Source organism: Lathyrus oleraceus, chromosome 2 (assembly GCF_024323335.1).
Source record: "Lathyrus oleraceus cultivar Zhongwan6 chromosome 2, CAAS_Psat_ZW6_1.0, whole genome shotgun sequence".
Lineage (NCBI taxonomy): Eukaryota > Viridiplantae > Streptophyta > Magnoliopsida > Fabales > Fabaceae > Lathyrus > Lathyrus oleraceus.
Genome location: NC_066580.1, coordinates 406,713,870 through 406,785,958, shown reverse-complemented (window position 1 = coordinate 406,785,958; position 72,089 = coordinate 406,713,870).

Sequence of the window (72,089 nt, the reverse complement as noted above, 5' to 3'; positions counted from 1 at the left end):
TTAGGAAGTACAAACTCCGTCTGAATCCTAACAAGTGTACATTTGGAGTCTGTTCTGGCAAGTTATTGGGATTTATTATCAGTGAAAGAGGTATTGAAGTTGATCCTGCCAAGGTCAAAGCAATACAAGAGATGCTTGCGCCCAAAACTGAGAAGCAAGTCCGAGGTTTTCTTGTCCGCTTGAATTATATTTCCAGATTTATATCCCACATGACTGCCACATGTGCACCCATATTCAAGCTCCTCCGGAAAGATCAGCATCATGATTGGACCGAGGATTGCCAAAAGGCCTTTGACAGTATCAAAGAGTATCTGTCGGAGCCTCCGATTCTGTCTTCGCCTGTGGAAGGGAGACCCTTGATTATGTACTTGACAGTGCTTGATGACTTCATGGATTGTGTATTGGGTCAGCAAGATGAATCAAGGAAGAAAGAGTATGCTATATACTATCTGAGTAAGAAGTTCACTGATTGCGAGTCTCGATACTCAATGCTTGAGAAGACATGTTGTGCTTTGGCTTGGGATGCTAAGCGCTTACGCCAGTATATGTTGAATCATACGACTTTGTTGATATCCAAAATGGATCCAATCAAGTATATATTTGAGAAGCCTGCTTTAACTGGGAGGATTTCCCGTTGGCAGATGCTGTTGTCTGAGTATGATATTGAGTATCGAGCTCAGAAAGCTATTAAAGGTAGTATCTTGGCTGACCACTCGACACATCAACCAATTAAGGATTATCAGTCTGTTCAGTACGACTTCCCAGATGAGGAGATTCTATATTTGAAAATGAAAGATTGTGATGAGCCTACGCTCGATGAAGGGCCAGAGCCTCGTTCCCGAGGGAGCACGGTGTTTGATGGCGCTGTTAATCAATATGGAAATGGTATTGGGGAAGTGATTATTACTCCTCAGGGCACACATTTTCCTTTTACAGCAAGGCTAACTTTCAAATGCACGAATAATATGGCGGAGTATGAGGCCTGTATTATGGGTTTGGAAGAATGTATCGATCTTAGGATCAAACATCTTGATGTTTATGGTGATTCGGCCCTTGTTGTTAATCAGATTAAGGGTGAATGGGATACGAATCAGCCTGGCCTCATCCCATACAGATATTACGTGAGGAGGATTTCAACTTTCTTTACTGAGGTTGATTTCCATCATATTCCTCGAGATGAGAATCGGATGGCAGATGCTCTTACTATGCTTGCTTCGATGATTGTGGTGAAATTCTGGAATGAAGTTCCCAATATCACTGTGATGCGCTTGGATAGACCAACTCATGTATTTGCAGTTGAAGAAGTGAAAGATGATAAGCCTTGGTATTATGATATCAAATGCTTTCTTCAGAGTCAGATTTACCTGCCTGGGGCATCTGTTAAAGATAAGAAGACTTTGAGGAGATTATCTGGCAGTTTCTACCTCAATGGCGATGTGCTTTATAAGAGGAACTTTGACATGGTTTTGCTCATATGCGTGGATAGACACGAAGCAGACCTGTTGATGACTAAAGTCCATGAAGGTTCATTTGGTACTCATTCCAATGGACATGCCATGGCAAAGAAGATGTTGAGAGCAGGCTACTATTGGCTGACAATGGAGTCTAACTGCTGCAAATATGTGAAGAAATGCCACAAATGTCAGATTTATGCAGATAAGATTCATATTCCCCCAACACTTCTGAATGTGATTTCATCACCATGGCCTTTCTCTATGTGGGGAATTGACATGATTGGCATGATAGAGCCAAAGGCGTCGAACGATCACCGTTTTATTCTCGTAGCAATTGATTACTTCACCAAATGGGTTGAAGCTGCATCGTTTGCAAATGTGACCAGGCAGGTGGTTGTGAAATTTATCAAGAATCAACTCATATGCCGCTATGGTGTGCCAGACAAGATCATTACTGATAACGGATCTAACTTAAACAATAAGATGATGAAAGAGCTGTGTAGCAAGTTCAAGATTGCACATCATAACTCTTCTCCCTACAGACCCAAGATGAATGGGGTTGTTGAAGTTGCTAATAAGAACATCTAGAAGATTATTCAGAAGATGGTTGTTACGTACAAAGATTGGCATGAGATGCTGCCGTTTTCCTTGCACGACTATCGTACATCTGTCCGCACTTCAACAAGGGCAACCTCTTTCTCTCTTGTGTATGGCATGGAGGTTGTGCTCCCCGTGGAGGTTGAGATCCCATTAATGAGAGTCTTGATGGAAACCAAGTTGACTGATGCTGAATGGGTTCAAAGTCGCTATGACCAACTGAATTTGATAGAAGAGAAGAGATCAACTTCCATGTGCCATGGTCAGTTATATCTGCAAAGGATGAAGAAAGCCTTTGACAAGAAGGTCAAGCCTCGCATGTTCCGAGAAGGTGACCTCGTGCTCAAAAAAGTTGTCTTTCGCGCCCGATTCCATGGGCAAGTGGACTCCAAACTATGAAGGTCCATATGTTGTTAAGAGAGCCTTTTCAGGTGGTGCTTTGATACTTACAACTATGTATGGGGAGGATTTCACTCGTCCTGTGAATTCAGATGCAGTCAAGAAATACTTCGCCTAAAATAAAAACAGAATAGCTCGCTAAGTTGAAAACCCGAAAGGGCGACTTAGGCAAAAGTGAGCGTCTCGGTGGATTGAAAACCCGAAAGGGCGATCCAGGCAAAAGTTATAGACATATAAAAATGAATATATATATATATATACATATATATATATATATATATATATATATATATATATATATATATATATATATATATATATATATATATATATATATATATATATATATATATATATATCCCGCTAGATTGAGTACCTCACCTTGGGGCAATCTAGGCAAAAATTAGGGATTTGGCAAGTAACTGCATCTTGATAAGAGTTTGTTCTACAACTGTCATCTGTCAAAGATTCTCGCTCAATCATCGTCAACTGAAGCTTCAAATACATTGGATTCAGAGTTGGTGGAGAAATGGTCATTATGTTTAATGTAGCCCTTTTTCCAATATATATCACCAATTTCAAATTTGTAAAGATCCATGGAGTCTCGCCATTTGTAGACTACCATTCCATCAAATAAATTTGCGCCTTTATCCAATTCTTTGCACTCGTATTTGTTTCTGTTTAACAAATATTTGCATGTCTTAATTGATAAGTATCATTGTTTTAAACAAAAGAATTTTATAAATTGTTTTTAAACAAAGTGAACATTCACAATGATTGAAAGGATAAATGGAATGTCTTCAGTGCTCTCCCAAGGATAGTATGACCTCCAAAAGGGTAAGACATTTGTTCATATTCCTAGCATATTTGTATCCTCTTCATCATCTTTCAGGTTGTCTCCTCAGTGAGCCCAGAGGAAGGTGACACGCCATCAAGTCCCCCAAGGAATTCGGAATTTTGGCCTTGATCTTTTGGAGATGTATATACCTCCATCCTCAGATCCTCAGGGAGTCTGAGTTTAGCATCAGTGTTTTATCAATTATATGGTTGTCATCCCTTGTGTGGATTGACCTAAAATCCCTTATAGATTGATAAAAATTGATATGCTATCTTTTCGAGGAAGTTGGTCTTCCCTCATTGTGAATGGAAACCTCCCGCAGATTGAGCAGGAATTCCCAGCATGAGTGGAAATTCTCATCAGGTTGGCTTGCAGTTTCTCCCCAGCAAGTTTGCTTACCACTCATCCCCAGTAGGGTTGCTCACGTTAGCGTTCTTCCAGTTGGTTCTCCAGTAGATTATCCCCAGTATGATCGCCTTCAGTCCTTCCCTAGTGGAGTTGCCTGATCAGAGCCTTATATTTGCTTTTCCTCCCTATTGGATAGTTCCCTCATAGCAGAGCTGGTGTTGAAGATGTTTATTTCCTTCCCCAGCGGAGCAGTGTTTCTCTCACCCTAGCAGAGATGGTTTCTCCAGCAGATATGAGGAAATTTGTTAATTTTTGGAACTTCTGTTTGGTGGTTATTCCCCACAGAGTTTCATATGTTTCCTTGATAAGTTCCCCAGTAGAGTTTCTTCTATGTTGGATCTTTTGCCTAGTCAGCAGCAAGTCCCTAGCGGTGACTCTGTTAGCTTCCCCAGCTGAGACGTTTTCTGATCCCAGTCTGATATTGGAAAATATGTTGTTTCTCTCCTCCAGAAGATTGATTTGTTTCTTTTTCTCCACAGCAGAGATGTTCCTTCAGTGGTTAGAAGTGAATGCTTGATTGATGTGTTTCTGTTTGGTGGTTGTTCCCCACAGAATTTCACATCACCCTCTGATAAGATCCCCAGTAGAGTTCTTCTATGACTGATCTTATCCACATCTCTGCGAGTTCCCGTGTACTGTTGGAAGATCCCCAACATTTGGTAACCGTGATCCTTTGGATGATCCCTCAACAACGGTCTCTGATCCCCAGCAACCCTGCTTGTTTCCCTAGTAGTAGTCTTTGTCCACGGCAGCGACTCTGTTTGATCCTCAGCGGTGATTGGTGTTTCCTGGTATTTGTTGCTCCCCACCAGATTGGATTTTCTCCTATGGGCATGGCTTTTCTCTTTTGAGATGTTGTACTGGATGTCTGTCCATTGATTCTTGGACCTGTTTGTGTTAGATATGTCTGTTTGTCAGCATTAATCATACATAAATCATGCATATACATGCATATTTATAGCATTCAGATATTAATGTTGCCTTCTTTGCCATATATCTTTGCTTGATATCTCCTGCTATTGGTGAAATATTCTTCCCAAGCAGATGTTTATGTCTGATCTCTCAATATAGAGTCAGCCCTATAGGCAGAAAGTGTCTATCTTTCCTTCATCATTCCCCACTGAGTTATGTCCTCGTGGATGATTATTGTTTCAGTTTCCTCCCTAAATATGTACTGGGATAGATTTACTCCCCTGAGTTATATCCTCATCGGGTTGAGTCTTGTTTCATTGTGTCTCTCTAGTTTGTTCCTAAATTGACTCCTTTCTTGTTTTTCCCTGCAGTTCCCCGTGGTTTAGGTGATCAATTTCTCAGTAACAGTAATTGTTCATCTTCTCCCCGATGGAGTTCGTGGCCTTCTACCCAGTAACCGGTAGTTGTAAGTCCTACTTCTGTTGTTTTCTACCTAGTAACCGGTAGTTGTAAACCCCATTTTGTCCCCTTGCAGAGTTAATCCTTGATATTGTTCATCCTAACCGATGACGGGTACTCTCACCCTTGGTTTTCTACCCAGTATCCGGTAGATGTAATCCCCTATTTGTTGGTTATCTTTATCCAATATTCGGTATTGATATTCCTTCATTTTTGAGTATACCACCCAGTAACCGGTGATATATCTCTTGGATAATTGTTCTAATCAAGAAATTTATCCCGGGCGAGTCATCTTTCATCTACCCTTGTTTGGTAATGATTGCTTCTCCCCTTGATTGGTCATCATTTTGTACCCAGTACCTGGTATCCCGATGTCCTTTCTTTTCGGTCGATTTATCCTTTATTAACCCAGTAACTGGTTGTGGATAATCTTCCATGCGAGTATGTTATCTACGTTCTGACGGTAATAGATAATATATCTCATGCGCTCTTCAGTCAAAATCTTCTTCTTCGCCAGTCGAGCAAGATTCGTATGTCCTTATGGAACCGAATGTCCATCCTGTAATCGAGTCTGCTTTTTCAGCCCTCCTTTCGGATGATGAGTGTCTTGGAAATATTCCCCAACTCACGCCTGGTTAGTCACCTATTATAAGCCCAGTAACCGGTATCCCTGGTGTTCCTTCCTTCTGCTCCCTATTATGACTTCTTCCTCAGATGTTTTGGATGATTGATATCTCTCACCCTTATACCAGTCTTAGATATTCTTTCTCCCTGAGCATGTTGTTCTTTCACCCTTGTACCGGTGTTTTGGATCACATGTCTCTTTGAGCTTATTACCCAGTAACCAGTAATACCTCATTTGTTGCTTCCTCAGCTGAGTCCTTTGTGGATTTCCCTGCCTGAGTCCGGATTTTTATCCGAAGTGTCCCTTGTGGATAGTTTTGTTGTATTCACATATTCCCCAATACAGGCATCTTTGCGTCAGCTCGAGTCTTTCCATCAATTTATTTTCGTGGAATCCCTTCGTGTCTCCCAGCAAGTTTTCAAAGTCGTGACATGCTCACGCATTTTTACCCTTATTTCTCCCCCAGAGTCTTTGTCTCCCTAGTGAGTGTATTACTCCTTTGGATTTTCAGTCTCTCCTAATTTTCTTTTTCTTTGTGGACACATATCCCCACAGAGTATTTTACTTTTGCATGCGTACATTTGCATCATGAGGTCTCTTAGGGACCAAAATTCGTCTCTTTGATATTATTTATCCCCATTATACCTCGTCGAGATGAAGATTTTAACCTTCATATCTCCGGCTAGAATGACCTTAAATAGGGGCATCTGTAAGACCCTAATTTTGACCCTAAGATCCTCCATGGCATCATAACATTGCTCATTGCATTTGCCTCAAGGATCATAGCATCTTGGCTCCTTTACCATAGGGTTGGGACTTGTGTGAGTTGGTTTGAGACCACCAAGCATGCTTGAATTGTATATTATTGCCTTTCTTATTTTGTTTACTAACCAAAAGCACAAAAATATGTCACTAACTTGTTTTGTTTTGAAGCTCAAGCAGTCATGTGATCCAAGGCTCCTAGGAGACCCCTATACTCAAAGAAATGGCCAGATGAAGATAAAAGCAAGCATGAAAATGGTTAACAAAGCTCTCAATCATCATATATGTCTCCCAAGTATCTCATTTTATCAATTTGATCAAGATAAACTAAAGGGCTTGAGGATTGCTTCCTAAGGAAACCCTAATTCAACTATGCAATAACTGTGCCTTGCTCATGAAGCAGCCTCAACCTATGATCAAATTCAATCAATAGAAGTTCTTTCATTCATAATTTTATGCATATATGAGCTTATGTGAGTATCCTCAATCATTCATTCATCAAGATTTGAAGTTTGGCTTTGAGAAGTTGATCAGTCAAATCATCTGACTATTTTGAAATCCACTAAGACCTAACTTTTGATGTGTTTGTCAAATAAAGATGACCCCAAGAGAAAAAATGTTATTAAGAACCATATGAACAACTTTAATGTTCATCAAAATTTAATTTGAAACTTGTAAGGTCATCATTCATTTCAAAACATTATAGGTCATTTTGACTGAAACCCTAATTTTGGGTCAACTTCCCAAGAACCTAACTCCTTCATTTTTTATGATTTTGAGGTGAGACCAAGTGCATTGGAAATTTTAATATGTCTACTTAAATTGTTATGTTGGACAAAATTTCATAATCCTAAAGGAAACACATGTGATAATACAAAACATTATAGGTCACTTTGGACCAAAGCCATTGAATCTTTAAAAAGTCCAACTTCAAGTTCCCATAACTTTCTCATAAAAAACCCAAATGAATCACAATTTAAGTCCAAATTGATTATATTGAAAATATCTACAACTTTGATGTTGAAGGTTTTTCCATTTGAGGCTTGTATCATTGAAACAGAAGGGCTTGAAGTTGGTCATTTTTGGCAAATTTTTCAAATACATGTTTTGTACCTTGAATTTCATGGCCAGTTTTCACAAATTTCTAATCTCCAAATGAATTTTTGTTCAACATAGATTTTTTTTCCTTATGTCAAGACCTTTCCAACCATTACTCACATGCCTATGTTTGAATTTTCCAAATGGGACTTTCAAAGAGATGAATATTTGTGATCATTTATGGAATCCAAGCAAAATCTCCATGCACAATCCAAAACCATGAAATTTGCACGTCCAATTTAACTTGGTTGATGTTCAACATTCATTTGCAATTGGTTTTGAGCCTCACATGCGCCTGTACAGGCCCATGCATGGAGGACCCAAGTTCATGCACACGAGTTTGCTCACATTTACCTTGCAGCTATGGCTATAAATAAAATGAATTACGTCACTCAAATCTCAACATGAAGGCGCCTGAATCTCTGCTGAATTCATTCCCCAACCTCTCACCAAAGGAATTTGAATTTTCACTTTCATTTTTCAAGTTTGATTTTCAACAACATCAGTTGAATTTCAATACTAATTCCTAAGCCTAGCTCTCATACCAAACATCGGGGTCAAGCTACAAGCACATGATTGGTTGGATCAAGCTCACAAAAGCTACACTTCAAAGGTTTACACCATAACTGTTTTGCTTCGAATCTCACTAAATATTGTGCATTGCTTGTGTTGGTTTGGTTTTCTGAAGTCCTCATGTAAGAGGCAAGCCAATGGTGGCTTTAATTTTGTGAATTGTTGAACTTTAGATTGAACACCTAGTTTTCAACCTCAGATTCTTCTTCCATAAGGATCTTGAGTGAAAACTAAGGTTACAGGGGTGATGTACATCACCCCAGCTTTAATTTGGTGCATGGATCGCGTGTTTTAGTTGAGGTTTCAAAACCTGCAGCTGGTGGCTGGATTGTGCCTTCTCACCAGAGAAGACGGTGGTTTCCACCACCGTCTCCACGCGTTTGATTCATGGCCGTTGGATGATGGTTACCAGATCTAATTTGTGCCTTGCATTGTTATGACTTTTTTAAATGCTTCATACCACACGTTTGACTAAGGAACATCATGAGCACGCGCCTAGGAGCCTTCTGATCAGCCACGTCAATTAATGAGCGCTGATCCAAGCGCTGTGGTTTTTTCTAATTTCTTATTTTCTGTTTTATTTTCTTTTAATCCATTAATTTTCAAAAATTCATAACTTCTTTATTTGGAATCACAAAAGTATGAGACCAATTGCAAAAAATTTCTCTTAAATTCTAGTTTCATAAAATGATTTTTAATTATTTTTGTGATTCCATTTAATATTTTTTGTGAATTATTTCATTTCTGTTTGTTTTTAATTCATTTAAAATACCATTTGATACTCAAAAATGCCAAAAATATTTTCCTAACATCTTTGGATGATGATAAGTCTATGAAAAATATTCTCATCAATTTCTTAATCGATTTGAGATTTTAGTCCAATTATGTTATTTTTCTTTATTTTTAATTGTTTAAAAATAGTTTTTGTTTTCAAAAAATATTGAGAAATTTGGTCAAACCTTGTTTGACGATGTTAGACTTATGATGATCCAATTGGACTTATCCAAGTTGATTTGAATTGGATTTGAAGTTTGACCTTTATTTGTTCATTTTATTTTATGTATTATTTTAATTCCAAAAAATACCAAAAATATGTTTGACATTTCTTGACTTCTAATCTTCATTTCACTTCTGTTTACCATTGATTGATGTTGATTCCATTCATGTTTGATCAATGTGTTTTGGTTATGTCATTTGATTTCTCATTTTGGTTCATTTCATTTCCATCTTCATCTTCTTCTTTTTCTTTTGACCAATGAGTTAATGATTTGTGGTTAGCCTTGACATATGAGAGGCTTAACCTTCTTTGATCAAAATCAAATTCAACTTGATTAAAGATCAAATGAATTGCTTTGTGTCCAAGATAGGTTGCTTCTTGGTCAAGCAAAGAACCTGAAATCCATACAAGGCCATTCTTCTTTTCTTTTGGCATGGCAAGTTGTAAGAGCTTGGCTTACTAGTCATGGTCTCTAACTTGTGTTTATTTGCCTATAATTTTAATGACCGACCTCAGATAGGTGTGACTACTACATTAGTCTACTTATGATTGCTTAACATAGCGCTAAATTGCCTTATGGCACACTAACACTAACCACTAATTACTAACTTTTAATTCAAGCATTTAATTCTTGCAATTTACTTTAATGCAATTTAATTTCTTGCTCATCTATTCATACTGTCTTTTCCCTTTGCTCATTTGAGCTCATGTTTATGTTTATGCCATTTGCCTTTTGCTCATTTGAGCACATTATTGTGTAAATATACTATTGCCTTGTGCTTGTTTTGTTTTGTTTGTGTGAACCCAATACAAAAAGGAGAAAGGACTTAGAATTAGGACCTTACCTATGCTTAATGGAGTTCAAGAGCAACTAGGCCTCATGCCTTTAGAATGCTAAATTTGTTGAAGAGCAACTAGGCCTCATGCCTTTAGAATGCTTAATCTTGAAGATAACTTGAAAGGACCCCTTAATCTAAACTCTCTTTGCCCATTCCTCTTATTGCATTGTGAACTTTTTAATTGTTTGTTCTTGTGTGATAGGGATTCCAAACTTGAGCTAGTTAGAAGGACCATTGTCATGAGCATCCAAGTTAAGAGAAAGACAAGCCAAATGGAGATCCTAGGAGCTTGATTGAATATTTGCTTGATTGCTTGAGTTAATTGCTTATTAATTGATAGGTCCAAAGGAAAGGAGAACCTTGGGTCATCTTTATGATCTCAAGAAAGGAACTCCAAGGGTTTTATTCTCTTCTCTCATCTTTGCATGTTTAGGACTAGCCCTTCTCTTCTTCTCTCCACTCTAACCCAAGTCAAACTCATTTTGTGCAAACATTGACATTGTTTTCAAAGTTAGAAACCTAGGCATTATGCCTTTGATTTCTCAAATGCTTTTCACAATACTTATTTTGAATTGAACCTTAAGTCAACTTTGACTTCATTTTGTGGATACTTCTAATTGGTAAATACAACTCACTTCAAATTGCTTTTGTGGTTCCAATGACCAGTTTTGTTAGAACTTTTTTTCATAAACATTAGTCATAGGTTTGAGTTATCATAGTGGTTGATGTAAACCTCACCTCATCCTTAGTGATTGGACAATAAGTTTTCCATACTTATTATAGGGTGGATCCTTCACTAGTATGTTGAAGCTCTCCTCACATGGTGGATTGTTGGTTTAGGTTGAGTTTTCTCCCTTTGATAACAAAAGATCTTAAGGCTTTTGTCCAAATCAATTCACCAACTTATTTTGAGATTTTTTACCCCGAACTACGAGGTTTTGATCCTACCTTTGTGATGGCACGTAGGCAATGGGTTTATCCATTCAAACAACAAAATTGTAAATATTGTATATTCTTTTCTCATCTCCCCAATCATGTTTGCACAAATATTTTCACAAATACCAACCTACCATACAACACTTGCAAAAAGGGCTCCCTTAGAGTACTAAGGATGTTTTGGGTGCTTAAAACCTTCCCATTGCATAACCAACCCCCTTACCCAGATCTCTGACATTTTTATTAGTTTTAGAAGTGCGCTGGCGACTCGAATTGTATGATTTAATTTTGATTTAGTCAATAAATCTAAAAGTAACGAATACCTTGCTATAGTATGCTCGCAAGATATCTACCTAGACTGATAACGATCAACTGTTTATTCACTACTTCCAAGACAGTTTGACCGGTGTTGCGCTCAGATGGTATATAGGGTTGGACAGTGCAAACATTCACACCTTCAACGACTTGGGGAGGCTTTTGTCAAGCAATATAAGTACAATATGGATATGGCGCCTGATAGAGACCAGCTGAGGGTCTATGTCTCAAGATGGAGGGAATTGGCTGCTCAGATCACTCCTCATTTGAAGGAAAAAGAGATGACAAAGATCTTTCTGAAAAGCTTGAGTTCATTTTATTATGAACGTATGATTGCTAGTGCCCCCAATGACTTTAGCGAAATGGTAAACATGGGAATGAGGCTTGAGGAAGGTGTTCGAGAAGGACGTTTGTCAAAAGATGAAGCATCGTCAAATAAGAGGTATGGCAGTAATTTTGGGAAGAAGAAGGACAACGAAGCTAATGCAGTAATCAGTGGGAGGCATAGAAGGCCTCAGATCAGGAGGAGTCAACCATCCCATCAACATCATCATCAAGTATCTTCAATCATTCCAGTATTCTCTAATAATCAATCAACACCAGTTCAACAACAACAACGTCAACAACAACAACCGCAACAACGAACAAACACCTACAACAACAACAATACCAACAACAATCATCATCAACAAAACTTTAAGAGAAAGAAGGTATTTTTTGACCCGATTCCTATGTTTTATGCCGAGTTGTATCCGTCTTTGGTTCTCAAGAACCTACTTCAACCAAGACACCCACCGTAGATTCCAGAACCACTTCCTTGGTGGTACAAACCTGAAATCCGTTGTGCTTTTCATCAAGGGGCACCCGGAAATGATATAGAAAATTTCTATCCACTCAAGTATGAGGTTCAGAAGTTGATGAAGAGTGGAATGGTGTCCTTTGAAGAACGAGCGTCGAATGTGAAAGTAAATCCATTGCCCGCGCATGGAAATTCTTCTGTGAATATGATGGATGGTTGTCCTGGAGAATTTAAGGTTTTTGATGTTCGTTTTATCCGAAGGTCCTTGGTGCAAATGCATAAGGAGATTTGTTTGGTGAGTGATTATGAGCATGACCATGAGGGTTGTGCTGTTTGAAATACTAATTCAAGAGGTTGTGAGGTTGTGAAAAGGGACATCCAACGGCTGATGGATGAAGGAATGATTCAAATTGTTCAATCCCGTCATGTAGATGACGATGTAAATGTCATAGTGCCTATTTTCAAGCATCTAGAGAGATTGGTAATTCAATACGACGGTAGCAACAGTAACAATGTCAGCAATAGATCAGTATCTTCGTTGGTTATACGGTTAGCGGATCCAGTACCGTATTTATCTGATAAAGTTGTTCCATATCAATACAATGCTACAATGATGAAAGATGGTCAAGAGGTCCCATTACCTATGACTAGTTCTGTTAGTGAGCATTGTTGATGTTACCAAGGTGACCCACAGTGATCGTGTGTTTAGGTCGGTGTTCCAAAAGGATAAAGAAGAATCAGTTGTTAGTAAGAAGGTAGAGGTGTCTGTTGTAGATTCGGTTAGTGCTTCAAAAGGTAAGTCTAGTGAATCCAGCGATTTGAAGGCTAATGATGATGATGAGTGTCGCATTACGCGAAAAACCGGCGGGAAAAAGAAACAGAGCCGCCACCGTGCGTTATTTATCCCAAAGGAGGGAAAGGAAATGCTCGAAGTAAACCTGGAAAGGAAATGGTCTTACGACCAGAGATTGATAGGATCGGGAGTCGGTTATACGAAGGGAAGGTATTAGCACCCCTACGCATCCGTCGTACTCGACGGGATCCACACTCAAAAGAATAGAAGAAAGGTTGCTAAAAAGACTGCTCAAGAACTGCACAGAACTGGAGTGAAACACAGATGAAAGAAGACGGGAGAAGGGATACGGGGAACGTGCTCGCTAGGACATCGCATCCTATGCATACGTATCTTCTCTAACCAGAGGAAGAATCAGAGCACTCGTAGCTCGGCTAATGCACGCCAAACAAAACGCTGAAATAGGACGCTGAGACGTCAGAGCGAACACACAAACATAAACTGGAAACGGAATGCCAATCGCTGGGCTTACATCCAACTCCACAAAAGAAACGCAAGCAGGAAACCGAATGCCAATCGCTGGACTTACATCAGACTCCAAACAAACAAACACAACAGGAAACCGACTGCCAATCGCTGGGCTTACGTCAGACTCCAAACAAAGAAACGCAAACAGGAAACCGACTGTCAATCGCTGGGCTTACGTCAGACTCCAAACAAACAACAAACACACGCGGGAAACCGACTGCCAATCGCTGGACTTACGTCAGACTCCAAGCACACACACAAGAAGAAGAAGGGTCTCGATTGCAACTAGGGCAAGAGAAAGGGAAGATCTCGATCGCAACGAGGGCGAGAGAAAAGGAATCAAAGTTAGTTGTTAGTCAAACTCGATAAGACATCGCATCTCGTGCCTACGTATCTCATCTGGACATGAGAATCAGAGTTGCCGTAGTTCGGCTAAACTATTTCTGTTTGTTTTGTGTTTTTTAGGTGAACAACGTCACTACGCAATCTACCGGATGCTCGACCTTTGGAGGATTTCTCACCTGTAGTAGAAGGAGTTAACGTGTCCTTAAGAGGGGATAATGTTTGTTTGTGTTTTAGGAAAGCTCACGCAAGAAAGGAAGTCCTAGACGAAGGAACCGTGCTACCTTAGTTGACATGCAAACGAGAGACTATGCGAAGTCTATCAAACCTAGGGGATACAATCACACCACACAAACACATACAGCATGAAGTAAACACACCAGCAAGGGGCTCAAACATCAAGGGTAAGGCTTTAGTCAAGGGGTCATATCAACCTCGACAAACAAGCCGATACTGGAAGGGTATCTAAAGGCTCTTAACCACTGACATTGACCGTCAGGGTGAGCAGATGAGAGGGTAATGAGGATAAGACCTCATAGCTCTTAACCCGGGCCTGGGTGAGCTTCAATCAATGAAAACGTGGGAGTCCAGAATGTGGGACTCTACTCCACTTGACCGACTCTATATACAAAGGATCTTGGGTGTTTATTCAAAATGCATCGGCACATAGTGCGAGCAAGATGAAAGACTCAACTGAATAGCAGGGGATGGATTGCACATCCCTTCTATCTGCCAATGCCTCTTCACTTAGGAGGTCTTTGAAGTACATGGCACAAACATAAACAACCACAAACATTGCCTCTTAAGGAGGGCTTCAGACAGGTGCCTGCCAAAAGAAAATGACAGGTCTTCCAGACTACATGGAGAATAGGAAGTTACCTAGGTGGTATGCCAACCACAAGTAAAGCAACTCAGGCAATGAGTTAAAGCGGCTAAAGTACCTGTAAGAAAATCTAAACAATCAGTACTATGTTCAGACAAACAACCAACAGATAACAGTGTTATAACTCAATATGCACACAAGTCAAGCTTTATGGCTCAAGAATTCAAGTTATTCCACCACATTCCATGAACCTACAACACAAAGGATTAGTGGACACAGAATTTTGCATCTCAATTCATGAGATCAACATAAACCAATGGGACTATAAGCTTGAACCTGAAATACAAAACTTAACAAGTGAGTACAAACCACTAGCACCAAGACTAGGGTCAAAGGTAAGGCAAAAAGTCAAAACAGCAACCAATTCTCAACATGTAGCACATTTATTCTATCATGAACATGTCCTAAAAAGGACCAAACCAAAAGCATTAAGCAAAATCATTTTATGAGCAAGATATGGCAAGGCAAGCAAAAGGTGCATACAATTGGTCATCAAGAATCAAAATTCCATATTAAAACAGAAATGACTCAAACAATTCTGGAAATTTTTATGAGCATACAACATGTCAGACACAATCATCATGCCAAAAATCAGAATCAACAGAGTCCATTTGACCTAGAAATAAAAATGCACAAGTATGACATCAAATTGTGTGACACACATTGTCACACCATACGATCATGTGTCTAAAACAGAAATGACAAATGCTAAAAATGCACAACCAAGCCTCAAACATCAAGCAACATGTTGGGAACCAGCATACAAAATTTCATGGCAATTGGAGAAAGTATGAGTATTTCACAAGTCAAATGGCATAACATATCACATTTTGTACCATGATCAAACAATCCCTCACATTCAAAAATCCAGGCATGGTAAAAATCAGAAAATCACATCATAAAATAATAGACATTTCAAGGAGCATGTGAGAAAAAATTTGGAATTATTTGGACTTGTTTTCAATTTATTATGAATTTATGAAGTTGGATGAAATATATGAAATAATATGGAAAATGATGAAACATGAATAAAAGGTTGAGTAATTTGGAAAAGTGCATGAGGCTAGGATCGAAGTGAGGAGAGAGGCGCATCAAAACGACGCGGTTTTGGTTAAGTGGAATAAAAATGCAAAAATGAAGAAATGCGCTCAGGGGGAATCGAAGTAGGTGGCGCATTTGGACCAAAACGGCGTCGTTTCATCTCTGAAAACCCTAGGCGCACGCACGGTTGCTGGCACTATTCCAGGCGGTGGTTTCCACCGTCTTCTTCATGAAGACGGTGGTTCTACTGTTCATCATTTATTTATTTTTTTTGCAGATTTTTATAAAAACTAAACCATTGGAAAGGTTATAACACGAGGAACATGAATCCAACATTATTTAGTCCTAATTCTTAATGTACAAAGCAAATCGAACAAAAACTTCTATGAACATCAAACTTTAAACTAACATATCTCCATGGATATTGCACCATTTTTCAAGATCTTTATATCAGTGTGATCAGCAAGCAAAGAACTACAAGATTATATGCATAAAATCATGAATTAAGAGACTCGAAAAACCTACCTCTTGAAGATCAATCAATGGCAGCAGTGGATCCAGGTGCCCAGCCACGTCCAAATCTCTTCTATCAACCTTGTTATGACTTCTGAAGCACGAATCAACTCTTGGAAAGGCTTGGATCTAACTCAAAGTTCAATTTCCATTGCCATGTTCTTGAGCTTCATATGCTTAATTCTTCACCAAATTCTGCAAATCAAAGCTTGATCTATACTGAATAATGATCAAAGAACACAAATATGCAAGAAAATCCAAGTGTTATGTGGAAAAAATTTGAATTATGGTGGAGAGAAATTTTGGAGGGAAGGTTTGAATCTAGATCTAGAATGATGAAATCTGAAAATTCTGTTAGGATTATCCTTTTATATGCTGTGTTAATCCATTTGCTAATTAGAATTAAGCATGGTTAATGAAATTTTAGTGAGAAATAAGGTGTAGTGCAAAAATTGATTTTTCACCCCATGCATGCAACATGCACGTGAACAGTACCACATGGCCATGCAATTTCACTTAAAATCATCTTATGAACATGTTGGAATGGTTAAAAAGCTCATATGATGCACCAAATTCAAATTCATGATTTTCCCTCCAAAATGAGCATGAATGAGCAAATGGTAATGTGATGAAATTTCATGCAATGCCTTGATGGATTTGGAAAATATGAGTCATGACAAGCATTATGCAAAAAGAGGCACTCAATTTGGAGTTTTAGATCAAAAGTTATGGCATTTTGAAGTTCCATGCACACTTGGCAATGATTTGATCATATCTCCTCAACCATTCATCATATGCTCATGATCTTGGACTTTTTGGAAATGGGAGAGAAAGATCTTCAACTTTCATGTTGGACAAAATTTCATTTGAAGCCTCTTTGATGTTGGAAAGTCAAGTTGAGAGTGGTCCAAAAACTTGCCATTTTTGGAAACTTGAAATTACAGGTCACTTTCCATTTTGGGAAACTTTTGATCTGGCTTCAAAATCTTCAAGGTAGATGTTTGACATGATGAATAAACATCTTTTAGACATGAATGAAGTGTCTCAAACCATTTCTCCACCTCCTAGCCCTCAGTTGACTTTATGGGCCCCAGATGACCTGAAACTACACTATGGACTTTTGAGCCTCTAACACTTGGTCAAATTACTTCAAAACGAACCATGGTTCATATAAGCTCTCTAGAACAACCATAGGGCCTTCATCTCAAGGAAATACTTGGTTTCTTGCACAGATGAATCCTCTTGATGCCAATCTGAATGCAATGATGCAATGCAAGATACTATGTTAATGTACTGTTAATGTGATGTTAATGACCTAAAAATGAAATAAATGCATGAATGGGGGGTAAAAATTTGAGGTACTACAATGAGGTACTTCGATTAATCAAGAGAAGTGAGTTTAACATAGTGGAGCAGCTGCTCCAAATCCCCTCGAAGATCTCAGTGTTGTCTATGCTCATGAATTCTGAAGCGCACGGAGAAGCACTACAGAAAGTTCTTGAGCAAGATTTTTTGGAACATGATGTTACAGTGGATCAGTTCGATCATATTGTGGCTAACATCACTTCCTGCAACAATCTCAGCTTTTATGATGAAGAACTCCCTGAGGAGGGCAGAAATCATAACTTGGCTTTGCATATCTCTATGAACTGCAAAGATGCCGCTTTGTCGAATGTGCAAGTTGACACCGGGTCTTCATTGAATGTGCTGCCAAAGTCAACTCTGTCAAAGCTATCCTACCAAGGAGCTCCCATGAGGTATAGCAGTGTAATCGTCAAAGCTTTTGACGGTTCGCGCAAAACAGTTATTGGTGAAGTGAATCTTCCAATTAAGATAGGTCCGAGTGATTTTCAAATTACTTTTCAAGTAATGGATATCCACCCGGCCTACAAATGTTTGTTGGGAAGGCCATGGATCCACGAGGCGGGAGCTGTTACCTCCACTTTGCATCAGAAGCTCAAATTTGTGAAGAGTGGAAAGCTTGTAATCGTTGGTGGGGAGAAGGCGTTGTTGGTTAGCCACCTGTCATCTTTCTCTTATGTTGAAGCTGAGGATAAGGTTGGAACTCCATTCCAAGCCTTATCTATTGCTGCTGAAAAGAGAGTTGGGGCACCTATGTCCTCATTGAAAGATGCAAAAAAGATTGTGGAAGAAGGCAACGTTGATCAGTGGGGGCGCATGGTAAGATCTCCGAAAATAAAGGCAGAACCGATTTGGGATTCCAGCGAGGTTCATCAACTGCCAGATCAGAAGATATGCAACTTAGTTTCCGTAGCGGAGGGTTCATTCATGGCAATGAACAACACTTAGCTGTTGTGCTAGAGAATGACAAAGAGGAAGACTGCACCAATTTTGTGGCGCATGGAAAGGCTTGCAACAATTGGACTGCTGTTGATATTCCTATTATTTTGCATCGATCTAAGTAATTGCTTTTATATGTTTTGAAAAATCCTTCTCCTATGCCTAAGGGAGAAGTGAACATTGTTTGGGCATTTTGAAATTGATCATTAATAAAATTAATTCTATTCATCCACATCTATGATGTTTGTTTTTACTTTTTGCATTATTCTGAAAATGGTAATCACAAAAAAACACAAATAAACAATATAATTATCCATCTGCATAATATTTGGTCACAAATCCACTTCTCTAAAATCAAATATCAAATCATTATGCAGGTTGGTTTCTAACCCCATTGAATACAATGATCCTTCTCCTTCTCCAAATTTTGAATTCCCTGTGTTTGAGGTCGAGGAGGAAAGTGATGAAAAAGTGAAAGATGAATTATCTCGTCTTCTTGAGCAAGATGAAAAGACCATTCAGCCGTTCGAGGAGCAGATTGAGCTAGTCAACTTGGGTTCCAAGGATGATGTGAAGGAAGTCAAGATTGGGTCTCGACTGTGTCCAGATGCGAAGCACGGGTTGATTAATCTTCTTCAAGAGTATTCAGATGTGCTTTCTTGGTCCTATCAAGACATGCCTGGGTTGGATTTTGAGATTGTGGATCATAGATTACCGTTGAAGCACAAATACCCGCCAGTCAAGCAGAAATTTAGGAGAACGCATCCTGATATGGATGTGAAGATCAAAGAAGAAGTGCAAAAACAGATCGATGCCAGTTTCCTTGTGACCGCCGAGTATCCATAATGGGTGTCCAATATTATGCCTGTACCGAAGAAAGATGGAAAAATCCGCATGTGTGTCGATTATAGAGATTTGAATAAATCCAATCCGAAAGATGATTTCCCTCTGCCACACATTGATATGTTGGTAGACAATACTGCTAAATTCAAAGTCTTTTCGTTTATGGGTGGATTTTCCTAATATAATCAGATCAAGATGGCACCCGAAGATATGGAGAAGAACACATTCATTACGCCTTGGGGAATATTCTGTTATAGAGTGATGCCTTTCGGTTTAAAGAATGCTGGTGCAACTTACCAAAGAGCAGTGACTATTCTTTTACATGATATGATGCACAAAGAGATTGAAGTATATGTCGATGACATGATTGCTAAATCAATTGATGAAGAGGAACATGTTGAGCATTTGTTGAAACTATTCCAGCGTTTCAGGAAGTATAATCTCCGCTTGAAGCCTAATAAATGTACTTTTGGTGTTTGTTCTAGTAAGTTGTTGGGCTTTATTGTCAGCGAGAAGGGTATTGAAGTTGATCCTGCCAAGGTCAAAGCAATACAAGAGATGCCTTCGCCCAAAACTGAGAAGCAAGTCAGAGGTTTTCTCGGCCGCTTGAATTATATTTCCAGATTTATTTCACACATGACTGCAACATGTGCACCTATATTCAAGCTTCTTCGGAAAGACCAGTCTTGTGATTGGACCGTAGATTGCCAAAAAGATTTTGACAGTATCAAGGAATATCTGCTTGGACCTCCGATTTTGTCTCCACCTGTTGAAGGAAGACCCTTGATCATGTATTTGATTGTGCTCGAAGATAGTATGGGTTGTGTTCTTGGTCAGCAAGATGAGACTGGGAAGAAAGAATTTGCAATTTACTACCTCAGTAAGAAATTCATTGACTGTGAGACTCGGTATTCTACGCTTGAGAAGTCTTGTCGCGCATTGGCTTGGACTGCTAAGTGTCTGCGTCAGTATATGTTGAATCATACCACTTGGTTGATATCCAAAATGGATCCGATCAAGTATATATTTGAAAAGATTGCTTTAACCGAGAGGATTTCCCGTTGACAGATGTTGTTATCAGAGTATGATATTGAATACCGATCTCAGAAAGCGATCAAAGGTAGTATCTTGGCTGACCATTTGGCTCACCAACCGATTGAAGATTACTAGTCATTGCTTGAAGAAGGGCCAAAACTTGGTTCTCGTTGGGGCATGGTATTCGATGGAGCTGTTAATCAATATGATAATGGTATTGGGGCAGTGATTATTACTCCTCAAGGCACGCATTTTCCCTTTACAGCTAGATTGACTTTCAAGTGTACAAATAATATGGAAGAATATGAAGCTTGCATTATGGGGCTCGAAGAGGCCATTGATCTTAGAATCAAGCGTTTATATGTCTATTGAGATCCAGCTTTGGTTGTGAATCAGATCAAAGGTGAATGGGAGACAAATCAACCCGGTTTGATACCGTATAGAGATTATGCGAGGAGGATTTAAACTTTCTTTACAAAAGTTGAGTTTCATCATATCACTCGAGATGAAAACCGGATGGCAGATGCTCTTGCAACGTTGGCATCAATGATTGTAGTAAAATATTGGAATGAATTTCCCAATTTGACTATAATGCGTCTTGATAGGCCAGCATATGTGTTTGCTATTGAAGAAGTCAAAGATGAGAAACCATGTTATTACGACATCAAACGTTTCCTCTAAAGTTAGATTTACCCGTCTGGGGCATCATTAAAAGATAAGAAAACTTTGAGGAGATTAGCCGGCAATTTCTACCTGAATGGTGATATTTTGTATAAGAGAAACTTCGATATGGTTCTGCTCAGATGCGTGGATAGACACGAAGCAGACTTGTTGATGACTAAAGTGCATGAAGGCTCCTTTGGTACTCATTCCAATGGACATGCAATGGAGAAGAAGATGTTGCGAGCAGGTTACTATTGGCTGACAATGGAATCTGACTGTTGCAAGTTTGTGAAGAAATGCCACAAGTGGCAAATATATGCAGATAAGATTCACGTTCCTCCGACACTATTGAATGTTATTTATTCCCTATGGCCCTTCTCCATGTGGGGAATTGATATAATTGGGATGATTGAGCCCAAAGCTTCAAATGGACATCGTTTCATTTTAGTGGCAATTGATTACTTCACAAAATGGGTTGAAGCGGCATCGTATGCAAATGTAACCAAGCAAGTTGTTGTAAGGTTTATCAAGAATCAGATTATATGCCGTTATGGTGTGCCAAGTAAGATCATTATCGATAATGGATCAAACTTGAATAACAATATGGTGTAAGCTCTTTGTAAAGACTTCAAGATTGCACATCATAATTCTTCTCCCTACAGACCTAAGATGAATGGGGTTGTTGAAGCTGCGAATAAGAACATCAAGAAGATTATTCAGAAGATGGTTGTCACATATAAGGATTGACATGAGATACTCCCATTTGCTTTGCACGGGTATCGTACATCCATCCGCACTTCAACAGGGGCAACCCCTTTCTCTCTTGTTTATGGCATGGAAGCAACGCTCCCTGTAGAGGTTGAGATCCCTTCATTGCGTGTGCTCATGGAAGCCAAGTTGACTGAGGCTGAATGGTGTCAGACCAGGTTTGATCAGCTGAATTTGATAGAAGAGAAGAGATTAACTGTCATGTGTCATGGTCAATTATATCAGCAAAGGATGAAGAAAGCTTTTGATAAGAAGGTCAGACCTCGTGTGTTCAGAGAAGGTGACCTTGTGCTCGAGAAGATTCTATCGTTCAAACCAAATTCTAGGGGCAAATGGACTCCTAATTATGAAGGCCCATATGTTGTTAAGAGAGCCTTTTCAGGTGGCGCCTTGATTCTTACAACTATGGATGGTGAAGAGTTCACTCGTCCTGTGAACGCAGATGCAGTCAAGAAATACTTCGCCTAAAAAAGAAAATAACAACTCGCTAAGTTGAAAACCCAAAAGGGCGGTTTACGCAAAAATGAGCGTCTCGGTGGATTGAAAACCCGAAAGGGCGATCCAGGAAAAAGATAGAGACATAAAAACAGAAAGAATTTCCCGATAAGTTGAGTACCCCACCTTGGGGAAACTTATGCAAAAATTAGGGATTATGGAAAGTAACTGCATTCTGCTGATCTTCAAATTTTGGAGAAACTTTGAGCACAAGGGTTGACTTCGATTCATCATCCCGGTAGAGGTCAAGAACATAACGGACATCAAAAGTTAGTAGAAGGATTAAGGATCATTTGTATTCAATGTAACCCTTTTCCATGTAAATTACCATTTTCAACTTTGTAAAGATCTATGGAGTCTTGTCATTTACAGGCTACCATTCTATTAAATAAAGTTGAGCTTTTATCCAATTATTTCTACTCTTATTTACTTTAGCCAATAGTTTTAAATTTTATTATGATCATTCTTGAAATTAAAATCTTTAATCAAAATCATTTTCTTAAACATATAAAAGCAAGTATTTTTCAAAGCAATTAGAAAGAAGTATCAACAACATTTCAAAGAGCAACAAGTCTTAAGTGTGAAGCATTAAGGGTTCACAAAGCAGTTAACCCTTTGGGTATCCTTAGTCGAGTTTGTTGACCCGGTTCCCTTACGGAGTTGTGTTTGATCCCCAGTGGAGCTTCATTTCTTTCCCAACTGAGTTGGTTGATTCAGTGCCCTACGGTGTGTTATTTCCCCGATAGAGTTTCTGCTTCCCCGATTGAATTTGGGTATTCCTCAGTAGTTTTGATCCTCAGCAGAGTAATTAGACTCCCTAGTAGATCGCGTTGGGTTCTCCACCAGTCGTCGTCTGACTTTCTCCCAGTCAGAGTTTCCTCCTGGTTTCTGAGCAGCTACTTGTGTTTATCCTCTGTATGATTGTCTTCCATTTTGATATGGTGTTGACCTAAAATTCCCTGCAGTTTTGATAAAATTTCCTCTCCTCAGCGGATCTCCTCCTTCCTCAGCTAGAATTGAGCCTTTGGGTCGTTGATCTCTCTCTCTCTCTCTCTCTCTCTCTCTGTTTTCCAGCAGTTGTCTCCCTCTTTTTGTGGATTAACTGAGGATTGTATCAATAATTCAAAATTCTTTGCGACACCTTTGTACCCTTTGTGATCGTTTTGTCAGCATAATCATCATATATACATATACACTCATATAATTTCATAATTTCATAATTGCATCATCATATTTGATTGATTTGAGATTCTTATTCTCTGTTATGGCAGTACTTTATCCCCATACAAGTTCGGTGTCTGTCCTCCCTCAATTATAGAAGGTCGGCCCCTTAAGCAGAAAGATTTTAACCTTTCTCAATTCCCCACTGAGTTATTTCCTCGTGGATGATTATTGCTTCAGTTTTTCTTCCCTAGTCGATTATCTGGATGGAACTATTCCCCTTGAGATATATCCTCATTGGGTTGAGTCTTGATTAACCGTTTCTTTCTAGCTCTTACCTAGATAGATGCTTTGAGTCTCCTAAGAGTTTATTACCTAGTAACTGGTAATATTCTTCTTAATTTGTAGTTTGTTACTTCTTGCCCAATACACGACAAAAGTATCCCTGTTTTTTCCAACAGTAGAGTCCCCAGTGGATTCGTTTTTCCTGATTCCCCAGGAAGTATATCCTTGATATGTTCATCCTAATCGATGACGGATACTCTCATTTTTGGTATTCTACCCAGTAAAAAGGTAGTTGTAATCCCTATTTTTGTTCCTCAGAGAGTTAATCCTTGATATGTTCATCCTAACCGATGACGGGTTTCCTTCTCTTTGCGGTCTTCTTCCCAGTAGTCGATAGTTGTAAATCCTGCGTTTCTCCCCTTTACAGAGTTTATCCTTGATATGTTCATCCTAACGATGACGGATATCCTCTCATGGTATTCTATCCAGTAACTGATAGATGTAATTCCTATTTTCTCTCCTCAACAGAGTCTATCCTTGATATGTTTATCTTAACCGGTGACGGATTTTCTCTTCGACGGTATTCTATCCAGCATTCGATAGATGTAATTCGTACTTTTTGTTCAGTTGGTATATCCTTGATATGTTCATTCTAACCGATGACAGGTATCCTCCTTGACATTCCCAGGCAAGTTAATCCTTGATATGTTCATCCTAGTCGATGACGAATTTTCTTCCCTATTGAGTTTATCCTTGATATGTTCATCCTAACCGGTGATGGATACTCTCATCTTTGGTCTTCTGCCCAGTAACTGGTAGTTGTAAATCCTATTTTCTGCAGTTTTTCTCTAGCAAGGCTATTCTTACACAGTAACCGATAATGAATACTCCCTCCTGGTAGTTCCCATTGAGTCATCCTTGATATGTTCATCCTAACCGGTGGCGGGTGTCCTCTCTGTCAGATCTTTATTATCTCCTTACCCAGTAACAGGTAGTGGATAATAAATTTCTTCTCCTCCTGCATTGAAGTTTACCTTCCCCAGTCGAGTTGAGTGTGCATTTCCTTAGTGAAATCGCTTTTCCTCCAAGATTCGAGTACTTCAGTGTTATCCTGATTTACTCGTTTTCCATGCAGCTGTTTTGTTTTCCCGACTGAGTCTTTCCATTTTGTATGGAATTCCTCTAGTCCCCCAGCAGTTTTAAGTCATAGTTTGACCTATGCATAACTTTTATTTCCCTCAAAGTCTCTGTCTCCCCAGTGAGTTTTCCTCATGGAATGCATTATACTCCTGCGGACTTTCGGTCTCTCTGATTTTTTTTCTCTCTATGGCAATATTTCCCCACAGAGCATTAACTTTTACATTCATGTCATATGCATCAGGAAGTCTCTTAGGGACCAAAATTTGTTTCTATGTGTTGTTATTTAAGCCCATTCTACTAAGTCGAGTCGAAGATTTTAACCTTCACCTCCTCAGTTAGAATGTCCTTAAATAGGGGCAGTTGTAAGACCTCAATTTTGACCCTAAGATCCCTCATGCAATTTCATCATAAGAATTAGCATTGGGATCATACCTTGGTATCCTCCTTACCCCTCTTCCATTGGGTTGTTTTGGGAGAGATCACCAAGCACCATGTGATTGAATCATACTTATATATTATCACTTTACTAACCAAAATACCAAAAATATGTCTTTGCATTTGCCTAACTCTTTTATAGGTAGGTGATCAGTGCATTTTGATGCACTTTCTTCTACTATTATACTTAGGCAAATCTATAGTTTATGATATTATTTTTAATATTTTAGTGTGTTTTAATATTTAAGTTTATTTTTGCCTTTATTTTATTTTCGTACTTTATTTTCAGCATAAATAGTTATTTGATACCTTATCACTATGCAGATCATAACTTGGGCTATAGGAGTCAGATTGACACGTTCTAATATGCGTTGGAAAGCTAAGAGAAAGAAATACAAGTTTCATGTTGAAGTCAAAAGCAGATTCAGAATGAAGAAGGGTAGAATAATTCGTTTAAGTTTCAGACTTAATTAAAATAGTTAGTTTGGGCCAGTTTTTGTAATTTTCGGGCCGGATCCTATATGGGCCCGAATTTGCCTTTTATTATATTAGGTCTTTCACTAATATAGTAATCCTAATTCTGAATTTTGATGATAAAATATTGCTTAGAAGATTCCATGGAGAGCTAATTCCCAAAGAGCTGATTTGTTGTATTCGAATTCCACTTTGAGGTTTATATTAATTTCAGTTTAATTTCAATCTCTTTTCAATTCTTTCTATAAACTCGTTTTTTTAATTCAATTACTTTCACTTGCTTAACTCGATTGTTTCTTATAGGATAGAGTTGATTAAATTTGATTGTTTGTATGATCCTTAACTATAATCACGTTAGCGTAGCTTTTTCATTATCGTGTTTGATTAAGTCATGTTTGCTTAATTCGCGTCTGCTTAAATCCGTTTGCTTAATTCGGAAATTAGGAACATACATCATATAATATCAATTTGCGTTTGTCAGTGGATATTGTAATCGAATGGGATTGAATTCACTAGGGAATTGAAATTATAAGAATCAATGATAAGTCGGAAATCGATACAATAAATTAGCTTATTTATCAATTTTGTCTTTACCTTTAATCATCTTCGATTTAAGTTTTGAACCTTAAAAACCCCTTATTTCTATTCGTTTGGTTATAACATTCAAGAGTCCTTGTGATACGATATTCGAGTGTCGCTTCCGTTTTTCTACACTTTTAAACTCGTTTTTGACCCGTGTGCGACAGCGGATCAGTAGGGCATGATCACCATTGATCTATCAAGTTCATATCTAGGGTTTGAGACCCTCATGACAAAGAGCACAACCATGAATTGATCCAAGAATGGTTATAAGCATCATATATGAGTTCCATTGATTCCTACATGTTATATTGATCAAGTATTTTTCAAGAGTTTGGAGGTGATTTGCCTTGGAAACCCTAATTTGACTAGGTATCTTGAGTAACTTCTCCAATAAGCCATCTCACCAATTGATAAAATTTCTCAAGGGACACTTAAAAATTCATCATCTTATGCATATATGATCTACCATGAGCCTAAGAAGTCAAAATAATTGAAGGTTAGCAAGTTGGTTGATGATGGTTGGCCAGATGAATTCATCTGATCAAAACTGGGTCTCCCTAGACCCTATCTTCTACAATTTTCACCTTATAAAAATTATTCCAAGAGAAAATTTACTCTAAATAACATTCAAAACAACTTTCATGTTGATACCTAGAGCTAGTTTTTCTTGGAAAATCATTTGCTATGTTGAAACATTATAGGTCATTTTGTCTAAACCCTAATTTGAAAGTCAACTTCCCAAAGCCATAACTTGCTCAATTTTTATGATATGAAAGATTTACAAGTTCTACAATCAAATTCAAGATGGCTACTTCAACTTTTCTGTTTTGAGTGCAATCAAATTCAACTTTTATGAGCATGTGATATGAGGATACATTATAAGTCATTTTGACCTATACCATTGAACAAGTGATTTTTCCAAACTTCAAAAATGAATAACTCTATCATTCTTGATCCAAATGACGTGTTGGTGACCATTTTGAAGGTCTTTGAAATAGATACAACTTTGATGAAGACACTTTTCTCATTTGAAGTTCACATAAAAAGTTTAGTAAGGTGGAATATTGAGATATATGACTTTACACTTAAGAAAATTTTCAACATGTTGAAATTTCCAAACTTCCACCTCAAAATTCACCATGATCCATGCTCCAAATGAAAAAGTGTTCAACATAAAACTTGTTCCTCTTGATCCAAGCTTTCCAAAAAAACCCAAGTTCATGCATTTTGGATGAGGTTTGCTAAGGTTGTGCATGGCTTTAACAGAGCTGCATCATTGGAGGAAATCAAATGTACAAACTTCATTTCACATTGCCTTGCCAATCAAGCTTCATTCAAACTTCAATATGATTGATTTTGGACCTTAATGCATTGCCTCATGGGCCTGTACATACCTATGCACTCGTGCCATTCACATTGCTAAATTTGGACAAAATTTCAAGTGTGCAAATATCACTCCCTCATGCTATAAATACAGGCCCTTGGAGCTCATTTCAAAGACACCTTGCGCGCCAACTTTGCCCCCCAATTCAAATCCTCTTATTCTAAAGGAAAACCTGAGAATTTCCAATTTGAAAATTGAGTTTAAATGTCAATAGTTGGAGATTAAAAAACTCAAGGATCCAAAGCCTTGCACCCTTGCTAATCACTTCCTGCAAGCTTCTCAAGTGTGATCAGATCGTGTTTGAAGCAAACAACATCAAGTTCTGCACAACACTTAAGGTAATTTTTGAAAAACTTTATCTCTTCAATTCTCACTCAATTCTCATCAATTCTCTTGGATCTTTGGTTGTATGAAGTCCTACCAATGTAGGCAAGAAGATTGAGTTTCTTAGAGGTCAAATCGAAGCAACTCAGTTGACACACCTTAAAATTCAACTCCTCATATCTTTCTATATATGTGGAGTTAGTTAAAATTGAGGTCATATTCGTGCTCTACGCCATTTTTTTCTTTCAGATCATGTCCTCCTTTATTATTTTGGTGATGGTTGAGGGTGGACAAGTCCAGTGAGGTCCACCGGAGAAGAAGACCGAAGTTACAACTCCGGTGGTGCGTTGGCAAGTCTCCCAGCCATAGGATCCTTTCAAATTGTTTTAATCCTGAGCGCTCATTGTGATTACCCTTGATCTGCCACCTCAATTAATGAGGGAGATCAAGTGGATCACGTTTTTTTGATTTTTTGATTTTAATTTTTATTCCTTTGATTTTCATTAATTCATATTAATTTTAATATTGATCCAAAAAATATGAGTTTCACCAAAAATTTCAAATAATTTCCTCTTTCATATTTTGAATTAAAACTATTTTTTGGATCATTATTAATATTTTTCATGATTTAATTGATTTTGTGATTATTTTTAATTGTTTAAAAATACTTTTAAGTCTTTAAAAATTCTGAAATTTTTTCTCCAAGGTCATATTACCTTGTTTGACCTATGATAAATCTCATGGCCATTTCTTTGGTGTTTTGATGAGGTTTTAGGAATTTGACAAACCATATTTAATTTAAATGCCTTATTTTAGTATTTTTAATTTGAATAAATGCCAATTAATTGTGTTGACCTATTGTGATGACTTGTATAAGTTTGACTGTTGTTGTTGGGCCTTGGTCAAGGTTGATTTGACTTTGTCAAGTTAATATCATTGGGTTTAGGGGATTGAGGGAATGTACATTCCATCTCCCAAAATGAATGGATGATATTAATTTGGTAAAAGTCCTCCTTTGACCAATTTGAGTTTTGATCCGCCCCCCCCCCCCCCCCCCCTCTTCATCTAATTCCCCTTCTTTATGCATTCATTTCATTTGGTCTATGATATCTCTAAGTCCTAAGGCTAGTTGATTGCAAAATCAACATAAGTATGGATGAGATTAGGCCACCTCTTTTGCATATTGTTTTTGTGTGTGGTATGTTTCATGAGCATAGTCCATTATACTATGTCTCTAACATGCATTAACACCAAAATTCTATTTCCCGACCTCAAATAGTTGTGACTTCTACATAAGTCCAATTACAATTGCTTAACATAGCGCTAAATTTGTGACACAAAAAGGCATAACATTCTAGTTAGTGAGATTGTAAGTCTCCCCTCTTTCATGGTATTGTGTGGAAACTTGGTCTTTTTTCCTTCCTTTGGAAGATGTCTTGGCTCAAGGATCCATGCTTGTGATAAGTGGGTTGAGTGTTCTCCAAAGAATGACTTAAAGTGAAAAGCAAAAGCAAAACAATACTAACTTCTAACTCATTAACAACTAACATTTAATTTCAAGTCCTTTATTTTTAATGCACTTTAATTTTTAAATTCTATTCATTTGCCATTATTCATACCATTCTAATTGTTTATGTTAATGTCAGTTTTCCTTTTGTCCATTTGGACCATATTGTGTGATATATCTTGCTTGTGTATATTTTGTTTGTTTGTATGGTCTTGGACCATTAATGTACATAATAAGAACAAAAACCCTAAAAAACTTTTGTGTGGACTGTTGACTTGATCTTGGATAAATTGGACTTTGGATTTAGGCAACCTCCCTATGCTAAAGGACTTGGCCAATGCCAACTTTTGTGAAACCAAGTGATTGCAATTTGAAACTTCATTTGATACATCATTCAAGATCTCTTTGAGTTCATCTGCAACATGATCATTGTGAAGCTATTATTTTGAGCCTGTGACTTATGGCATTGTGGAATTCATCTGCTACATGGGAAATTTTGAAGAAGATCATGGAGTGGCTAAAGCTTGGATGTGGCTATATTCTTGCTCTTCAATATAATATTGTATGCATTATTTGTTGCTTGATTCTAATATCCAAGGGAAATTGGGGTTTCTATATGACATTCTTGCCTATTGGATTGCTACCCATTGGTCAGATCTTTTCAACTCTTAACTTTTAATTTTGTGCATAAGATTAGTCTCTTCATCTCCTCCCCATTTCTTTAATTTCAAAATCTCTCCCTCCTTTTAAAAAAACTTCTTTGTTTGAACTTTTTATTTTTTCTAAATTTTGACCACTTTGCAAACTAGAAACTTTGGCCTTATGCCATTGCATTTTTAAACTTCTTTTCTTAATCAAACTTGTAAATGAACTTAATTATACTTGACTTAAACTTTCAAAAAGCCAAAAATAACTAACTCATTCAAACCATTTTTAGGCCTTTGTGCCTTTCAAACTTAATTTTGTTAAAAGCAATGCATCCACTTTGAAATTTGTATCACGAACTACAAGGTTTTGATCCCTCATTTTTATGTTGGTACGTAGGCACAAGTCCGAAGGTCTTGTCAAACACAAAAATATAATTAATGAATTCTTTTCTCATCCCCTCAATCTATTTGTTTGTAAAGATCATTTTGTACAAAATACATATGCACACAAAAAGGGCTCCCTAGGAGTACCTATGACACTTTGGATGCTAACACCTTCCCTCTGTGTAACCAACCCCCTTACCTGTAATCACTGACATTTTATTAGTTTTGATTTGAAAACTTCTTACTTTTGGGTTTTGTTCGTACTTTTTCCCTTTTCCCTTGGAAATAATAAAAGCGTCGTGGCGACTCTTGTTATTTGATGTCTAGCTTATCCATAGCTTGATGATCATGAATTTACCGCACACACCTTCTTCCTTTTCGATTCGTCATTGGTAAATTTCTTTTGATATTTGTTTATGACGTTCGTGTTTTTGATCATCTGCTTACGAAAATTTGGTTTGTTTAAGCATTTCCATGGTTTCTGTTTTTCATGTAAAAGGAAAAGGTTTTTTTGAATCTTTGGTTTAGGAATGAAGAATACAAATTGGCTGTTGTGAGAATGAAAGTTCACGTTTTGGAGAAACATTTTTCTGCTTTGTTTTCACGAAGGTGTTGCATTTGTTTTCTCATCACTGCATTGTCAAATATTTTTACATAATTGGTTGTGGTTAGTAAAAAGGAAGGGTTTTGTTAAAAGTAACATAAGACAACGTTGTATCCCTCTTTTGTTTTTTTTACTTCTTATTATTTTAATTTTTAATAAATATGTTTGGTTGACAAATTCAAATCAGACTTCTCCTTTTTTTCTAATACTTTTTAATTAAAGTGAATTTAGGTTAAAATATTGTATTGTTGCTGTAAGAACAAAATTAGTTCTACAACAGATTTCCAGGGTTTTGATGATAACAAAGGATGAAACCAAAAATGGCACCCTAACGAAATTTTTCTAAGTATGCAGGACTCTGAACAGCAACAAAGGACTCTGATCATTTTATCAGATACAAACTTTGATCAGATACAAAGTACTAGAAGATCAGGCGCATCTGAGAAAGAAGTACGCCCAAGAAGTTCTGAATCTGAGCAAAGCAAGACAATAAAAAGAACCAAAAGCTCTAAACATCCACTGGTCTTAGTTCTGATGATCTAGAAGACTAGTACTCTGAGAAGCTCTGATAATCTCCTTCTGACGCATAACTCCGAGATAACAAAGACTCTGATGAAGATTCATCAAATCCAGAAAGAGTAACAGAAAGAAATTCTCAATATGGAAATGAAATATTTTAAGAAAGAAGTTATTCAGGGAGACAAAATGGTTATGGCAAGAAACACAGAAGTAATGACATTGAATGCTCATCAAAGACCAATATTTTGTCATCACTCCAACGGTCCTTCTCACTACTATATAAAGGACAACTTACCTCATTGAGAGACACAAAAAACACATAGAAAAAGTCATTCACATTTTCTATCAACTTTTCACGAGCTGTTGCTCATACATGAAAAATCTTTCTCAAACTTTATGTTGTAATACTTGCTTACTCTTAGAAGCACTTTCTATTACAAATTTATTTTGCTAAATTGCTTTTGTTCCTCAAGTGACTCTGCGTAGTCTGTATACTTGAGAGGACTAAGAGATCATTCTCTTAGACGTTTGGTTGTATTAATCTTTCAAGATTAGTGGATTAAGTCCTTTTTGAAGGCGAAATCACCTTGGTCGGGTGGACTGGAGTAGCTTTGTTTTATAAGCGAACCAATATAAAATTCTGTGTGTTCTTATTTTTGAAAAATCCATTAATTTTTAAAACAATTCAAACCCCCCTTTCTTGTTTTTCTCACCTTCAGTTGGTATCAGAGCTTCGGCTCTGTTATTGATTTTCTAATCAAACACTTAACAGTGTAGAGAGATCCAGGACGAGAAAAACTATGGCCAACACCAATGAAAGAGATAGTTACAACGCTAAGCCTCCAGTCTTTGATGGAGAGAAATTTGATTATTGGAAAGATAGAATTGAAAGTTTCTTTCTGGGCTACGACGTTGATCTCTGGGACATTGTCACAGTTGGATACATACCACCTGTAACCGATGCTGGAGTTGCCATTCCCAGAAGCAAAATGACAGATGATCAAAAGCGTGAATTCAAGAATCATCACAAGGCCATAACGATACTTCTCAATGCCATATCCTACAATGAGTATGAAAAATTACCAACAGGGAAACAGCTAAAGAAATACTTGACTCCCTGAGGATGACTCATGAAGGAAACTCTCAAGTCAAAGAAACAAAGGCTTTGGCTCTAATCCAGAAATGTGAAACCTTCAAAATGGAGGATGATGAAGCTGTAGAGGTAATGTTTTCTAGATTTTAAACTCTAATTGCAGGTCTCAAAGTGCTGGATAAAGGATACACAACTGCGGACCATGTCAAAAAGATAGTCAATAGCTTGCCACAGAAGTGGAGACCCATGGTCACAGCCTTAAAGCTATCAAAGGATCTGAACAACATCAATCTTGAAGAACTTGTCAGTTCACTCAGAAGTCATGAGATAGAACTGGAGGAAGATGAGCCTCAGAAGAAGATCAAGTCTGTAGCACTAAAGTCCATATCTGAAAGGCGCAAGTCTGACAGAAACAAAGCCTTCCAGGCCGAAGAAGAAGATGTTGATGACTCTGAATAGGAAGATTCTGACGATGAGGAAGAATTATCCCTTCTGACCAGAAGAGTAAAACAACTCTGGAGAAAAAGGAATAATAACTTCAGAAAACCAAGATCCAAAGGAGATCGATCAGAATCAACCTCAAAAGATAAATCTAACAAAGATGTTACGTGTTATGAATGTAAGGAAACAGGTCATTATAGAAACGAATGTCCCAAGTTGAAGAAAGATAGTTCCAGAAAGGAAAACTTCAAGAAAAATTCCTTCAGGACAAAAAAGGGATTGATGGCTACCTGGGACGACAGTGAATCTGACTCATCAGAATCAGACTCTGATGAACAGGCAAATGTGGCACTCATGGCTACCACCTCCAAGAATACATCCGACGAAGAATCTAAATCTGAAGAGGTATTTTTTGAACTCTCTCGATCTGACCTAGAATCATGCATGTCTGAAACTCTAAACTCATATCAGAAACTCAAACTAAAATCCAAAGCTATAAAAGGTGTTCTTGAAGAAACACTAGAAGAATGTGGCAAACTTGAGATAACAATTTTATAACTTAAAGATGAAAACAGAACCTTGATATTAGAAAGAGATTCAACAAAGAAAAATTGTTCAAAACTTGAAGAAGCGTTATCTCAAGCTCCACAAACTTCAAACACAATAATTTATAAATATGAAAAATCTTTTCAAAAGTTTCTAAAAAATGGGATAGAGAGGAGCAGAATGGCATCCATGATTTATGGGGTCAGTCAGAACAATAGAAGAGGAATTGGGTATGAACCTAGTGAAGATAAAACTTCTACTAATGACCAACCTAAATCTCCATTTTCCTATCACTATACACACACACAAGCACAACGATTTAATAATGCTAGAAAACCCAAAGTGTTAAGAAACTCTGGGAAAACTAATCACAAAGGACCCAAAAGATTCTGGGTACCAAAGGATAAGATTGTTTATGTTGCAAATATCTTATGCAGCAGAGTTAAAACACCAGTCATGGTACCTAGACTCTGGATGCTTGCGATACATGACAGGAAGAAAGTATATGTTCCAAAAACTGGAACTTAAATACGCTGGATTCATAGGCTTCGGAGGAGATCAAAAAGGAAGGATCAGAGGCTTCGGAACTATTGGTAATGGTACTCTTCCCTCTACATCTGATGTTCTCTATGTAGAAGGATTAATGCATAATCTGTTATCAATAAGTCAATTAAGTGATAACGGGTATGATGTAATCTTCAATCAAAAAACATGTAAAGCCATAAATCAAAACAATGGATCTGTCCTATTCACTGGAAAGAGGAAATTTTTTTTATAAAATAAATCTTTCGGATCTAAAAGAACAAAATGTAAAATGTTTGATGTCTGTTCACGAAGAGCAATGGGTATGGCAAATACGCTTGGGCCACATTAGCATGAGAAAGTTATCTCAGCTAAATAAACTCGAGTTAGTCAGATCTCTACCTAAGCTGAAGTTTTCTTCAGATGCTCTATGTGAAGCATGTCAGAAAGGAAAATTTTCAAAATCATCTTTTAAAAAGAAAAATATTGTTTCTACCTCTAAGCCTCTGGAACTTCTTCACATTGATATATTTGGTCCTGTGAAAACAGCATCAGTCAATGGAAATAAATATGGACTAGTCATTGTTGATGATTTTAGTCGCTGGACATGGGTAAAATTCTTAAAGCACAAGAGTGAGTCTCACTCTGTATTCACTAGCTTCTGTTCCAAAGTGCAAAAAGAATTTGACTCTAAAATCATCAGAGTCAGAAGTGATCATAGTGGGGAATTTGAAAATAAATTTTTTGAAGAATTATTTGACTCTAATGGAATATCCCATGATTTCTCCTGCCCTAGAACTCCACAACAAAATGGAGTTGTAGAAAGGAAGAATAGGATACTCCAAGAGATGGCCAGAACCATGATCAATGAAACAAATGTGGCTAAGCACTTTTGGGCTGAAGCTGTAAATACAGCGTGTTATGCCTGAATATCCTCCTCGACAAGTGGACGTTCCTACTCAACCTCAGACTATGCATATCCCAATATCAAGTGAGATCCCCATTATGCAGAAGAAACCCATTGGTCATATTGAAGAAGAGGGTCCACAATTTAAAAGGAGCGTGTCAAATGCTTATGGTGCCCACTTGATGACAAAATTGGAGCATTCTCAAATTGTTGAAGATGCAAAAAAAAGTCATGATTTGGAGAAACGATTGAGGGTTGTAGAAGGCTTTAGCATGGTGAGTCTTGATTACATGTGTTTGGTTCCATACCTATTTATACCCCTAAAATTTAAAGTACCAACTTCAACAAGTACAAAGGGGATAGCTGCCCAAGGCACCATTTGGTGATGTTCTGTAGAAAAATGACCTCCTATACTCACGATGCATGCGTTGACCTGTATAGGTCATCAGTCGACCTGTAAAGGTCATGTGTCCACATATGCAATTGGCACATCAAACAAAATGTCACAGGCTTTAAAAATGAGGTACATGAGCAAACATGTAATCATATGCATCGACACATAGATACAATTTTCTTCTATATGTCAACCTATAGAACGGATGTGTCGACACATAGACTGCTTTTCACTTAAAAACTTCTTTTTCAAGAACGAAACCTTTTCTAACTTATTTCAAACTGGTTTTACGCTTCCTAATGCTAAGTTGCACTCATAGTAGTCAATTATCTACTGTGGAGATGTTTGTGATGACTTGTATGCTTATTTAGTGAATCCTTATATTTAATATGATGATGTGTTGTTTTTTTGGTTAAGTAACATGAATGAGTGCCTATGGAATCATGTTTGATGAGTTGCCGCTATTTATTGATGTTATTGTCATGGTAACATAATTGGTTGTTGCGCATGATGAATGATGTGATGCATAAATGGTGAGATATGCATGGGGATCCTTTTAGTGAACCTTGTTGTGATAATACATGTCGTTGAGAGTCATGCATCATGGTTTATAGACTTAGGTCCAGTTTTGGTGTGCTCTGGTCCTATGGTGGGGATCGGGAGCGAACAACCGGTTTCAGGTGGGAATCGATGAAGCGTTACCTATGATGGTGGTAACGATTTAGTGTGCTCTGGTCCTATGATGGGGATCATGAGTGAGATGAACTTGATTGTTCATGAATGGTACCACATGCATAATGAATAAGTTATGGAGCATATTTTCATATATGACTGCACTTGTTGCTGATTTTCATGATGTTTATGATTGGATGTGATTATGTGATTTCTGTCATGAATTGGTGTGAGAATATGTCATTGATGCTTGTGTAAAGAATGTGTACATGACGTGTTCTCTCTACCTTAGCACTCCTTACACTATTTATATTAGTTTGTTGTTTCTCACCCCTTCTGTTTGAATGTTGCCTTTACATGGGCATCATGCAGATACTCGGGACTAACATTTGCTGAAGTAAGGTGAAGGTAGCTCTTGGAGTGGGTTCCAATAGTTTGTAGTTTCCTTTAGTAGGGTCTTGCTCTGATCAATGTAACATTGGGATGGGCACGTTTGTTTTAACTTCTTTTGTTTTGTTAAAGTTGTTATTTATGTTTGATGAGATTTTCAACATTATGGTGAGTTGAATTTTACGAATCTTGTTATTGAGTTATGAAAGTTGAAGTTATGAGACTTAATGTCTTGAGTTGTAATTATTATGTTTAATTGATTTGATAATAATTCTGCTACGATGATACCATAAGTGAAGGTGAGCATGCGATGACATGTTTTATGTGATATTTTGTAACCCATGTTATGAAGCAAGATATGTTTGATGTGAATGACACCCTATGTGATTGTAATTTTTATTAAAATCGTGCGTTAAAATTGTATGCGGGGTTTAGGGTGTTACATAGTGCTATCAGAGCAGGTCGATTCATCCTGTCAGGTTTTGTGATGTAGTAGAGTCCCTGGCATGCGACATGTGTGTGTGCATTGTTGATGCATTTTTTCTTCTAATGCTTATTTGATGATGTGTAGAATGGATGGAAGAAATGATCGCGCTATTGATGATGCTCTAGAGTCAGTGGGTATGGCACTACACGGACAATATAATCAAGAAGCTGATGAGTTCCGTGGTTTGGGAAAATTTTAGAGGAATAATCCACCGACATTCAAGGGCGGTTATGATCCAGAGGGTGCTCAGGTGTGGCTCAAAGAGATTCAGAAGATCTTCCGAGTAATGGCATGTACTAAAGAACATATTGTATTGTTTGTTACTCACTTATTGTCTGAGGAAGCGGAGGATTGGTCGGATAACACTTGCCAGAGACTAAAAGCTATTGGTGCTGAGATCACATGGGATGTGTTCAGGGTGCATTTCCTTGAAAAGTACTTTTCTGAAGATGTGCGTAGCAAGCAGGAGATTGAATTTCTTGAGCTTAAGCAAGGAAATATAATGGTTGTTGAATATACCGCAAAGTTTGATGAACTAGTGAAATTCTATCCTCGTTACAATGGTGCAGTTGTGGAGGGATCCAAATGCATTGAGTTTGAGAACAGACTACGACCTAAAATTAAGCAGGGTATTGGCTACCAGGAGATTCGCAGGTTTCCTACTGTAGTGAACAAGTGTAAGATTTATGATGAAGACTGTAGGGCTCGTTCCGCTTACTAAAGGAGTGTTTGTAAGAGGAGGGGAAATAATCAGTTTAGGGGAAAACCATATGGTTCTCCAGCTAACATAGGGAAGTAGAGGACTACAGATGACAAAAATTCAAGTGGGAGAGTGACTCCCGCTTTTGTAAACTGTTTCAAGTGTGTTGATCCAGGCCATCGTGCTAATGAGTGCAATAATAATGTTTCGAGGTGGTTTAAGTGTGGTAAGACAGGTCACCATGATGTGGATTGTAGGAGTGATGGGTCAATTTGTTATAACTGCGGCGGAAAGGGTCATATCAGTACCAATTGTCAGAAGCTAAAGAAAGCATAATCGGGAGCTAAAGTCTTTGCCTTATATGGGACAGAGACTACTAGTGCTGGCCGTTTGATTCGAGGTATGTGTTTTATAAATGGTGTCCCTTTTATTTCTATTATTAACACGGGTGCAACGTATCCGCTTGTTTCGCTTGATTATGCTTATAAGTTAGGTTTGAAATTGTCTTTTATGGATGGGAACATGATTGTTGATACCCCATCTCTAGGTCCGGTAATCACTTTGTGGGTTTGTTTGAATTGTCCTCTTACTATCTATGGTAGGAGTTTTTGTATGGATTTGATGTGTCTACCTTTGAGGAATATCGATGTTATCCTTGGAATAAATTGGTTGAAGTTCAATCATGTTCATATAAACTATTTTGCCAAGATGGTGTCATTTCCAGAGTTTGATACTAGTGATGAGTTGTTCGTGTCAGCTAAGCAAGTGAATGAGTTTGTGAAGGACGGTGTTTATGATATTAACTTCTATGAAGGCGGAGACTAAATTCACATTGGACGAGATACCATAAGTGTTTCTAGTTGATATTAGTGATTTTTTGCCAGAGCGTGAGGTGGAGTTTTTTTATAGAGTTAGTACTTGGTACTAATCCGGTGTCGATAACTCCTTATAAGATGTATGCCCCGGAGTTGGGTGAATCGAAGGAGCAACTAGAAGATCTTCTTGAGAAGAAGTTTGTTCATCCGAGTGTTTCGTCGTGGGGTGCCCCAGTGTTGTTACTGAAGAAGAATGAATGTAGTATGAGGCTATCTGTGGACTACCGACAACAAAATAATGTGACTATCAAGAAAAGTATCCACTTTTGAGGATTGATTATTTGATCAATTATTAGGTGCTTATGTGTTTAGTAAGATAGATTTGCATTCGGGTTATCATCCGATTTGTGTGAAGCCTAAAGATATTCCAAAGACAACTTTCAGAATAAGGTATGGTCACTACGAGTATTCGACAATGCCATTTGGCGTGTCTAATGCACCTGGAGTGTTCATGGAATACATGAATCGAATATTCCATCCATATTTATATCAGTTCTTGGTTGTGATTATCAATGACATATTGATATAATCAAAGTCTGATGAAGAGCATATGGAACATCTGAGAATTGCATTGCTGACATTGAAAGAGAACCAGTTATGCACAAAGTTTTACAAGTGAGAGTTCTAGTTAAGAGAAGTGAGTTTTCTTGGTCATGTGATTTCTAGTGGTGGTATAGATATGGATCCATCGAAGATAGATGTTGTGTTACAAAGGGAGACTCTAAAGTCTATCACTGAGGTTAGAAGTTTTCTTGGATTGGTTGGTTACTACAGGAATTCATTGAAGGTTTTTCGAAGTTAGCATTATCGTTAACTCAATCGAATCGAAAGGGTCAAACCTATGTTTGGGATGTGCATTGTGAGAAGAGTTTCCAAGAACTCAAGAAGAAGTTAACATCTGCTTCAGTTTTGATTTTGTCGAATCCAAGTGAGTCCTTTGTTGTATATTGTGATGCTTCAAAGATGGGTCTAGGAGGTGTGTTGATGCAAAATGGTCAGGTTGTGTCTTATGCTTCAAAATTGAGATTTCATGAAAGGAATTATCCTATGCATGATCTTGAGTTAGCAGCAGTGGTATTCGTGTTGAAGACTTGGAGGCGCTACTTGTTTGGCTCCATATTTGAAGTGTTCAATGATCACAAGAGTTTGAAATATTTATTTGATCAAAAGGAATTAAATATGAGGAAGAAAAGGTGACTCGAGTTTCTGAAAGATTATGATTTTGACTTGAGTTACCATTCGGGTAAGGCTAACATTATAGTTGACAGTTTGAGCAGGAAATCTTTTCATATGTCAATATTGATGGTTCAAGAGCTAGAGTTGATCGAGAAATTCAGAGACATGAGTTTAGTATGTGAAGAAACCTCTAATAGTGTGAAGTTAGGTATGTTGAAGCTGACAAGTGACATTCTTGAAGAGATCAGAGAGGGTCATAAGACTGATGTGGGATTGGTTAACTAACTTGTGCTAATCAATCAGAATAAGGGTGATGACTTCAGAATCAACGAGAATGGTGTGATGAGGTTCAGAGATAAGGTTTGTGTACCAGATGTACCTGAGCTTAAGAAGAGTATTATTGAGGAGGGTCACAGAAGTGGATTGAATATCCATCCCGGTGCCACTAAGATGTATCAAGACTTAAAGAACTTATTTTGGTGGTCGAGAATGAAAAAGGAAGTAGCTGAATTTGTCTATGCTTGTTTGGCTTGTCAAAAGTCGAAGATTGAACATTACAAACTGTCCGGTCTGATGCAAACTTTGAGTATTCCATAGTGGAAGTGGGATAGCATTTCCATGGATTTTGTAACAAGTTTACCGAAGACAATGAAGGGATGTGATTCTATTTGGGTGATTGTTGATAGGATGACTAAATCAGCTCATTTCATACCGATCAAGATCAACTATAACTTGCAAAAGTTGGATGAGTTGTATATTGAGAAGATTTTGAGTTTGCATGTTATTCTATCGAGCATTATATCAGATGGATATCTGAGGTTCACATCAAGGTTTTGGTAGAGTTTGCAAGAAGCCTTGGGTACTAAGTTGAAGTTGAGTTCCACTTATCACCCACAAGCTGATGCGCAAATATAGAGGACTATCCAATCCTTGAAGGATATGTTAAGGGCTTGTGTGTTAGAACAAGGAAGTGTTTGGGATAGCTACTTATCGCTGATTGAGTTCACTTACAATAACAATTTCGAATCGAGCATTGGGATGGCCCCGTTTGAGGCATTGTGTGGTAGGAGGTGTATGACACCTATGTGTTGGTACGAATCTGGTGAGAGTGTAGTTGTTGGACCTGAGATTATGCAACAAACTTATGAGAAGATCAAAATGATCCAAGAGAAGATGAAAGTTTTTCATATTCTCCAAAAGAGTTACCATGATAAGAGGAGAAAGACACCTGAGTTCCAAGAGGGGGACCATGTGTTTTTTAGGGTTACGCCAATAATCGGTGTTGTTCGAGCCTTAAAGTCTTGAAAGCTCATGCCATGTTTTATTGGTTGATACCATATCTTACAGAAGATAGGAGAGATAACCTACTAGATTGCCTTGCCACTGTTACTTCCTAATCTTCATGATGTGTTTCATGTGTCTCAGTTGAGGAGATACATATTGGATCTGTCTCATGTGATCCAAGTGGACGATATACAGGTAAGAGAGAACCTGACCGTGAAGGCATATCCCATGTGGATAAAGGATAGGGAAGTGAAGCAATTGCGTGGTAAGGAAATTGCCTTGGTGAAGGTAGTGTGGAGAGGACCAGTTGGTAGAAGCATAACTTGGGAGTTGGAGAGTCAGATGAGAGAGTCGTATCTGACTCTGTTTCCTTCAGGTAATTTTCGAGGGAGAAATTCTTCTAAGTGGGGGAGAGTTGTAACACCCTGAATTCAATTAATTAATTAAATTAAATTATTTGAAATTTTATTTGAATAATTGGTATTTTAAATTATTTATGATGTGGTTGTGGGGGTAAGTTTCCTTGAAGTAGAGGTATAAAGAGAGAAAGAGCTTGGCATATTTGTTTAGAAATTATTTAGAATTTTAATTGATTATTAGAATAAATAATATTTTTATTTGAATTACTTAATTAATTAATGAGAAATAAGATGTGTAGAGAAATTCAGGGCAAGGTTGGAATTAAGGAAAATATGGAGGATAGGAAAGGGATACAAGGACAAGTTGGAGGTATAAGACCCTAATTTTGACCCTAATATTCCTCATGATATCCCCATCATATGCATTGGTTTTGGGATCACACCTTGGCATCCTCCTTACCCCTCATTCCTTGGGTTTGCATTGGGAGAAATTACCAAGCATATTTTATAGTATCATACTTTGTTTTTCTTTATTTACTAACCAAAATACCAAAAATATGTCTATGTATAACTTTGTTTCTTTTGTAGGTAGTGTGTGCATCCACCAATGCCTTGTCAAGCTCACAACTAGGGTTCGAGACCCTCAATACAAGGAGATCAATCAATATATGGTTCAAATTAGTTCTAGACATCATATATTGGTCCCCGTGATCTTCATGTATCATTTTGATCAAGAGTTCATCAAGAGTTTGAAGCTTGTTTGCCTTGGAAGCCCTAATTCATCTGGGTGTCTTGTGTAGCTTCCTCAAAAAGTTTCTTCAACATTTGATCAAATATTTCAAGGGATACTTCATTATAAATCATCTTATTCATATATGATCCTCCATGAGTCCCAAAGATCAAGATAACTTCAAGTTTGCATGTTGGTTCATGGTAGTTGACCAGAGAAAGTCAACCGGTCAAAATTGGGGTTCCCTAGACCATATCTCCTACAATTTTTGTCATATGAAAATGATTCCAAGATAAAAGTTACTCCTTATGACAATCCAAACAACTTTCATGTTGAGTTCAAGATCTATTTTTCCTTTGAAAGTCATTTCTTATGGTGAAAGATTATAGGTTATTTTGTCTGTGCCCTAGTTAGGAGGTCAACTTCCAAGGACCCTAACTTGCTCAATTTTTATGAGATGACGTCCATCCAAGTTTTATGATAAATTTGAATATGTAATATCCAACTTTGAAACTTTGAGAAACTTCAAATTCAACTTGCAAAGGCATGTTCCAAGAGGAAACATTATAGGTCATTTTGGGCCATTACCATTGAACAAGAGATTTTCCTCAACTTATAAAATGCATAAATCCTTCATATCAAATCCAAATGAGGTCAAATTTGTTACCAAATTGAATAGGTTTTAAATAGATACAATTTTGATGAAGGAACTTTTTGTATTTGAAGCCCATAGCAAAAGTTATTCAAGATGGAAGAAGTGAACATTTGGCTTGGTACTTAGAAAAATTTCATTTATGTTTGATTTTCCAAACTTCCACCTCAAAATTCATCATGATCCAAGCTTCAAATGTAAACGTGTTCAACATGAAAGTTGTCCCCCTTGATCTCACCTTTCCAAAAGGTCCAAGATCACCTTTGGCCAAATATTGAATGACTTGCGCATGGCTTTTCTTCAAGGTTCCATTTGGATGAATCTCATGACCACTTTTCAATTCCAAATGCATGACTATATGACACACTTCCAGCATGGCTCATGATCAATTTTGGACCTTTTGACATCATTGATGTTTACATTTGATCAATTAAGTGAATCTTGTTTTAGTTAATTGATTATGTTAGTTAAGATTGATTAGCTTTGCTAATTAATTTTATTAGCTTAATTAATTTATTATATGATAATTCACTTGTTTACTTATTTAATGGGCTTGTATTTTAATTTCTTTATTTTATCCCCGATTCGATTAAATGTGTCCTCATTCTCATGACATGTAATAATTTTACCGCTTTCCTTTATTTTATTCTTATTACGTTAGTTAATTGTTAATTCAATATTAGCGTAAAATCAACCATTTTCAAAAAAAATAACAAATATAATGTTTGATCCAACGTCAAACCCCATTTTCCAAATAAAGACCAAACCATTTCCATTATCCCAACGTTTCAAACATTTCACCTTCAATCATTTTTCAAAATTTCAAACCATTTTGTCGAATCATTTCGCAAATGATAATTAAATGCTTGATCCAACGTCAAGCTCTTTTTCCAATGAAAATGAAAAAACACTTAATCATTACTAAACACCTTTTCGCAAATAAGGATGCAAAAGGAATGTCAAACTCTTTTTCTCTCCTCCGTGTGATGATCTTTCAAACTCTTTTCACAGACGAAAGGTATTTTGTCTCGAGACGGTGCAAGACAACACTTTGTCTACTTATATGTGTGAGTAAGCTAGCAAAGTTTTCCCGTGAATATTAAGATGTTTATCCATTCGGTTGGATGCAAACATTCCTTTCTCCACTTATTTTGGATAGCAAGTAATGTTTTTCTGTCAATTGAGACAAAATAGTTTTTGCTAATATCGACCAACAAATAAACACTTTCTATCTAGAACTAACTAGCCTTGAGTTCCCCATTTCACTTGGAGATACGTAGGAGCGACACCCGCAATCTCTTCAGGCACATTAATAAAAACCTTTTTGCAACCCCTTTATCTTTCTTTTTAAATCTTTTAAATAACTTGAGAAATCCAAACTTTTTTTAAGTAAACACTTAAGTGCATAAATAACTAAACGGTTCTCGTTGATTACAACGGACGTGAGGGGTGCTAATATCTTCCCCTTGCGTAAATCGACTCCCGAATCCAATTTGGTTGCGACGACCATATCTTAGTCGTTCTTTTAGGGGTTTTGTCGATATTATTCATTTCCCTTTTGGGGGAATAAATAAAGTTCGATGGAGACCCTGTTAGTCCATTCCATGAGCGTGTGATAGCGCCTTCACGAGGTCATATTTTTTTTTGAGACACGCCATGTAGTAGCGGTTAAAGAAGTGATTCATGATTGAGGGAGTGTAAATGGGTGGTCGTGACTGAGAGAGATGATGAGCAGTAAAACAAATGTTTCTTTTTGTTTTATGTTTTGAGAGAGAGTTTATTTTCAACGCTATGCCTTATTATTTCAGAAAAACACCTCTCCTTCTCTATTAATTCTATTGTGAAAACTAATTGCTACCTCAAACACTTCTTGTTATCCTTAAATAAGTTGGACTGCAGCAAGTGCAAAATAAACCACTTGTACAATAAAGGTGTACAACACATAACGGTTCCTCCGTTATTCTCCATTATGTGATGGATGGAATAGTAGGTATCTACGAGAAAAGTAGGAACTGGATTCCAAATTAGAAATATTCAGATAACATTGATGTCCACAAAGTTGTCAACATTAGGGAACAAGACTATACCATAGATAAGAAAAGCGAGAACATCTTTGAAAGCAACCATACTTCCAACACTAGCAAGAGTAGCATCCTTCTCCATCAAGAACTTAGAAGGTAGACCAATAATACCTCTTTTAGTCATAATATTAGTATCAATCTTCCTTTATCTCAAATGCACAGCCTCTCAATTGACATGAGACTTAGGAATCTCCTATAAACCATTAAACGGTATCTGATATGATACAGGTAAGCCCATGTAATATGAATACTCCTCCAAAGTAGGTGCAAGCTGGTATTCAGGGACAATGAAACACCTATATGCTAAATCATAGAACTGGACCAAGGTGTTCCGAACTCCGTCTTCTACACCAGTATTCAACACAACCAGAAGTCTCTCATACCGATCTTTGAAATTAGGAGGACAAGTCATCAAAGATCCTAACTTCCTTAGCTCTTTCAATTCAGGACATTTAAAATCGAACTGATGAGTGTTTCTCCTTCTAGAGTCCATACTCAAATTACCTGCGATGTGTGCAAATAAAGTTCCTAAGTTCCTTGAAAACCAGGTGAAAAAGAGACGTTCATGAATGCATGAATGCATGATTATTCCATAATCACAAACATGAGGGGTATCAAAGGTTCAATATCACGAGCATGGAGTCAGGCGGGCAGGGTGACAACCATCCCATAGGGTATGTTATATAGCTTTGAATGTCCCAAATAGTAACCAGGTTCTAAAAAAGTTCCGAGAGTCGTAAGTCCATCTTTCGGATATTACCGGTTTAACGACTTGCTCGTAGACCAATAATATTCTCAAGAGAACCTAATATGAGTGTAGTATCGTGTATCAACCAGACCAGGCCTACGTCGGAAAGGTCACCACACTACATCCTAAAAGTCCAAGAGGGGTTAAAGTGTTCTAAGGTCTCTCAAAATCTCAGACTCCTAGGTTGGAAATCATAACCCTATTACGATTACTCGCAAGACATTAGTACCTCCAATGGGGCCTTATCTGAGTGGGGTTCTCATGCCAAACTAACAAGGCCTAACACCATCCTAGATTAAGTGTACTAAATTTCGGGTAGGGGACTTATCTCACCACACAGAGATCACCAAACACCCACAAGAATGGCAAACAAACAGCAATGACATAAACACATATAAACAAGCTAGGCTTAACCCACTTAGAGACTAGTCCCTAGCAGAGTCGTCATATGTCGCGATGGGAAAAATTTGAGATTAATTTATTGATTAACTTAACTCATAAAAGCAAGAGTCACCATCTAACTTTATTATTTCCAGAGGGAAGGGGAAAAAGGTCAAACAAAACCCACAAAAATGTAAACCAAAAGAGAAATATGGATACGGGGGTTGGTCATGCAAGGGGCATGTATTAGAACCCCTCACATCTATGGTACTCCATAGGAACCACTTACAAATCTGTGTTTATAAAAAAAGGTTGGGTTATTTGTTGATTGATTTTAATTTAAAAAGACATTTTGTCGTATTCGAGTGGAAAAACTCAACTTACTATCCACAAGTATGAGGAAATGAGCATTTGCATCATCTTGATATGGAGAACTTTTACTTGGAATTTCTCACGAGCACGTTTCAACGTTAAAGTGGAAAATTTCAATCATTTATCAACATATTGTAGAAGTATAGTGGTTTGCATCACTACACGAATAGACTAATATCCAATCTTTTAAAAAAAAGGCTCTTAAAGAAAAGTGCACAAAGGCACAAAAAGAAGTTTGATGAGGTTTTTCTTTTTTAGACGTTTGGAAAAAAGAGTTTAAGTACACTTAATTGTTTTAGAATTTATTGAGAAAAATATTTTTTGGATCACTTGACAAAGTCAAGGTTTATTAAGAAAAGGTGTGAAGTTTGAAAATAATAGGTTTTTGAAATAGGGAGAATTTTTGAAAATTGAAGAAGTGGGAAAGAGATGATGAGACTACCCTAAAGTATAAAATAAATGACATGAAATAAAACGTCTCATTGTAAGGTAGCCCAAGAGAAAGCATTTGTATGTGAAAGTGTACTAACCATAAGATGGAGCAAGCATTTGACATTGGTCAAAACAAGCATTCATTTCCCTTTGGATTGAGCCACAAGATGAAGAAAAAAACGCACATAAGTAGATGAATATCAAAAGATCCAGGAACAATAAAGCCACAAAGAAACATCTGAGTCTTGAATTGAAGATCAAAGGGTCTAGAGGGATCACAATGTCTCAGATACCACTCCAAGCAAGGGAAAGCATTAAGTCCTAAGGTCCAAAGTAAAAAATACTCCTCAAGCAAGGGATAGTAACACAAAGTCCATAAGATCAGATTAAATGTTTTTAGGGTTTTAGCCATTTTGTAATGTTTTTGTTCTTTTGAAATAAGAAAGCAAAAAATGCAAAAAAAAAAAGTAAAAGGCAAGAATGCAAATGAGATGAATGTAAATGACATAAATGTAAAGAGCATAAATGTAAAGACATGAAAGTAAATATTAGATGTTAGCATAATGAATATGTCAATGTTAGTGTTAATGAGGATTCAACCGAGTGGAGATAATTTAGCTCCATATTAAGCAATCATAAGTGGACTTATGTAGAAGTCACACCTATCTAAGGTCGGTCAATAACAATTTATGTGTCATACATGTTAGAGAAATGATATAAAAACCATTATCCTAAAATAATAGAACATAATAGTTAAAACATAAGAAGAGAAGGTTGGGGCATCATGTAAGGATCATCTATCAATAAGCCAAAATCTCAAGGCATGATCCAATTAGGGATAACCTATCTCTGATGAAAAGTGTCAACCATGATCAGATGATCACTCATAAGCATGTTTGAACCAGAGAGATCGAATCGACCAAAGGACCAATTCTCAAGGGTTTGAAAGATTAAAAATATGATCAACCACACAATCATCAAGAGCCAAAATCAAGCCAAACAAAAATTTGAAAAAAAATACAAAAAAAATGATTTTAAAATTGATTAACAAATGGAAATTAAATAAAAAATCCAAAAGAAAGATCAAAATGTAAAAGAAATGGTTGAGAAAATTATAAGAAGTCAAGAGAAATATGAATAATTGGATCTCAAAAGTTGGATGCAAAAATGTTTTAAAATGATCAAAAATAAAATTGAAAATGAAAATTAAATGAAAAATAACAGAAAAACTCAAATAAATTCAAAAATGTTTTTTAAAATTGTGCAAAAATATATGTGATGCAAAATATTTTTAAAGATTTTGTGTAAATAAAATTGAGTCAAAAAGGTCAAAGGACCAATCAGAAATTAATTTGGAAAGTTAATGAAAAATAAAATAGAAAAATAAAATTGAAAATAGTTTGAAAATGATGGTAACGGCCAAATTATTTGAAAAACGTGTGTGACATGTTTTCATTGGCTAAGGAAATTTGAATTTCCCTCAAACATAGGAATTGACACTCGTCTTCAACCTCTGAACTTAATCTTTGGAAAATCATGAACTCTGAGTTTTAAGATCAAACAACACAAGTTTAAGCATCAACTCACATCATCGTCCATGTCTCTTTGCTTCAGAGCCATTGATTGGCTCTGAGCAACGAGAATTTTCTCAAGAACACGAAGAACCCTAGTTCTTCAAAGTAAAATTAAATAACCAATATGCAGTATAAATTCAAAGTAGGTGAGGGCTTTTGATTAGTGAATCAAGATGAAGAGAGTGGTAACTTGTTTGCTTAGAAATATTACTTGTAACTACCTTTTCAATTGAAGCTTCAGAGGTCAACAATGGTAAAAATGGTGAGTTTGATTCAAGAAACTTCAGAGCACGACAATGGTTCAGTCAACTTCAGATGATGCCGATGAGTGATTCTGGGTGAAGAAACAAAGTTAAAAGAGCTTGAATCAAAGAAATGGTTACTTGGTTTTTTGAGGTATCATGTTCAAACAGTTTCAGAGTTTATTTGGTTATTAAAGCTTTGGAATGAAGGAAAATGCTTCAGCTATTTATAGGAAATGAAGTGAGGTCATGGTACGTGTGAAATGGAGGCAAATCCGTGTGAATTAGAGTTGCGTTTTGGTGTTTTGAAATCCGTGTGAAATGAAACATGAAATGTGTGAGTTGATCATGAAACCAAGTCTTTTTGCACTTGTTCAGATGCATTTTTCTTTGCCAAAGAGGTCACACATGTGCAGGTGGTCCCATTTTGAGATTGGCATGAATTGCATGACCTGAAACATGCGCAAGAAGTAAAGTTTGAGGTACCATGTTGAAGCTTAGACCAAATTAAATCCACTCATGCATTTTGAGATATTCTTTATGCCAAATTATCTTCTCATGGTGAAGAATAAAATGCAAAAAGAACCAAATAAAAAAGATGCTTGAGTTGAAAATGGCATGGATGGAAAGTTGGGGTCGTGACCTGAAATTCTAGGCCAGACACTAGGTCAACCAGGTCTTAGGCCTACTTTTGTGCATTGATAAATTCCCAAAAATGGATAATATTTACTTAGGAAAAATAGCATTGATCGAATTAAGAAAATACTTATTCATAAAATTATACACACGTTGTCAAGAAAATGATACTTCTAATGATGTGTGATTAATTATTACAGGAATAGATCAAAGGAAGGAAAAAGAAAAGCAAAAAATATGTCCTGTTTTGCTACGCGAATTCTGGTTCACTTAGTGAAACCAAGTCAGAAGCATAGTATCTAGGTTCACTAGTAGCGAGTAGTAGCAAATACCCAATTCTCTAAGCGAGCTCTGGTTCGCTTAGCGAAACCAATTCAGAAGCAAAGCATCCAGGTTCGCTAGCAGCAAAGAGGCAGCGAAGGCCTGATTCGCTAAGCGAGCTCTGGTTCGCTTAGCGAAACCAAGTCAGAGGCAAAAAATCCCAATTTGCTAGCAACAAAGGAAGTTTGCTTAGCAGACTATACTTCGCTTAGAGAAGTTTGGCAGCTCCTGGAAGGCGGTTTGACAACTCAAAACCTAATGGAGAAAATAGGATAGTTCTTATAGCGAAACTTCATCTTGCTAAGCAAACTCGGGCGGCCAGAACCATTATAAAAAGGGACCAAGAGCAATGCAGAAGGAATCATCTTGTGTTTTAATAACAGTTTATAATAATTATTATATTTTGTCAACAAGGGTTGTAATAAACACTTAGGGGAGGGAATCGAAGAATTGAGCTGGATACGCATCAAGGATTGAGTAATCATCATTGATGCTCATTAATCTCCAATTCTTCCTTTTTGTGCAAGCTACCATGAAAATGGCTAGCTAATCTCCCTCTCTTGCTGGGATTGGAAGAATCTACCGTATCATATGTATATTTACCGATTACATTCTTAATATAAACATGCTTTCATGATTATTAATTCTATCTTGTTATTATCGGTAAATTTTATGAATTCGATTTGTTAATTAAAATTGCTTTCGAACTCATGAATCAAAGATAAAGAATCGATTAAACTATGATTGCAAGACATAGAATTAGTTTTAATGTCCACCATAAAATACTTGATCTTCATACAATCAGATTGTTTAATCGATTGAGACATTATCGATTCAAAAAGCCGATTGGAATCTTGAAACTTTCATGTAGACATACATGTTGTTTTGAAAAGTATATGGAAGTATGAATGAATACATGGTTATGCCAAAATTAATCGGTACATTGCATACGTAAACGGTAGAAGAAATCCAATCCCTGTAAGATAATTTATCATATTACAATTCCGCTTATTTTATTCTGTTTATCTTATGTTTCGCTATTACTTTCGATTTAAACTTTAAACTTTCCGAAAACTTGAACTTAAACTATAACAGTCATCTAAAATGGTGGTAATATTGCTCCAGTCTTTATGGATACGATAACAAAATACTTCTTTTGATTTACTCAACATCAAAATGGTGTCGTTGCCTGGGACTGACGTGTAAATATTACGAACATAACGATTATTGTTATCTTTAAAGTTTATATATATGTTAAAAATACTTTATATATATTTACACCTATATTTTATTTTACTTTATCCTAATAGTTGTTGGTTAGAAGTTGCAAAGCTTTGTGTATGCGAGGTACGAGCTCAAGGGAATTAGTACCTTTTGATCCCGAGATCGAAAGAACAACCTGAAAGAACAAAAGACCTATAAGTAAGCAAAAGAAATGAACCAAACAAAAGAAGAAGGAATCCACTTCCGTTCTATCAACAACTCCTATCATATAAACCATGGCAGATAAGAGTGTTAACGGTCCTTGCACAAGCAGCCCAAGGCGATTGGCCCGTCTCACCAACAACCTAGCCACTAGAAGATATGAAATGAAAACATGGTTGCTGCAGATTATTTACGCTAACCTTTTTGCAGGTTTGGATCATGAAGATCCATACACCCATCTTACAAAGTTCTATGAACTAGCTGGTACGTTAGGTGCACCCGAAGCTGAAGAGGAAGTTTATTTCATAAGATAGTTTTTACATTTCTTGATCGGCAAAGCAAAGGATTTGTATCTTGACTAACCCACTAAAACCATGACCAATTGTAATGTATTGGAAGATAATTTTCTTAACAGATTCTTCCCTCACAATCGGTTCATGGATGCTAAAACAGCCATTACCGCGTTTGCTCAATCTGCAAAGGAAAATCTATGTGAAGCTTGGGAATGTTACAAATCCATGCTACGAAAATGTCTGAATCATGGTTTTGACAATCTAACACAAATCCACATCTTCTGCAACGGATTATAGCCCTAGCCAAAGCTCTTACTTGACGCAACAACTGGTGGTTCTTTATTAGCAAAAAGTGAAGTAGAAGTTGTTTCAATTATCAACCGAATAGCTATCACCGATCATCAAGTCCAATATAATTGAGGAATCGCACAAAAGAAGCCTAGAATTTTGGAATTAGGTACGAACGATGCAATACTAGCACATAATAAACTTCTCACTCAAACTGTGGAAGAATTGACAAAACAACCGCCCAAATTGCCACAACAACTTAAGGAAATGCACAGTTCGGCAAGTGCACCACAACAAGTAGCTTTTTGTGAGTTATGTACGGGAGACCATCAAACCGATTTGTGTCCCCCAATCAATGAAGAAGTCAATTATATGGGGAATCAACAAAGATCAACACCATATCAAGGCAATCAAAATTATCAACGTGGAAACAATATCAATTATGGTCAAGGTTAGAGATAAGACTCTGGAACAACAAGCAGGCCAAATCAGTATCAAAACTACCAATAACCGCAAAATACAAATCAGCCAAATAGAATATCCAAACTTGAAGATACCTTACAAAAATTCATGCAACAATCTATGGAAAATCAGAAAAATACCGACGTTTCGATTAAAAACCTTGAAACTCAAGTTGGACAAATTGCAAAGCAATTGGCGGAGCAAGAAGGAGGCACCTTCACAGCCACAACTCAACCAAATCCAAAAGAACATTGCAAGGCAATAACAACGAGAAGTGGAAAAATGCTAAATGCAAACGGTGACGAAAATGAGAAAAAAGAAAGAAGTGTTGTTGGAAATAGAGAAGAGGAAGAAAAGAAAAGAGAAGAAGATGATAAAGAAGGACAAAACAATAATAAAGGAGAATTAGTTGAAAAAGAGCAAGAGAGAAAAGGTAGAGATGAGAAAGAAATGAATGAAGGGTGAAAAAATCAAAGAAAAAGGGAAGAAAAAGGAAAAATGATACATCCACCAGTACAAAACCTACCATACTCTCATGCTCCAACCAAAAAGGATAAAGAAAGGCAATACACTCGATTTTTGGATATTTTCAAGCGGTTGCAAATCAATATTCCCTTTGTGGAGGCACTTGAACAAATTCCTATGTATCCACAATTCATTAAAGAAATTATCACCAAGAAGAGAAGAATTACTTATGAAGAAACTATACATCTTGGTGCAAGCTGCAGTGCGATCATTCAACGAACACTTCCACAAAAAGAAAAAGATCTAGGAAGAGTTACGTTGCCTATCAAAATTGGAAGCGTAAACGTTGGGAAAGCATTGATTGATCTTGGCTCAAGTATCAACCTCATTCCACTCTCAGTAATATGAAGAATTGGTGATTTAGATATGAAGAATACTAGGATGACTTTGCAACTAGCCAACAATATAGTCACAAAACCATCTGGTATTGCCGAAGACGTGCTGGTCAAGGTAGATAAGTTTTTATTCCCTATCGATTTTGTTGTCATAGATATAGAGAAAGATGATGATGTACCACTGATTTTGGGACGTCCATTCATGAAAACTGCACGCATGATGATTGATATTGATGACGGTTTAATGAAAGTACGTGTTCAAGATAAAGAAGTTACCTTCAACCTCTTTGATACCATGAAGCATTCCAAGGATAACGGAGCTTGTTTTCGAGTTGATACAATTGACGAAGAAATACAGAAAATAAAAAAACAAACACACTTGACAACACCATTAGAAAGAGTCCTCATGAATTTTTTCAATGTACTTGATCCGAAAGAAGAAAAGGAACTCAATGAATGCTTAACGAAATTGGATTCGGCAAAAGAAATACCATTGGAAGAGGAAAAAATTGAGGAATTAAAATAAGATTCTGGGGAAAAGAACACCAAATTGGAATTGAAATTATTATCGGATCACTTGAAGTATGCGTTCCTTGATGATGAATGCAAGAAACCGGTAATAATTAGCAAACTTTTGGTCAGCCATGAAGAAAATAAGCTTATCCAAGTTCTTAAGGAAAATAAAGGCGCAATCAATTGGGTGCTTATCCAACAATGAAAGAAGTCGTAAGCAAAGAGGTAGTCAAGGATTTTTGGGCTTTAAAGTCTCTCAATTTTAATTCACAACAAGCTAGTGCGAAAAGGAAACTACAAATGCATGAGCTTGATGAACTAAGGCTGCAAGCATATGAATCTTGAAGATTATACAAGGAAAAGGTGAAGAGATATCATGACAGTAGAATCATTCCCAAAGATTTCAAAGTAGGGCTGATGGTTCTACTCTTCAACTCGCGGTTGAGATTATTTTCCGAAAAACTTAAATCAAAGTGATCTAGACCTTTACAAATAAAAGACATCAGGTCTTATGGAGAAATTGTAATGGAAGATCCAAACACTAATTCAACTTGGACAGTTAATGGCCGAAGGCTGAAGTTATACTTAGGTGGTGAGATTGATTAGTTACCACCATAATTCCGTTGAACGAGCCATAAAAGCGACAAAGCGTCAAGCTAATGACGTTAAACGATCTCTTTTTGGGAGGTAACCCGACTCTGTAAGTAATTTTGTTTTGTTAGATAAATTTAAAGACTCACAAAGGGACTGGTACAACCTTTGTCAAAACTGCAGAATTCTGAATTGCTGCAGAATTCGCTAAGCGAACTAAAGTGAACGTTGAAACCCATAAAGTTCGCTAAGAGAACCTAATATCTCGAAGCGAATATGCAGTGGTCAAACCTGCATTTATGACAATTAAAATACTCCACCTACTAGCCTACCAGCCTTTATGTCTCGTATTAGCCTTACCTTTTCAGATTTTCTCACCTTTTTCTCTCACTAAACCCTAGGAACTCTTCACTCTTTTCACTTTTGTCATTCACACTTTCACTCCTTCACTTTTTCACACTCTCATTCTCTCTTCTCCATCTTCAAAGTTGCAGCAACCTCAGGTATGCAAGTTTTAACCATCATTCTCTTTTACTTTTCTTTTGTTATTTTTAGATCTTGTAGGATTTGTGTTATTTTTGTGCATCTATGGTTGAAACTAGGTGTCATAGTTCATACTCTATGTTTTTATGTTTATAATATGCACCTAATATGCAATATATTGAATGCACAAGTCTCTGATATCACTGTTTTGGATGAACAAAAAGAGGGTAGAATCAGGGAACATAATTGCTTTCTAGAAATCGCAAAGTTGTCTAAGCGAAGTTGGCTTGAAACAGAAAAATTAGTTTGTTAACATAACAGATCTCTGGTGTTTTTTTGTTGCAGGTAAGGCTCCAAAAAGAGATATGACCAAAAAGAAATAGAAAACCACATGGGCTAGAACTTCAAGGGGGCAAGAATCCTTTGATCAGAAAAAAATTCTTTGATCAGAGCAACAGGATATGTATCAGGAACTAATTGGGAGATCCATCTGGTATGAAAGGATTTTTGAGATTAACCCTGAAGGTCCTACAGGTCTTTAAGTGCATTGTGGTCCAGTCGCAAATGGGATAAGCTCTTGAACCCTCACCACAAAATCAATACTGAATTGCTTCGGGAATTTTATGCTAATGTCTTTCCCTCAGTAGGATTTACCTTCTCTTTCTTGACCAAGGTTGGGGGAAGAACGATTCAATTTCATAGGGATGCTATTAATGGATTTTTGGGAAATCCTTTAGTCTTGCAGGAAGGGCAGATGCGCAGGTATCAAGAATCCATTAATATGGTGCCGAATATGGAGAAAATTTCAAAGAAAATTCTTTTGGATAGAAAACAAGTGGAAAGAAACTCTTCTGGTGCATCAATTAGGTATCGTAGGGAGGATCTAATCCCGGAAACTCAAGTTCTTATTCTATTCATTTTGCATAATATCCGACCGAGAAGCCACACTTGCACTTTCACAATGGATACGACTTAGCTTCTTTATCTGATCATGTCAAGTAAGCAAATTGATATGGCTCAAATCATTTCTAATGAAATGAGAAATGTTGCAAAAAGTGGTAAGGAGTTTGGAATAGGAACCTGAAGCACCTGTCCTCTTGTTTTTCTCGGTATCATCATGGGATTGCTTATTGCATCCCAAGTGCGAATTCCAAATGTGGTGCCATTTGAAATCAAAACCAAGGTTAATAACACATATATGGATATGTTCGGCTTAGAGAAGAAAAAGAAGAAAAGAAAAGTAGAGCAAACAGGGCAGACTTCATCCAACACTCTGAACTATGGTGATTGGGATTCAAGACTTCGCCAAGATTTCACCTATACTTGGGATTAAAACGAGTCTAATCACAGGGTTTCTATTTCTTTGCATGACTCTTTTTACAGGTTGCACATTCAGCCAGGAGGGCAACCCGATGCAGGCCACCATTTCATGACTCCGGAGGAATTCCAGACGCACATTATGTGGCTTGGGTACTCGCCATTATATCAGGGAGAGACAGTTGGCCACGGAGATGAGAATGATGAAGAAGATGCTAAAGCGGAAATGGAAAATGAAGAAGGAACTTCAGGAGATTCCAAAACAACATCCGATGACGATGAAGAGATGAGAGGACAATAAAGAGAAGTATAAAGATGAAAGCTCTCCATAAAATGAGTGATATTTTAAAAAGCTTCCAGTTCTTTCAGTTTCAGTTTCAATTTTAGTACTTTATTTTGAAATTTCTGTTTATTAGTTTTACGTTGTAATCATTTGAATCTTTTTTATGGTAGTTCATACCGTAAACTCACTTGGTACTCTTTTAAACGGTTGGTGTGTCATAAGTTTATTTTGAAAATTTGTTGTTGTTAATAATGCTTGTTATGTTCTTGTCATCCTCATAAAGAGTTCAAAATAATTTACCAAAAATAAAAATTCTCTTTTCAACAAAATTCAACAAACATGAGTGGTAATGATAAAACTTAGACGAAATACACAAAGCAAAGGTACATATTTTTAAAAGCTTTATAGAATGCTAGCATGATTGTGAAATATGTGATTCTTGCAAAATAATTTCATGCTTCAATTTTACAAATCACATATCTTCTTGCTTGAATCATATAGCCGAAAACCAGAAAAAAGTGAGGAGCCTTCCATTGTGCATTAATAGAAGTCATTTCTAATAATCCTTGATTTAAACTCGATTGATTCATATGGAACCTAACGGTTATTCTTGAAATTTTTGTGGAGCATAAAAAGAATCAAGGCCAAATCTTATTTTGAGGAAAACCACTCAACCAAAAAGCCTCAACATAACCTGCTGAATTGAGTGAACTTTTGAAAAACCGGTCTAAACCAAGAACATCAATTGAAACAAAAGAAAACCAACCTTGAGATTTCAAGAATGAATCAAATAGAACTTGAAATATCAAAGAACAGGTCATAAGGCTCTTGAAGAACCAAAACCAATTCATGAAAATTTGGTTTCAAGCAAAACAAAAAGAAAAATAATACTCTGGAAAAAGAAGAAAGAAAAAGATAAAGTTGGGGAGAGACTATACATCATGATTAAAAAAAGAGAATGAAAAAGAAAAACATAGTCTCTCCAAATACTTGCAACCAAAGAAAGAGGAGAATTCAAAAGAGAAATCAACAAACAAAATTGTCATATTTTAGCTTTAGGAAACAAATCCTACTCACAAAACTAGGACAAATGCAAACATATCAAAAGCCTTGAGAATTATGCTCACAACATGTTTCAAAAAAAGAAATTGTCAAGGTGAAAATATGAGTTGATCAAGATGTTGACAAGGTTATTAATGAGAGTTCAATTTTCCACCAAACAACTTCAAAGAAATATTCATCATTTTTATGAAGATGAGAGATAGGATGATTCAAAGAAAGAGATATGGTTTGCTTTAGTTGATTGCATAAAATTATCTTTTGCATAGAAACACATTATTGCATATTCATGCTTTGATCCTATCAAGGTGAAAAAGGAACAAAGACCATTTGCAACAAGCATATTCCATTTGAACCATATCATCTCAGAAAATGATTGAATACATAACTATATAATTAAAGGAAATCATCGATGATCTTGATTGAGGACAAACAAGAATTCAAGTTGGGGAGAATTTGATAAATGCCCAAAAATGGATAATATTTAATTATGAAAAATAGCATTTATATAATTACGGAAACACTTATTCATGAAATTATACACACTTTGTCAAGAAAATGATACTTCTAATGATGTGAGGTTAATTATCACAGGAATAAATCAAAGGAAGGAAAAAGCAAAGCAAAAAGCATGTTCCGTTTCGCTTAGCGAAACCAAGTCAGAAGCAAAGTATCCAGGTTTGCTAGCAACGAGTAGCAGCGAAGCCCCGATTCGCTAAGTGAGGTCTGGATCGCTTAGTGAAACCAAGTCAGAAGAAAAGCATCTAGGTTCTCTAGCAGCAAGGAGAAGCGAAGAGGCAAAGGCCTGATTCGCTAAGCGAGCTCTGGTTCGCTTAGAGAAACCAAGACAGAGGAAAAACATCCCAGTTCGCTAGCAGCGAGGAGCAGCGAAGGAAGATAGCTTAGCGAACTATACTTTGCTGAGTGATGTTTGGAGGCTCCTGGAAGGCGGTTCGACAACTCAAAACTTAGTGGAGAAGATAGGATAGTTCGCTTAGCGAAACTTCATCTCGCTAAGAGAATTCAGGCGACTAGAACCATTATAAAAAGGGACCAAGAGCAAAGCAGAAGGAATCATCTTGGTTTTTGATAACAGTTTGTAATAATTATTATATTCTGTCAAAACGGGTTGTAATATACACTTAGGGGGGGGGGAATCAAAGAATCGAGCTGGATACGCATCAAGGATCGAGGAATCGTCATTGATGCTCATTCATCTCCAATTCTTCCTTTTTGTATAAGCTACCATGAAAATGGCTAGCTAATCTCCCTCTCTTGCTGGGATTGGAAGAATCTACCATAATCGTATGTATATTTACTGATTATATTCTTATTATAAACATGCTTTCATGATTATTGATTATATCCTGTTATTATCGTCAAATTTTATGAATTCGATTTGTTAATGAAAATTGCTTTCGAACTCATGAACCAAAGATAACGAAACGATTAAACTCTAATTGCTAAACATAAAATTAGTTTTAATATCCACCTAAAAATACTTGATCTTCATACAATCAGATTGTTTAATCGATTGACACATCATCAATTTAACAAGCCGATTGGAATCTTGAAACTTTCATGTAGACATACATGTTGTTTTGAAAAGTATGTGGAAGTATGAATGAATACATGGTTATGCCAAAATTAATCGGTACATTGCATACGTAAACGGTAGAAGAAATCCAATCCCTGCAAGATAATTTTTCATATTACAGTTCACTTATTTTATTCCGATTATCTTATGTTTCGCTATTACTTTCGATTTAAACTTTAAACTTTCAGAAAACTTGAACTTAAACTATATCAGTAATCTAAAACATTGGTAATATCGCTCCAGTCTCTGTGGATATGATAGAAAAATAATTCTTTTGATTTACTCAACATCATGCATACATGAACATATTGGCAAATTCCAAAATTGATGGACTTAGAGGAAAAATTGATGTTTTACCCTTGAAGCAAAGTTGTATAGGGGTTCATGTAAGACCCTAATTTTGACCCTAAGATCTCTTATGCTCTTATCACCATATGCATTAGCATTGGGATCACAACTTGGCATCCTCTTTGCCCCTCATTCATTGTGTTTGCATTGGGAGAGATCACCAAGCATAATTTGATTGTATCATACTTTGTTTTTTTTATCATTTTCTAACCAAAATACCAAAAATATGTCATTGTATAGTCTAACTATTTTGTAGGTAGTGCACATGCTCACCTTTGATATATCAAGCTCATATCTAAGGTTTAAGACCCTCATTGCATGGATCTCAATCAATATTTGGTCTACTATGGCTCTAAGTATCATATATGGATCCTCAAGATCTTCACATGTTATTTTGATCAAGAAAGCATCAAGAGTTTGAAGTTGATTTGCCTTGGAAACCCTAATTCATCTGGGTATCTTGTGTAACTTCTTCAACAAGTTTCTTCACCAATTGAACAAATATTTCAAGGGATGCTTCACATTTCATCATCTTATGCATATATGATCCTCCATGAGTCCCAAAAGTCAAGATAATAGCAAGCTAACAAGTTGGTTTGTGGTGGTTGACCAAAGGAAGTCAACTGATCAAAACTGGGGTTCCCTATACCCTATCTCCTACAATGGTTATCATATGAAAATTGTTCCAAGAGAAACGTTACTCTAAATTACATTCCAAACAACTTTCAGGTTGAGGTTTAGAGCTAGTTTTGCTTGGAAATTCATTTTTTAGGGTGAAAGATTATAGGTCATTTTGTCTAAACCCTAATTTGGAGGTCAACTTCCCAAGACCATAACTTACTCAATTTTTGTGAGATGAAATCCATTCAAGTTGCATGATCAAATTCAAGATGTCTACTTCAATTTTGATGTTTGGAGTAAGATCAAATTCAACTTTTAAATGCATGTGATATGAGGAAACATTATAGGTCATTTTGGACCAATACCATTGAACAAATGATTTTCCTCAACTTCTAAAATACATAACTCCTTCATGCTAAATCTAAATGAGGTTAAATTTGTGACCAATTTGAAGGATTTTGATATAGATACAACTTTGATGAAGGAATGTTTCTCATTTGAAGCTCATAGAAAAAGTTACTCAATATGGAAGAAGTGAACATATGGCTTGGTACTTAGAAATGTTGACATGTTTGATTTCCCAAACTTCCACCTCAAAATTCATCATGATCCAAGCTTCAAATGAAAAAGTGTTAAACATGAAAGTTGTTCCTCTTGATCTAAAATTTCGAAAAAGTCTAAATTCATCCCATTTGGAGAAAGTATGATTAACTTGCACATGGCTTAAAGTTGGATCACCATTTAGCATAATTGAACTTCCATCTTCCATACACAAATTCATGGCTTGTTAACATGACTTCAACAATGCTTACACATGATTTTGGACCTGAATGAATCATTACAGGGCCCTATCACACGCCCATGAATCCATGCAATGTGAAATTGCTATTTTTGAAAGTTTGAAACAAGTGTGCAAATAACAATGCCTTGGCTATAAATAGAAGCTCATTCACTCTGAATTGAGGACCCTTGCGCTTCAGCTTTGAATCCCTAGCCCTAAACACCTTCATTTAGAGGATAACCTTGAGGATTTCCATTGGAAATCGAGTTTGAATCTCCACTATTTTGAGATTCAAAACTCCAAGAGTCCTGCTTCTCTTTTTGATTCATTTCCACTCCATCAAGCATCCAGAGCAAGGCCAAGCACAATTGAGAGCAAGATTGTGGCCATCTGAACCTGCAGTGAAGGTGATTTTCTAAATTTTCCATCTCTTCGATTCTCACTCAATTTTCCATAATTCTTCTTGATTTTTGGTTGTCTGAAGTTCTACCGATGTAGGCAAGAAGATTGAGTTGATTTGAGGTTAAATCAAAGCAACTCGGATCATGATCCTCAAAATTCAACTCCATGTATCTTTCTATATACTTAGAGTTAGATGAAATTGAGGCCAGATTCGAGCTCCTGGGCATTTTTACTTTAAATTCATGTCCTCCTTTTTCATTTTGGTGATGGTTAAAGGTGGACCAGTCTGGTGAGGTCCACCGTAGAAGAAGACTGGAGCTATAGCTTCGGCAGTGCGTTGGCAAGTCTCAGACCATAGGATCCATCTATTTTGTTTTAATCTCACGCGTTGGTTTTAATTACCATCCCTGCAGCGCATTGACTTAGGTCCATCATGGAACGTGCGCTGAGATCCATTTGATCTGCCACCTCAATTAATGAGGGACATCAAGTGGTCCACGTATTTTATCATTTTCTAATTTTTAGTTTAATTGCTTTATTTTCATTAATTCATATTAATTTTAATATTGATCCAAAAAATATGAGACTTTCACCCAAAAAATTCAAAAAAAATCCTATTTCATTTTCTGAATTAAAATTATTTTTGAAATCATTATTAATATTTTTCATGATTTAATTGTTTTTGTGCATATTTTTAATTGTTTAAAAATACTTTTAAGTTTTCAAAAATAATGAAATTTTTTCTCCAAGGTCCTTTGACCTTGTTTGACCTATGATAAATCTCATGGCCATTTATTTGGTGTTTTGATGAGGTTTTAGGATTTTAACCAACCATAATTTAATTTAATGCATTTTTAATTTGATTTTTAATTGTTTAATTGCAAATAAATTGTGTTGAGCTATTTGTGTTGACTTGCTGAGTTTGTTGAGTTAAAATCATTGGATTTAGGGGATTGATGAAATGCACATTTCATCTCCCAAAATGAATGAATGATTTTAATTTGGTAAAGTCATCTTTTGACCAATTTGTGTTGATTCCATTTCTCCTCCCTCTTCATCTAAATCCCATTCTATTCCCATTCATTTCATGGACCTATGATATCTCTAGATCCTAAGGCTAGTTGATTGCAAAATCAACATAAGTATGGATAGGATAAGGTCCACCCATTTGCCATTTTCTTTTAAGTGTGGTATGTTTTAGGAGTATGGTTCATAATACCATATCTCTAACATGCATTAACACTAAAATTTCTATTGCCCGACCTCAAATAGTTGTGACTTCTACATAAGTCCAATTACGAATGCTTAACATAACGCTAAATTGTGACACAAAAGGCATAGCATTCTAGTAAGTGAGATTGTAAGTCTCCCCCCTTTCATGGTATTGTGTGGAAACTAGGCCTTTTTTCCTTCCTTTGGAAGATGTCTTGGTTCAAGGATCCATGCTTGTGAATAGTGGGTTGAGTGTTCTCCAAAGAATGACTTAAACAATTGAAAAGCAAAAGCAATACTAACTTCTAATCAACTAAAATTCAACTAACATTTAATTTCAAGCCATTTACTTTTATGCACTTTAAATTCAAGTCTTTATTCATTTGCCATTATTCATACCATTTAACTTGTTTATTTTAATGTCATTTTCACTTTGCTCACTTGAGCCATATCTTGTGATTATATTGTGATTGTATATACTTGTTTGAGTATTTTGTTTATGGTCTTTTGACCTTAATGTACATAATAACAACAAAAACCTTAAAATACATATGTGTGGACTATTGGACTTTTGACCTTAGAATTAGGCAACACTCCCTATGCAAAAGGACTTGGCCAATGCCAACTTTCATGAAACCAAGTGCTTGTGAAGTGAACCTTCATCTGATGCAAGTATTGAGATCCCATTTGAGTTCATCTGCTACATGGTCTTATTGAAGTTGTTACCTTGATCTTGTGCCTATCTGTGAGTCATCTGATGCATGGAAGATTGTGAAGAAGATCATGGATTTGCTAAGCTTGGATGTGGCTATCTTTATTTGATGCCTTTCTCTTTATCTTGCTATATGTGTATTGATATTGCTTGATTCTAAAGTCCAAGGGAAATTTGGGTTTCTATATGACATTCTTGTCTATTAGATTGCAGCCCATTGGTCAGATCTTTTCAACTCTTAACTTTTAAGTTTTTGCTTAGGATTAGTCTCTTCGTCTCCTCCCACTTCTTTAATTTAAAATCTCTCCCCCCTTTTAAAATCTTCTTTGCTTGTGATTTCTAAACCTATACTTGATTGCAAATTAGAAACTTTGGCCTTATACCATTGCATTTTAAAACTCTTTTTCTTAATCAAACTTGTAAATGAATCTAATTATCTTGACTTAAAATTTCAAAAGACAAAAAGGACTAACACCCATTCAATTTCTTTTAGGCCTTATGTGCCTCTTTTTAAACTTAAAATTTTGTTTAAAACAACTCATTCACTTTGAAATTGATACCACGAACTACGAAGTTTTGATCCCTCATTTTTATATTGGTACGTAGGCACAAGTCCGAAGGTCTTGTCAAACACAAAAAATATAATTAATGAATTATTTTCTTATCCCCACACTTTATTTATTGCAAACATCATTTTGTACAAAATAACACATATGCACACAAAAAGGGTAGGACACTTTGGGTGCTAACACCTTCCCTTTGTGTAACCAATCCCCTTACCTATAATCTATGGCATTTTATTAGTTTTGATTTGAAAACTTGTTACCTTTGGGTTTTGTTCGTACTTTTCCCTTTTCCCTTGGAAACAATAAAAGCGCGTAGCGACTTTGGTTTTATTGACGTTAAGTTTATCCATAGCTTAATGGTCATGAATTTACCGCTACAGTTCAAATGTGATGTTTGGCTCAAAGTAGATTCCAAAAATGTTGAGAAATGAGATAGTTATGGTGTTTGGACCAAGTGACGTGCTATACTTGATGTTAGGCCACCCAAACATGTTCCAACTTGTGATTTCTAGCCCTTTTCTTGCATCCAAAGGCCCAATGATGAACACTTGAATACCAAATGAATGAAAATTGATTGTCCTTTGGAGAATCTTGATAATTACTTGAAAATTGGATGGAGATGGCATGGAAATAAACACATGAAACATACATGAAGCAATTTTGAAATTAGGAACCAAACATAAACTTCTCTTGATTAAATGATGTTAAATGAATCTTGACATGAATGTGACCTAAGATTATAGGTCGTGCCTTGAAGTAAAAGCTATTATGGACCACTTGTTGGCCAAGCTTTGACCTTGGGAATAAAAACCCTAATTTAGAACCAAGCTTGATCCTTTGATTGCAAGTCCCTACCTTGTACAATTAGAAAAAGGAAACAACACATATTTTTGTATTTTGAATAAGGTTAGAGAAGTTAGAATGAAAGCAAGCAAAAAGGTAAAAGAAAACACAAAAGATTCTTGATGATCTCCCACAAAGGAAAACCAAAAGAGGTGAAGGTTAGGAGGACAACATGCTTGTGATCTTGGTTGAAATGCAATTGATATGATAGGTGGAATCTTAGGTGGAAATTTAGGGTATGACACTAAGGTCCTTAGAATGTTCAATTTCTACAACAATTTAATCAAACTGAGGAGTAAAAGATCTCAGTACCTTTTCAATGATTACTTGTTCAAAGGGAGTCTCTCCATAAGATTTCATCTCATATGTGATCAGAATCACTTTAGAGATGTAATCAGGTACCTTCTCATTATTCTTCATATTGAGATTCTCATACTACTTACGTAGAGACTAAAGTTTCACCTTCTTCACTGATGCATCACTGTCGTAACATGGTTCCAGTGTGTCCCACACAACCTTTGTCATCATCGAATCAACGATCTTCTCAAATATATTTACATTCACACACTGATGAATGTAGAATAAAGCTTTCTGATACTTCTTCCTCATCTCTATATATGTATTCCTTTGTGCTTTTGTTGCATCTGCTGTAACCGTTGCATAACTGTCATTGACAAGATCAAGAATGTATTGAGCGCCAAACAACACACGTATCTGAATCATCCGCTGATTCTAATTCTTTCCATCAAATACTGAAATCTTTGTGTTTAAGCTACCATTTCCATCATTCATCTTCAATCTTGTGCAAGAATCACTCAAATCTCACAAAACACTCGTGTTTCCCAATCCCTCAGAACAAGAAATGTGATTCTGTTACGATTTTAAACTTCAATTAACTTTGAATTTCAGAACCGAAATCAATCACACACTCCTCATGTTCAGTCGTGTTTTCCTTGATGTTTCTTGTGGATCTGAACCGAAGCTCTATATACCAATTGTTGATGCACAAGAAGGAAGAAGATGAAGATGATGAAGATGATGAAGATGAAAGATAATGAAGAAAGAAAACGTAATTAATTTCTCTGGTGGAATGAAATTCAGTTACTGCATTGCTATTGAAAAACAATTACATAGTTGTTTAAATACACAAATTGAAATGGCATGTAGGCTAAGCTAAAAGATAAAAGGATGCTTCTTACTAACACAATAAAACTATACTAAGCAGAAATGAATTATATCTAACAAAAATATATTTATATTATATTTTTTAAACCATTATTTTAATCAAAAATCATAAATATAATTATTTTAAATTCTAACTGTGTACTTACATAAAAACTATTTGTTTCGACACTTAATTAATATCAACTTTTTTTGATAAAAAAATGAAGTTACAACGATGCTTCCAATACATAGACGTAATTTGGTTGGGCGCATGCATTCCTTGAAGCCACATGCATTGGCGCATGCATACACTACATCAGTGTATGCGCCAATACATGTGGCGCATGCACTATGCATTTTTTTAAATTTTATATTTTATATTTATAAATAATTAAATTAAATACTTAAATGAAAAATAATATTATAATATAAAGGTAAAATACATAACAATTGATAAGAACATCAATGATCTTCCCGATTAAAACGCCCCCATATTCCACATCTAGGTGCGTTAGCCTGTCTTCGATGTCTCCCACGTATTTCCCTAAGGTGTTTGGGGTCTTTAAGTGCATACATGATGCAATGGTAGATGGTGTGAAGGTCTGGTGGAAGGTCCAACGATATTTGATAGATTTGTCATCATTTCTCCCCAATAGTCAAGGGGTTGTTACCAACGACGCTTCTGTAATTGAGTTCAGTTCTCATGTTGTCGTAGTTTGGTGGATTTTGGACGGTATGGTTTCCCAAATTGGGACATTGAATCGTTTTGGAAATGAATCAATGGTTCATGTGGTGTACTAAAGTCAAATAATGATTGGGTGTTATGGCGATGGGATGTTTGGGTGTTCATTTGTGGGGGGCTACGATGGCACGACGTTGAATCATATGAATCATTCGAACTATAGACTGTTGTGGTGGTTGTGTATGGTTGTTGCTGGTTAGGGTTTGATTTATGGTTTTGAGTTTGGGTGTGTGGCATGAATTGGTTGCGAAGTTGGGTGTATATGGTAGGGTGATGATGTGAGGTTGGTCGTTGGGTTTGGGTGGGTTGACATTGTTCTTATGCGAGGATTTGTTGTTGGCGTATGATGACGAAGCTTGTTGGCATGGATCAATCAAAATTTTCACATTTGAAATAAAGAATAAAAAAGAAATTGCAGTGTAGTCAGGTGGGACAAATCATCTACAAAAATCCGATGTTTTTTGCAGACAACCAAGTAAAATTTTATCAGTTGATGATTTGAGATGATGACGATGTTCACCATATGTTTCTTAGTCATGAACAATCTGGGTACAATGATATAGAGTTATATATATATATATATATATATATATATATATATATATATATATATATATATATATATATATATATATATATATATATATATATATATTAACACAACAAAATCAAGTGTCTCAATTCGTTGATTTGTCACAAGTGTTTTATGAAACTGATGACGACGAACAAGCTGAAGTCGATGTTGTTGACGAGGAAGAAGAAGAAGTTGAGTTATTGGTTGATGAAATGGTGAATGATGATGAAGAATAAGAGTCATTATCAGCTAGTCATGTATATTGTCCACCTTAACACATGACAAGCTTGAATTTGGGTTCAGATGAACCTTTGTTAGATATATTTTACAATCCTTATGTGCAAATTCAAGGATCATTGAAAGAAGGAGACAAATTTCGCACAAAAGAAGACTGTGTCAGAGCCATTAAAAGTATCACATGAAATTATCATCTGATTATAGGATTGATCAAACTAATGCAATGAGGTATAAGATTTATTATCAAAATGAGTTCTGCCTGTTCCGATTGTCATCATCTTACCGGAAGAGGAGTGATTCTTGGGAGATAGGTTCTATGGATCCAATTCACACATGCTTAATCACGAACCCAAAGCAAGACCATCACAAACTCAACTCTCAGTTAATATGCGATACAATTTTGTCTGTCATTAACGACAATCCGTCGTTAAAGGTGAGTACAATAATCTCGCATATTGTAACACAATATAACTATACTCCATCATACAGGAAGGCATGGATAGCTAGAACTAAGGCAATTGAAAAAGTGTTTGGAAATTGGGAGGAGTCATACAAACAACTTCCAAAATACTTTGTGGCTCTTAAACATTATGCTTCAGGGACTATTGTCAATTTGGAAATGTTGTCGGCGTATACCACATACGGGACTTGTGCTATTGGTAATGGAATATTCCACTGACTCTTCTGGGCGTATCAACCATGCGTCAAAGGTTTTGCTTTATGTAAACCTATTATACAAATTGATGGTACATGGTTGTACGGGAAATATAAAGGAACGCTAATGATGGCAGTGGCACAAGATGGAAACAATAACATTTTTCCAATCACCTTTGTCCTAGTTGAAGGGAAGACTGCTGGGGAATATAGTTTTTTCCTAAAAAATATTCGATTACATGTTTCTCCTCAGCCTAACTTATGTTTGATCTCAGACTGACACCCTTCAATAGTGAGTGCCTACAAAACATTGATAATGGTTGGAAGGATCCTCCTTCGACGCATGTCTACTGCATTAGACATATCGCTAAAAATTTCATGTGGGAGATCAAAGACAAAACGTTGCGGAAGAAGGTTGTCAATGTAGTGTAAGCATTAACTGAAATTTCTTTCAAACACTACCGCGAAGACATCAGATTGTCAGACTTTCAGGGTAAACAGGGATTGAATACCAAGAACCGTAGAAATTTGCACTCTGCCGGATATGATACAAGAAGAACCACGTCATTTGCTGATGACGCCTGCAATTGACAACTTCAGAAAGGCGAAACCATTTACCGATGGTTAGAAACTGGTAACTTGATATTTACCGATATCAACTTCAGCAAGACCATTTACCGATGGCTGTTGGGAAACAAATCTGATGTAAAAGGAAGCAAGACCATTTACCGATGGTGGCTTTAAAGAAACTTGATATTTACCGATATCAACTTCAACTTGACCATTTACCGATGGCTGCTGCAACTGGGGATCCGATATTTACCGATATCGAAGAAAACGGGGCCATTTACCGATGGCGTCTCCACTTGGGGGGGAACAAAATCTTTGTGGTGTAATCAGACAAGACGTTTACCGACGACTTCTGGGGATCTTGATTTTATCAACAAGGGAACAAAGCATGACTAGACATTTACCGATGACTGGGATGAGACTCGACGTTTACCGACATCGAAAGATGATGTTTACCGACATCAAAACAAACGACCAGACATTTACCGATGACCGGGGAACACTTTACTAAGGGAAAAAACAAATATTTGCAATTGGAAAACAGATAGGACATTTACCGATGACTCTACTGGGGATCTCTAGTTGGGGGTCATCAGACATTTACCGATGACTGCAGAAAAGACTCGATGTTTACCGACATCGAAAGATGATGTTTACCGACACCAAGAGAAATGACCAGACATTTACCGATGACTGGGGTGAGACTCGATGTTCACCGACACCGAAACAATGGTGTTTACCGACACCAAAAAATGATGACCAGACATTTACTGATGACTGGGGGAATATCCGATGTTTACAGACACCGAAACAATGGTGTTTACCGACACCAAACAAAGAAACACACGCGGGTGCTAGTATGACACTTACCGGTATCACAAGAACGACTTTTTAGATATGTCAAGGCAAGGTTGACCACCTGCTGGGGGTCTCACTGGGGAGAAACAAACTTTCTGTCACCAACGGGTGAGGTAATAAACTTCTGTGGGGATATCAATCCTGAATGCTGTCAAGAGCAACTGTAGCAGACTTGCTGTGCTGATGTTGAATGAAATGATCCGCCTCTGTCGGGGATACGGTCTGGTGAGGTTAACACATGAATGCATATGTTTGAATTTTTCTATGGCGTAATGTTCCATATTGAATGGGAATGCTACGCAGTTTGAGGATGCAATGATCACAAAAAATGCAAAAAATGCAAAAATGATGAAAAAACTCCGGCTGGGGAGCCAAAACTGATCGGGTACTCCAATTCTGCGGGGAGACTCTGCAGGGAGAGCAACGACTTCTCACTCATGCCGAAGGATAGCACTGCTGCTGGGGAAAGGTAAACTCCGCTGGGGATATCCTTCAGTCCACAGCTAGGATAAATACTGGAGATAAATTTCAATGAGTCTGCCTCACTCGGGGAGGAAATCGGCAAATACAGGCCTGCTGGGGATAGGCAATCCTTAGATCTGTTGGGGAATAGAAGGCACTATCCACAGACGTTTCCGCAGGGGAACATAGCTCTGATAGCTTCCAAACTTGCTTGGGGAAAATATCTGCTGAGGAAACGTCCTCACAGATGCCAATCCTGAAAAACAGCACAACAAAATGCCCCCAGGGGATACATGGACAAGATACGCTCAAGTGTCCTCAACATTCAAAATGATTTTCAAATGTTTTATCTTTTTGCACGTTATTGTGTAGCCTTCATGTTCTTATATGCAATGCTTATCAAAAATTCGGACATTTTTGCAAACAAAACAGTAAAAAATAAAAACAAGGGAGCCATTATCTGAATAACGACTTTTATTGACTGAAAATGTGCCTGAAGAGGCAAATACATTGGGAAGCAATTCCTAGAAAGAGGTAATTGCGCACAAAAGGAAAACTCTATCCTAATGGCAACGTGAACACGGCATCCACTATTTCTCGATTCTGTTATAACTCACAGATCATCAGTTTTCCTCCCAACTCCTTGCTTTCTGAGAAGAATGACTGGACGGATCACATCTTTCGAGATGGCAGACGACAAAGCTTGATGAAGTACAGACAAACTCAGACTGTAGTCTTCGCTTTAATCCCTCTTTTGGCTGGATCGCCCTTTCGGGTTTTCAATCCACCGGGATACCCATTTTTGCCTAAGCCGCCCTTGCGGGTTTTCGACTTACCGGGTGTACAAATTCTTTTCATTTTATCCCTAATTTTTGCCCGAACCTTTCCTTTCTGTTTTTTTTTTGGTTCGCCGGGATGCCCATTTTTGCCTGGACCTTTTTTTTCTTTTTGTCCAGCGGGTCAATTTATGCGAAGTATTTTTTGACTACATCTGAGTTAACAGGAGACGGAAAGTCTTCACCATCCATAGTTGTAAGCATCAAGGCTCCACCGGAGAATACCTTTTTCACAACATATGGACCTTCATAATTAGGAGCCCACTTGCCCCTGTTATCTGTACCGGGAGGGAGGATCCTCTTCAAAACTAGATCACCGATCTGATAGCTTCGAGGACGCACTTTCTGATCAAAGGCTCGCTTCATCCTTCGCTGATACAACTGTCCATGGCATACAGCTGCTAGCCGTCTCTCCTCGATAAGGCTCAACTCATTAAACCTTGTTCGAATCCACTCGGCTTCGTCCAGCTTGACATCCAATAAAACTCTCAGAGAAGGAATCTCCACTTCAACAGGTATGACAGCTTCCATACCATACACAAGGGAGTAAGGGGTTGCCCCGGTCGACGTACGTACTGAGGTACGGTACCCATGCAAAGCGAAAGGCAGCATCTCATGCCAATCCTTGTACGTAACGACCATCTTCTGCACAATCTTCTTGATATTCTTGTTCGCCGCTTCTACAGCACCATTCATCTTCGGTCTGTAAGGAGAAGAATTGTGATGTTCAATCTTGAAATCTTTACAAAGCTCTTTCATCATCTTGTTATTGAGATTCGAACCATTGTCAGTGATGATTCTCTCCGGAACTCCATAACGACAAATGATTTCTTTCTTGATGAACCGGGTAACCACTTGTTTGGTAACGTTAGCATAGGAAGCTGCTTCCACCCATTTGGTGAAATAGTCAATCGCTACCAAAATGAAGTGATGTCCATTCGAAGCAGTAGGCTCAATCTTCCCAATCATATCAATGCCCCACATGGCAAACGGCCAAGGCGAATTCATGACATTCAGAGGGCTTGGTGGTACATGCACCTTATCAGCATAAATTTGACACTTATGGCACTTCCGAGCATACTTGAAACAATCGGACTCCATAGTCATCCAGTAATAACCCGCTCTCAACAACTTCTTAGCCATTGCATGTCCGCCGGCATGAGTACCGAAGGAGCCTTCATGAACTTCCTGCATTAACATGTCCGCCTCGGGTCTGTCCACGCATCTGAGCAAGACCATGTCAAAGTTTCTCTTATACAACACATCATCCTGATTCAAATAGAAGCTTCCAACTAGCCTTCTCAGGGTTTTCTTGTCATTCTTCGACGCACCTTCAGGATACTCCTGAGTCTTGAGGAAGTTCTTGATGTCATAATACCACGACTTCTCATCAATCACAACAGACTCGGCTGCAAACACATACGCAGGCCTCTCAAGTCGATTCACCGCAACATGTGGCACATGATTCCACCAATGAACTTTGATCATAGACGACAAAGTTGCCAAAGCATCAGCCATTTGATTCTCATCCCGGGGGACATGATACAACTTCACCTTCTTGAAGAACGTCAGTATTCTTCTGGTGTAATCTCTATACGGAATCAAATGCGGCTGATTCGTATTCCAATCTCCATTGACTTGATTGATCACTAGAGCGGA